At 37.4% G+C, this 72,089-nt stretch overlaps 1 protein-coding gene and 2 pseudogenes across 5 annotated transcripts; all 3 read left to right on the forward strand.

The window, feature by feature from the left end:
• The first annotated feature begins 5,984 nt into the window (after positions 1-5,984).
• On the forward strand, positions 5,985-6,336 carry LOC114214904 (mitochondrial import inner membrane translocase subunit TIM14 pseudogene; annotated as a pseudogene).
• Positions 6,337-17,946: 11,610 nt separating this feature from the next.
• LOC114214918 (microtubule-associated protein RP/EB family member 1 pseudogene) lies at positions 17,947-18,903 on the forward strand (annotated as a pseudogene).
• A 2,903-nt stretch (positions 18,904-21,806) lies between these two features.
• On the forward strand, positions 21,807-56,596 carry CPSF6 (cleavage and polyadenylation specific factor 6). 5 transcript variants are annotated; one of them, XM_028110778.1, is made up of 11 exons: positions 21,807-21,914; positions 29,439-29,648; positions 31,227-31,330; positions 35,098-35,243; positions 36,135-36,308; positions 36,439-36,549; positions 36,999-37,503; positions 40,045-40,160; positions 40,638-40,791; positions 44,825-45,020; positions 51,759-56,596. In XM_028110778.1, exons 1-10 carry the CDS (start codon positions 21,855-21,857, stop codon positions 45,012-45,014), a joined length of 1,770 nt encoding a protein of 589 aa, XP_027966579.1. In that variant the 5' UTR covers positions 21,807-21,854; the 3' UTR covers positions 45,015-45,020; positions 51,759-56,596. The 5 variants fall into 5 exon arrangements, with proteins under 5 accessions (XP_027966579.1, XP_027966580.1, XP_087881393.1 ...); XM_028110779.1 differs by having other exon boundaries at positions 44,828-45,020; XM_088025267.1 differs by lacking the exon at positions 51,759-56,596 and adding an exon at positions 45,101-45,345.
• The last annotated feature ends 15,493 nt before the right edge of the window (positions 56,597-72,089 follow it).

Consider the following 72,089-nt stretch of genomic DNA (forward strand, 5'->3'; position numbering starts at 1 on the left):
CCTCTCCATCTGCCTGCCACTCTGCCTACTTGTGCTCTCTCTCTTTCTGTCAAATAAATAAATAAAATCCTAAAAAAAAAAAATGAATACCCACCTTCAGGTTCCTGGCCAGGAACTTCAACGCACTACCATCTCAAAAACTCCTTCCGGTTTTGGAGAAATGGTTGGCCACATTTGCCCCTCAGACCCCGATCGCCACTTGTACACTAACCGATTCATTTCTCCCCTGTGACACCAACACTTGTAACTCCGGTTTGCGACTCGGCTGCTGGTTCCACTTCTTTAATCAGGTCATCTATCTTTGTTTGTACCAGTTGGGTAAACTTTTACACCCGTCTCTCAGGACACACCAAGGTCCTCCAGCTCCGCAAATTCTCGGTTTCTCCTGCCAAGGATGGCAATAAATCTGATCTGCCTTGTCAGCCTTAAACTTAACTTCACTTTTTGACCCCTCATTATTTCTGACAGCACTACCTGAACGCCTTCATTTTGGTCTCTGTCCTTTCTTGCCAGTAGGGGGCTCTGTACTCTTGTGTCCGGCAGTCTTCCTACCACTTGGGATATTTTGCGGTCATTTTCTAAGAGAGCTGCCCCTCCCTATCCCAACGTTGGCAAATGCGGCTGCTAATTCCATTACCCTAGAATCTAGATTCTAAAGAATATGCTTGATTTATAATGCAAATATTTATAAATATTTTATAATTAAATAATAAATCCCTTCTGCCTTCATGAAACTCCCAGTTCTGGGTGCTTTACAATGAAAATAGGCCTATTTTTCTACAGGCCCTTCTCTATGGAGTTTGAACAAACTGTAGTACTCTGAGCTAAATTTAAATAGGTTAAAAATTGCTTTTTTGAAATATTCATATGCTGTCTTCCATTTACCTAATAAGAGATATGTGACCCCAGCTAATTTCCCAGGCAAATTGTCAAAAAGTGTGTGTGGAGTGCCTGGGTGGTTCAGTCAGTTAAGTGTTTGCCTTCGGCTCAGGTCATGATCCGGGAGTCCTGGGATCAAGTCCTGCATTGGGCTCCCTGCTCAGTGGGGAGTCTGTTCCCCTTGCTTGTACTCTCTCTCTGTCAAATCAATCAATTAATTAATTAATTAAAAAGTGTGAGTGCTCTTCCTGGCAGAGTCTTCACGGCTGCCATTTTTTTCTCAGTGGAATGGAGGAAATCAGATTCCCCCTTCCACATATAAAAAAATCGTTTAGGGGTGACTTTAGTAATTGTCCACATCGTCGGTCACTGAGCACTCTTTGCTTAATGATTACTTGAAGAGTCAGCTGCAGAATGAAGCCATATTTAGGTGATGATAGCCCCATGACTTCAACACAAAACCTGAAGGTTGAAGTCATCCCTCATCAATATGGTACATTTCATCCTGCTCTAGGCCTCCATTAACACCATCTACCCTCCCTCCCTCTAAAATCTTGTCAAAGAAATATCTACCTGTAAGTCATTCACACCAGTTTGGCCACTGTTTTGAAGGATACGGTTTGAAAAGACATTATTTTACATCCTCCTGTCAATGTGGTTGTGTGTATTAAGTCTTAGAGTCAGACCTCCATGCTGTGCTTCTTCAGAGAATAACTAGGTCTATCTCAGAACCAGAGAGTTTTTTTATCCACAACTCATTGCATTTCTCTACCCAGAACACATTCCTTCACAGCAGCTGGTTCCACATTTGCTATTTACCCATTCCTTTAAGCACCACCATTACCACCACCCCACCTCAACAGCACCGCTTCCCCCACTGTCCCCCACCCTGTGGCCAGTACCTGTAGAAGCTGTAAGAGAAGCTTGCAGGAAATCTACCTATCTGCCAAAATCAACGCTTTACTGCTAGTGAATATATATTAAGGGGAAGGTATATATTAAGGGGAGAACAGCATCTAGCTACTTTTCTTACACAAGTATATCACCTGCTCAGCTAAAACTGAGATGACCAGTACTGGGGTTCCTCCAGGTCTTGAAAACCACTGACCACATGGCTTACTCTTATCAGTCAGAATGCTTTGTATTGCAAGTGATGGAAAGTGATTTAAATGATTTAAAATGATTTAAATAACAAAAGCAAATTAGCTCATAAGTCATGCAACTCAGAGGTCCAGAGTGAGGCTCGCTTGAAGAGGCTTGAAACTACAATGCAAACCATGTCACTAAGGACTGGGTTTCTCTCCATGTCTCCACTCAGTGTTCACTTCATTCTCTGTCTCTACATCAGGGCCCTAGGGTAGTTCTAGAATCCTCTTGTGATAGATAACGAAATGACTGCAGCAGTTCTAGCACATTCCATCACACTACACAGTCTGGGCAGATGCAAGTAGTTCCTAAAGAATTGAGAGGATTTCCTAGAAGTCCTAGCTGTGACTAAAATACGTGACCAACCATGAACAAATAACGTATTGAGAAAATGAGATTAGAGCTGAGGAAAGAAAATAAGACAAGTACTGGATTTCGGGGTAATGGAAACAATGTCCATAAAAGATTCCTACACATATGCATGTACCCTGTATTCCATAACTCCCCATACTACTTGACACCGGTGAGAGAAAACTTTGCTCATCTTAAACTGATGTAATTTTTCAGTTTTCAACTCAGGTAACCACTCTCCCTAGGTTATCTCATCTACTGCCAAGGCCTTAAATATCTTCCACTAAAGCAATACATTCAGGCCAGGAACTTTCTCCTGAATGTTAAAGAGATTATGTTCAACTCAACCAGATATCTACATTTGTTTTGCTCAAGAACATTTCAAACTCTCATTTTTTAAAAAACAATCCTTATCTCTTAGAGATACATACTGAAATAGTTACAGAAGAAATGATAGGATTTTGGGATTTGCTTCCAAGTCCTCCAGTGGAGACAGGAGGAAGCACAGGTTGAGCTGAAATAAAATGAAAATGGTAGTTGTTGAAGCCAAAGGTGAGTATGCATGAAATTTTTATACTATTCTTTCTGCTTTTGTGTATGTTTGACAGTTTTCATAAGAAACTTTCTAGAGGTACCTCAAACTCAACCTGTTTGTGAAAGTTAAGATATAGATTCAGCCACACAAATAGAGATTGAAAATAATACTGGCTCTACAGGAGAAAGGATATTTCTCTTTCATGTAAAAGTCTGGTATATCACTCCATAGTGTCTGGGGCCCAAGTTCCTTCCATCCTATTGCTCCACTATCTATCTGCATGGTGTTCTTTTGGTGTCCATGGTCCCAGGTGGCTCAATGTCATCACATTTTGAGCAGCAAAAAGGAAAAGAGGAAGAAAGTATAGCAATCCTTTAAGAGTGCAACCCAGATGGGGCACCTGGGTGGCTCAGTCAGTTAAGCCTCCGACTCTTGATTTTGGCTCAGATCATGATCTCAGGGTCATGAGATGGAGCCCCGCCTCAGGCCGTGTCAGTCTCCATGCTCAGCGGGGAGTCTACCGCTCTCCCTCTCCCTCTGCCCCTCCCCATGCTCTCTCTCTGTTTGCTCTCTCTCTCCCATAAATAACTAAATAAATCTTAAAAAAAAAAAGAGTGCAACCCAGAAGTCACAAACATTACTCCCACTCAGATCCCATTGCTCAGGACTTAATCATATGAATAATTGAGCTGCAAGCAAGGCTGGGAAATATATTGTCTTTCGGAGTAGCCATGTGCCAAGCTAAAGACTTCTTTTTTTTTTTTTAAGATTTATTTATTATTTATTTTGAGAGAGTGAGAATGAGAGAGAGAGAGAGTACATGAGAGGGGGGAGGGTCAGAGGGAGAAGCAGACTCCCTGCTGAGCAGGGAGCCCGATGCGGGACTCGATCCCAGGACTCCAGGATCATGACCTGAGCCAAAGGCAGTCGCTTAACCAACTGAGCCACCCAGGCACCCCAAGCTAAAGACTTCTAATACTAAGAAAGAAGAGAAAAGATATTGAGGGGCAACTAAGTCTCTGGCCCATTTTTCCCACTCAGTCATCCAAATATTCATGTGCACCCTTCTTCCCAAGCATTTATTTTCTGGGGAGAGAAACCACCGAAGTCCCATCCAGCTTCTGCATCCAGTTCAAAGTTCACAGTCTCTAGGTAATTCTCAGTCCTATTATAATGTCCATATATAAATCATCATGGTCTGGTAGCCTATAAACTAAAAGACAAGAGATCTGCCCTCCAACCTTCCTGTTATAAATTGTAGAGCAGGAATGGGGTAGCCAATATGCACATATAATTTAAATCTATTTGAAAAAAGGAAGAATGGGAAGAAAACAACAGCCTCTGGTTCATAGCAATCATCAAATCCCTCAGAGCAGTAATTAAAAGACTTCCTGTCCTGCTGGTGGAGTTAAGTTCCTAGGTTATCCCATCTGGCAGTTGGTATTCTTATTGCCTGGGGGAGTGGGGGGGGGCAGTGGAGACCTCTCTCCTGAATCCTTGTCCCTTCCTCTCCATGACCCCAGTTTTTGTCCTATGGGAGGTTCTTCTTGTCCATTTGTCTCCACGGCCACACCTGAAGTAGGCTTTGCAGAATGTGTCCTACTTAAGGCCGCTTAGTTTTCAAAAGGGACTTCTGTGTACAGGCGTGGGGGCCTTTGTGCAGTAATCAAAGAGCCCATGGTTTCCTCTAGACATTTGTTTAAGTCTGAAGACTGATTTTTTTATGGAAAAGGCATGGAAATAGACTCTTTCCTAAAGCCTCCAGAAAGGAACCTTGCCCTGCCAACACCCTGATTTTAGGCCAGGCAGACACATTTCAGACTTCTGAGTTCCAGAACTGTAAGATAATAAATCTGGGTTGTTTTAAGCCACTAGGTTTGTGGTCTTTTGTTACAGCAGCCATAGGAATAACACATGAACTTTCTACTTGTTAACACAGGGAAGCTAAAGAAGGATGTGAGCTAGAGGGGCAAGGAAGGGCATGTTGGTGACACCTCTGCTCCCGACTCTTTGAACACACCCTCGTGGGCCACATGGAGGTACGTGCCATAAAGCCAGCAGTAACAGCTTCCAAGCAGGTATATTAGACAAGCCCAGACTGCAGACTCTTCATCAGATCGGTCTTTTTTCTCCACTCTTCTGTCTCTGGCTTTTCAATTCCTGGCATAATTCTCTGATTTCTAATATCTGTCTCTGACCCTCACCCTCAGTCTGGAGATCCAGAATACTCTTCTGCAGCTCACTCAGCTCAGCAATCCATATGCCTCCGTGTTTGGCATGCTCCCTTGATTCCTGTGACATTCACAATTTCAGGCAATAGACCTCCCCCACCACCAGCCTGGCTGGTCCTTATGACTTAGGCAAGCAGGGATTCAGGGAAGAACAATGTTGTGACTGGGGTATTATGTTATGAAAGACTTTGCATCAAATAAATCACAAATTTGACCCATTAAATATAAAAATATATATATAAACAACTAGAAAAGCCTGTAACACCTAGGAATTGTAATAAGCTGCTCAAGTCTTATAAAAGAGAAATGAATGTCCTATCTGCATAGATTTCCTAAGAAGACCAACTACACTATGAAGAATATAATCAGCATATTAAATTCAACATTATTAAATCGTGCATTTCACTTACCCCGGGGCAAATATGTTAATTACATACATATTAATAACTAATTAGACATTCAATTAATGCCTTGCTGATGCCTTCCTTGTATATTATAATAACTTTGACGGAAAAATCTTTTTTTTTTAAAGATTTTACTTATTTATTTGACAGAGAGAGTGAGAGAGCACAAGCAGGGGGAACAGTAGAGGGAGAGGGAGAAGCAGGCTCCCCGCCAAGCAGGGAGCCCGACGCGGGGCTCGATCCCAGGACCCTGAGATCATGACCCGAGCCGAAGGCAGACGCCCAACCATCTGAGCCACCCAGGTGCCCCTGACGGAAAAATCTAAGGGATCCCAGTGCCATTAAAAATGATTCTGGAGAGGCATGGAATTGGCGGCTGTGGGCTGGGATGAACGGTGCCCTCAGTGGAGACTGGGGAGCCGAGCCGGACCCGTGACCAGTACAATGGGAGCAGTTGGACTGGCCATTGCTGCTGCAGGATTTGCAGGCCCTTATATTTTGCAAGCCGTGAAACACATGGAGCCTCAAGTAAAACAAGTTTTCCAAGTCTACCAAAATCTGTCTTCAGCGGTGGCTATTAGAAAGGTGGGTTTGAACCCAAAATGATGAAACAGAAGCAGCGTTAATAGTAGGCATAAACCATAAACCTTATTGCCAATGAAGAGGAAATAAGAGATGCTCACCAACTAATTATGCTTTTAAATCCAACCCAGACAGGGTTGGATCTCCTTATTGAGCAGCCAAAATCAATGAAGCTAAAGATTTACTAGACGGTCAAGCTAAAAAATGAAGTAATTGTGTGGTGAATTTTAAGTTCTGGTTTGTTTCTGTATATAAGTGTCAGCTTTTATAATAAAATTGCCTCAAAGCTACATGCTTTAAAAAAAATATTCTGGGGTGCCTGGGTGGCTCAGTTGGTTGGGCGACTGCCTTCGGCTCAGGTCATGATCCTGGAATCCCTGGATCTAGTCCCGCATCGGGGTCCCTTGCTCGGCAGGGAGTCTGCTTCTCCCTCTGACCCTAACCCCTCTCATGTGCTCTTTCTCTCATTCTCTCTCTCAAATAAATAAATAAAATCTTTAAAAAAATATTCTGAAATATGATTACTGTCACAGCATCTCTAAGCGAGACAACTTAATATCACAAACAACTTAAATATTCAACAAGAGAACAATAGCTAAGTTAGTTATGCACAGCCATAAAATATCATTTGATCATTCAAATTTATCTTTAGAAAAAAATCTTAGTAATATGAGAAATTGCTTATTTTATAGTAAATGAATAACGAAAGATGGGGAATGATACACGGTATCATTTCAACTTTGTAAAAATAGGCAGTGAGAAATAGGGTAAAGTCACGCAAAGATAATATATACCCATTAAAGTGATACAAAGGATATTTATTGATATAAAAAGACATTTACATTATATCCTTGGGTGAAAAGGAGGCACACATCATGACACCATTTTTTAAAACAAATGTATATTTCTTCATCACGATAGAGGAAAGATATACATGAAATGGTAATAGGATTATCTCTAGTTATAATGCTAATTTTTACTTTCCCCTTTTTACTTTTCAGCGTTGTCTACATTTTTCTATAATTATCATATATCAGTTTCCTATGGCATATAAAAAAAATACGCAGTTACTTCCAGTCAGGGAAAGAAGCAAAGGAAAATACTCAAATACTCAAAAAATACTCAAAGAAAATACCCAATATGTTAGTAGTAATTGCCTCTACACAGTGATTTTCCTTTTACCTTTTTCTTTTTTATGCATTCCAACATTACCTGAAAGAAGATACATCACTAGGTACAAATTTCCAGTTATAAGATAAGTAAGGACTGAAGATGTAATGTACACAATGACTGTGGTTAACACTGCTGCATGGTATATTTGAAGGTTGTTACGAGAGTAGATCCTAAGAGTTTTTAATCACAAGAAACGAATACTGCTTTTCTTTTTTAGTATCTATATGAGATGGTGGATGTTAACTAAATTTATTGTGGTTATTATTTCACAATATATATAAATCAAAGTATGATGCTGTATACCTTAAACTTATACACTGTCATATGTCAATTATATCTTAATAAGACTGGGAAAATAAAAAAGAAGATACATTGCTGTCTTTATTTTTATTAATGGTTAAATTCTCTTAAATTTTCTTATCTGATATTAACATCACTATACCAGCTTTTTTTCAGCTACATTTGCTTGACACATCATTTTGTATCTGTTTATTTTTATTTTTTATTTTTTTTAAAGATTTTTATTTATTTATTGAGAGAGAGAGAGAATGGTAGAGAGAGAGCATGAGAAGGAGGAAGGTCAGAGGGAGAAGCAGACTCCCTGCTGAGCAGGGAGCCTGATGCGGGACTCGATCCCAGGACTCCAGGATCATGACCTGAGCCGAAGGCAGTCGCTTAACCAACTGAACCACCCAGGCACCCATGTATCCGTTTATTTTTAAACTGTCTGTGCATCTTTGTTTAGGTGCATCTCCTATGTGATGTCAAGATCATTTTGACTCTGATAATCTAGGTCTTTTAATTGATGAGTTTTTTTGATGTACATTGTTTGTGTCCTGTTTTATTTGGACACAAACTACTATCTTATTTTGTTTTTTCTATTTATACTTCTGTTTTTCTTTCTTTTCTCCTTCCCTGGCTCCTGTTCGATGAGCAAAAAATTTCCATCTCCCCACTACCTTTTTGCTCCCTGATGTGAAGGCTATATATTATGTTTCTCTGATTTGGGAGGCCACCTTTAATTTTTTTAATAACATTTAACATACATAACAATTCAATATATATTTTTTCTCACAATGTCAGAAGTTATTCAATAGTTCTTTTTTTAAATTTAAAAAAAAATTTTACTTATTTATTTGTCAGAGAGAGAGAGCACAAGCAGGGGGAGTGGCAGACAGAGGGAGAAGCAGACCCCTGCTGAGCAAGAAGCCCACTGGGGGACTCGATCCCGGGACATCGGGACCACGACCTGACGTGAAGGCAGGTGATTAACCGACTGAAGCCGCCTAGGCACCCCAATAGTTCTTTTTTTTTTAATTTAAAGATTTTATTTATTTATTTGAGAGAGAGAGAGAGCACGTGGGAGAGAACATGAGCAGGGTGAGGGGCAAAGGGAGAAGCAGACTCCTTGCTGAGCAGGGCTCGATCCTGGGACTCCAGGATCATGACCTGAGCCAAAGGCAGATGCTTAACCAACTGAGCCACCCAGGTGCCCCTTCAATAGTTCTATCATACTCCAGAACAGAATCTTAGCACAGGCTATTTCCAGCTTTCTATCTTTACCATTCTGGCTTTTGCCCTCATTTATTGTCTCATGGTTGCAATACAATTGCCCTAACTCCATTAGGTACCAAGTTTACATTCAAAACAGAAAAAAGACGGGAAGAAAGGTTGTATCTATCCTATTTATTAAGAAAGCAAAACTTTTCCCATATTCTACTGTGGAAATTTCAACTAAGTTGTCTTGGCCAGAACCAAGTCACGATGCTATCCTAGCTGCAAAGAAGTTAGAAAAACTAAGGCAACAAAGTGTTTGCTAATAGATCAGGATTCTAGTCTCACTTTACGCAAAACTTGAATATGGCTCTTAAAGAGGGAAGAAAATGCATCCCTTCTACCATGTTCTGGAACAAATCACTTTCATCCGTTGTAAAATTAGCACATTGGATTAGATTATGTATATTGAATATTTGTAGTGATTAAAGTCTGCATCAGGATAATAATAGCAGAGGGACACCTGGGTGGCTCAGATGGTTAAGCGTCTGCCTTCAGCTCAGGTCATGATCCCAGGGTCCTGAGATTGAGTCCCCCATGGAGCTCCTTGCTCAGCAGGGAGCCTGCTTCTCCCTCTTCCTGAACTGCTTGCTGCCCCCGCTGCTTGTGCTCTCTCTCTCTGACAAATAAATAAAGAAAATAAAAAAAAGGATAATAGCAAAATAGAAGGTATTTGAGAAATATTGAAAGGAAGCAGAGCCTGGGTGACTCAGTCAGTTGGGCGTCTGGCTCTTGATTTAGGCTCAGGTGATCTCAGGGTTATGAAATCAAGTCCCCTGTCAGCTCGTGCTCAGCTCGGAGTCTGCTTGTTTCTCTCTCTCCTTCTCCCTCTGCCGGCGCTTCTCAATAAATAAATAAATAAATAAATAAATAAATAAATAAATAAATAAAATCCTTTTTTAAAAAAGAAATATTTAAAGGAAAATTCAACAAGTCTGAGATTTAATGAACCTAGGCTTTTCAACAATTTGCATTTTTTCCCTTTTGCTTTTTTTCACCACCACCTAGTAATGCTTATATCTCAGTTCCAATTTCTTTCACTTGTTTACTCAAAGATTTGTGTGGTGGGACCAGCACTGTTTTACCACCAACCTGTTTAGGATTAGGTTTCCTCTTCTGCGAAAAAGAAAGAAAGAAAGAAAAAAAAGCGTGGCGGGGGGGACTTGGATTCATAGGTCCTTCTCAGTTCTGAAATTTGTTGACTCTTTTTAACAATTCAATTCAGCCAACATCCATTAAATACCTTATTCAACTAAGGCATCCTTCCAGATGCTATGGGAATATAAAGATAAGAAAAATGTGTTCCTTGACCTCAAGGAATTCAGAGTATAAGAGGTGTGATATAAGGGTTTATCATCATTATTATCACTACTACCATCATCAGCACCTTATGTTCATTTTATTCAAGCCTGCTTTTTCCAAGGCCAATCTTAACATTGTTGGAGCCTAATGTAGAGACAGTTTGTAACTTCACCCCAGGTATTTCTCTTCCTGGATCCATGTAATTGGGGTTGTTTCTTGATGAAGGGAGACAGCATACAGAAAAAGGAGTAGCAGAATTAGCTTCATTTTAGGGGGGTCTATGAAGATGAAATGGAGCTGGGGATACAATAGCTTGCTAGTCAGAACCGAAGCTCCATAATAGCTTACCTAGCTCGTGAGATGAAACATTTCTTCTTGACTCTGAGTGAGGAGGAGACATTTTTTAAAAACTAGTTATGCTCACTATTGAACAATTTAATCACTGAATTGGCCATGTGGAAAGCTTAACCAGAGTTGACGAATACATTTTAAATCTCATCACTTTTGAGCTTCGAATTTAGAACAAAACTGGTTCTGAAGTAAGCCTGGCCTAGAAAGATGCCTTCTCTGAAGTCGCTGCTCTCCACAAAGATGGATGACAGCTTTTTGATCCCACAGGTGAACATACATGGGAGGCAACATTCGCTCATTTCTATACTTTCTGTGCTAGATATTTTCTTTGCTTCTCCAGACCTACTTCCCACCCTTTCCATCCTGCTCTCTGCTCCAGTGGGTGACCTTTATTGGCCATACCAATGGTACCTCCTCCCCTCTGACTTCCAATTGGGTTCAATCAGTGGGAGGCCCTACCAGGAGATCTAAGGTCAAGGAACACGTAATACCAGGATTAATTTTCCAGGATCTCTCCACTGTATGCCTGAAGGCTACAGCTGATTCAGGCAGCCTTCTCCAACAACTACAGATCTCTCTCTCTCTCTCTGAGTTTTAGTAATTGATTGCTCCCTTTATCCCTTCAGGCTTGCCCTGCAGTGCTTTGTCATCCTCTATTAGTTTCTCTTAACCCTGTCTGAACCCCCATAAATGGTTACTCCATTACATTCTTCTCCATTTCCCCATTGAGTGTACCAACTCTCTCCTGCCAGGTTCTGACTGACACATATTCCCAGAGATTCCAATGTAATATCTGTACCTCTAAGGATTACGAGTTCCCCCATCTCTCACACTTTATATATACTTTCTAATTTGAGTTGATGCTTATAAAGCATGTATCTCAGGGGCTGGTGCATAATACTATGTGCTCAATAATTGTTGGTTTCTTTCTATTCCTCTATTTGAGGTAGATATTATGATCTTTATTTTTTTCAACAGGTCCCATTGAAGTTCAGTAACTCTTGCCCAAAGCACAGTTGAGTCTCAAATGACAGAGTTGGGTCTCAAACCAAGATCTGTTACATTACACGTTACCATGCCGCTTCTCACTACAGGATAATGAAATCTTACCTTTGTATTATTCATTCCTACCTACTACAGTGGCCCCCATGCAGTAGTTGCATTAAAAACATTTGTTGGATAGTAGAATGAATAAATTCTGTCATCATTTATACATTTATTTAGTTGCTGTATAAGTTGTATGAAAAAAAAGGTAAGATTACTAGTTTTGAGTCCCATTAGCTCCATAAAAAGCAATTTTTGAGGTGCCCATTGGCTAAGAATCTGACTCTTGATCTCAGCTCAGGTCTTGATCTCAGGGTCCTGAGTTCCAGCCCGAGGTGGGGCTTCACACTGGGCATGAGCCTACTTAAAAAAAAAAAAAGCAGTTTTTGATAGAAAAATATTTTCACTCATACTAATGTTATTGTATTTTGCTGAAGTCCACCTCTTCACATGGATTTTATCTTCATCTTCAGTAATTTCCAGAAATAAATCATTCAAAACACAAAGATGAATGCATTTTACATAGCACAAAAAAAGACCACTTGTATCAAACAATACATTTTAAAACCATGGTGAGAAATGTCTTTTTTATTTTTTTATTTTATTTTTTTAAAGATTTTATTTATTTATTTGAGAGAGAGAGAATGAGAGATAGAGAGCACGAGAGGGAAGAGGGTCAGAGGGAGAAGCAGACTCCCTGATGAGCAGGGAGCCCGATGTGGGACTCGATCCCGGGACTCCAAGATCATGACCTGAGCCGAAGGCAGTCGCTTAACCAACTGAGCCACCCAGGCGCCCGAGAAATGTCTGTTTTTTAAACACAATTCACACAAGTGCTGAAAAATAGTTTATGGCAAAGCTACAGTGTAGCCTTCATATGCTTTTATTTTTCAATCAGGTATGTGACTCATTATTATTACAGGTTTCTAAATGTCACGCTCCATCCTGAGTCCAAGATAATGGCTATACTGCATTAAAAAATCTTAAATTTATGCTTTCTATTTTTTAAACATTTTACTTTTAATTTTTATTATTTTATTTTATTTTTTTTAGTGGGCTCCATGGGGCCTGAACTCACGACCTGAGATCAAGACCTGAGCGGAGATCAAGAGTTGGCCACTCAGCCAACTGAGCCACCCAAATGCCCCTATTTTTTTTTTAAAGTAAGCTTTATGCCCAATGTGGGACTTGAACTCACAACCCTCAGATCAAGAGTTGCACGCTCTACTGCCTGAGCCAGCCAGGTGCCTCTATGCTTTTCTATTTTTAAAAATAAGGTTGAAATTGTGTCTTGATTATAAAGTTAATAAATACACACTGTAGCAATATTAAAAACACAGAAATGTATAAATAAGAAACTAAAAATACTCATAATCCCACTGTTCGAAAATGATACTAACATTTGAACATGTTTCTATGCAGTATTTTGTCTGTATGTAATTGAGATGAACTTTTTTTTGGCCAGTAGCTGATCACCCTGGCAGTGTGTGCATGACTTTGTGCTATAAGTTTTTTTTTTAAGATTTTATTTATTCATTTGACAGAGAGACATAGTGAGAGAGGGAACACAAGCAGAGGGAATGGGAGAGGGAGAAGAAGGCTTCCCACTGAGCAGGGAGCCCAATGCAGGACCTGATCCCAGGACGCTGGGATCATGACCTGAGCCCAAGGCAGATGCTTAACGACTGAGCCACCAAAGCGCCCCGAGTTTTGGGTTTTTTTACTTGCAGCCAAATGCATTCCAATGATATATCTGGGTGAATACCACATATACAATGCCAACGATATGGCAATGTTAGACCATTTATGACCTATAAAACCTGCACTTTTATATGGTACAGTCTAACAGAATTTGGTAACAGGAAGTGCTGTGTTGAAATGTGGAACCAGGGGCACCTGGCTGGCTCAGTAACAGAACATGTGACTCTTGATCTTGGGGTCATGAGTTCAAGCCCCATGTTGGGCATGGAGCTTACTTAACAAACAAAGAAAAAAATGTGGAACTGACTGATTCAAGGAGGGGCAGTGAAGGATGTTATGCCCCACTTCTCTGGTGTTGCAATAAGTCTTTCTTATTTAGCCATAGCAATTGGTTTAACTGATTATTTCTGGAGAATGCACATATATTCATTGGGATGTGGAAAGATAATAGAGCATATATTTTTATTTTTTTATTTAAAAAACTGAAAAGTTAAGATTAACTAACATTTAATATAGGAATAGTGTCCTTGCTCAGTTCATATGTCAAATGGTTTCATGTTACTAAGGTATGTGGCAGGGATAAATCTAGGTTTCCTGGGGGTTGATATATTCATATTTTGGGAGCTTTCTTAAAGAAAAATAACAAAAAATTTTGAACATAAAATAAGGTACGAAAGCAAATTGTTATTTAGAAGAAGAAAAGAAACACAGGAATTTCAATTTCATGTGATTTTTCTCATTAAAAGAATATATAGCAAGTTGAGGGGCACCTGGGTGGCTCAGTCAGGTTATGATCCCGGGGTCTGGGATTGAGCCCCAGATCAGGCTCCCTGCTCAGCGGGGAGTCTGCTTCTCCTTCTGCCCCTTCCCCTACTCATGCTCTTTCTCTCTTGAATAAATAAATAAAATCTTAAAAATATATACATATAGCGAGTTGATAATTTTATATGCCTCATTATGTAGTGTTTATGTAGCATTAATGAGAACCAAATCTTTCACTTGTAAGCTTGCGTGTCTCTTTAGACTAATTTTCTAAAGAATAGTATCTGATTCCATACATCTCAAACTTTGTTTCTCCTCCAGTACCCACATATTTCTATTGCCTAGCATGGTTGGACAGACTCAGATCACCATATGACCTCTGGCTTTGCATTTTCATATCACACAATCTCTTGGCACAGTGGCAGTAAAAATATTTCTGGAAAGCGTTCCTATGTCAGGATGGTTAACAATAATTTATACATAAATATTTGCCATGAAATCCAAACTAAATGTAACCCTTTATTCCATTTCCACTTAGATGCAGAAATATGGCTACTGCCTCACCAACCCCTATCCAACACAAAGGAGAGTATGTATGACAGAGAGGAAAGTGGAGTGGAAAGAAATAGTGGTTTTAGATAAATTATGGAAGGGTCCCATGGAAGTGAGGGATTTTGAATCATTAACTTTTTTCACTTCCCACATTATTGTTCCTGTTGGGGATAATCCTGAGGAAAGAGGTGGACTTCGCCCCAACACAGAGGATTCTAAAGTGATTCCTTCACATAGGCACTTAATATACTTTACTTGCTGTGTATTATGATACATGTCAGTTTATGAGAGCCCAGTTACATAGACTTACATAGAGATTTTATTTTCTCACTTTAACTAAGTTAACCATCACAAAGTGCCCAAGTGTTTTAAAAAAATCCTAAGAAACCATGGTTCATTGCTAATACTAATAATGAAAGTACAAGTGAAAGACAAGAAAGTGTCAGAGCCAACACCTACTTCTAGTATGAATTCTTGTCAGTCCCATCATGAGATGAAAACAAAGATGATGTAATCAGATTTGACAAGAGCAGGACCAAAAATTTCAAGACTATTTGAAATATGAGTTTATATCCACTAATGATAATATAAGGCCCTTATAATAGTCATGCATTTAAAAAATCTTATTTATTGGAGTGCCTGGGTGGCTCAGTCAGTTAAGCAACTGACTCTTGATTTCTGCTCAGGTCATGACTTCAGGGTTGTGAGATCGAGCTTCACATCAGGCTCCATGCTCAACACGGAGTCTGCTTGAGATTCTCTCTCCTTTTCCCTCTGCCCCTCCCCTGTTTATGCTATCTCTCTGTAAAATAAATAAATAAAATCTTTTTAAAAACATTGTTTATTTTTTTAAAGATTTTATTTATTTAGTTTGAGAGTGAGAAAGAGAGAGAGAGAGCATGGGGGGGGAGGGTCAGAGGGAGAAGCAGACTCCCCGCTGAGCAGGGAGCCTGATGTGGGACTCGATCCCAGGACTCCAGAATCATGACCTGAGCTGAAGGTAGTCACTTAACCAACTGAGCCACCCAGGTGCCCAAACCTTGTTTATTTCATCCTTCAAAATTATATATTTGCTCCAAGAAATAAGAAAAAAAAAGAAATAAAGCAAAATTATATATTTGTATGGGTGTTTGTGATATAAAAATGTTAATATAAAATGCCTTATAAAATAACACTTACATTTATATATATTATGGCTGCATGTTTAAAATGTTAGGGGTATTTTTTAAAGTTTGGGGAGCAGGGGCACCTGTGTGGTGCAGTTGGTTGGGTGTCCAACTCTTGGTTTCAGCTCAGGTGGTAATCTCAGGGTCATGGGATCAAGCCCCACATCAGGCTCTGTGCTCAGCTCAGAGTCTGCTTGAGATTCTCTCTCCTTCTCCCTCTGCCTCTCCCACTTGTGCTCTCTCAAATAAATAAATCTTTTAAAAAATTTTTAAAAATAAAACTTTGGGGAGCATAGACCTAAACTATAACCTACAGTATGTTAGAACCAAAATCAAATTCCTACGGAGATTACGGCATGGACTGACTTGAAGTAAGTCAGAATGATAATAGGTGTTAAATATTTATGGATTTGGATTTGCCTTCTCCAACCATCAGGGCTTTGTCTATGTGTTGTCCTCTAAGAAGGGGGTTATGTTAGAGAAGCTTTGGGGTGTCTGCTTGGCTCAGAGCAACTGTCTTCCACTGACAATTTTCTACCCTTTCCTAACTCACAGGGTAGATTTTGTAAGCTGTGTTTTTACTCTGTGACTCCTTCTCCTTAAACTTGATTGGACTAAAAGTAGGCTCCTGTAAAAATTGAGCTATCAGTTGCTTTCTCTTTAGATTTTGTAACTGAAACTAAGACAAGATCGCCATTTTCCTGAATGGCGCTTGTTTGAACGCAGGAGCTGAGGTTGCTATTGTTGCATAGACATGTGCATGGAAAAGGAGAGAAAGTTCTATACAGAGAAGAAGGACATGTACAGAGACCCTTAGAACATTATTTACCTCTTTCTAACCTCTTTGTTACTCTTCTTGAATATTTTGATTTTATATTGTTTATATTGTTGGAATGATGTGATTGTGAGAAGGAGGGGGTCGCAGACAAGGAATGTGGGCAGCCTTTAGGAGACGGAAAAGGCAAACAAATGTATTCACCTCTAGAGCTTCCAGAAGGAACGCCACCACCTTGATTTTGGCCCAGTGAGATCCATTCTGGACTTCTGATCTCTGGAACTATAAGATAATGAATTGGTGTTGTTTCAAGCCACCACATTTCTGGTAATACCATTGTCAAATTGCTCTCAAGGCTCTCTGGACTTTGAATTCTGTGTAGATTTGAATAACAGGATTTCAAAACTGAGAGGCACCTTCATGGAGGACTTGAGGTAAAGGACTCATCTAAGGTTACCTAGCTGGTCAGTTGTCAAGTCAGGATAAAAATCCGAATCTCCAATCTTTCATCTATGTACATTCATAACCGTAAGATGTCTAGCAAAGACGGTGGTATATAGAAGTACTGAATAAGTATAGAGTTTTCGCTTGTTGTTTTTATTATTATGCATTTTCTTTTGTAATCTACAATATTTCATTTCTTGAACACTGCCAAGTAAGCAGATAGCCTGTAACAACATTTTATTTTTTATTATTATTTTTTTTAGAGGGGGAGGGGGAAAGAGGGAGAGAGGGAGAGAACCAGCACAGGGGTGAGAGGGGCAGAGGGTGAGAAAGAACCTTAAGCAGGCTCCCCGCGCAGCCCAACACAGGGCTCAATCTCATGACTCTGAGATCAAGACCTGAGCTGAAATCAAGAGTCAGATGCTTAACCAACTGGGCCACCGAGGCGCCGCTGTAACATGTTAAAATCCTCAAAAAGCCAGCCAGGGAGTGAGGAATTACCTGGCCAAGATGTAGAAAGTCTAGGCCTATACATTCAGAGTGCTTTTGCATTTCAGATTCAAAAGAGTTGGCTGAGAGGTCACCTGGATGAGGGTGATCCTGTTTATTAGTGTCCGGAGATGCCCTGCAGAAAATAATGAAAATCCTCCTATGGAAAAAAAAATTATCCTAGGACTCACATTATTTCTTCAAGTATTTCTTTTTTTTTAAGATTTTATTTATTTATTTGAGAGAGAGAGAATGAGAGAGAGCACAAGAGGGAAGAGCGTCAGAGGGAGAAGCCAACTCTCTGCTGAGCAGGGAGCCCAATGCGGGACTCAATCCCAGGACTCCAGGATCATGACCTGAGCTGAAGGCAGTCACTTAACCAACTGAGCCACCCAGGTGCCCTATTTCTTCAAGTATTTCAATTATGATGTCCAGCACCCAAAGATAGGTAATAAGACAACATGAGTGAGGGGGCAGTTTGAACGAGACGAAGACGGAACCGAAGCTGGGCACAGGCCGTGGACGCGGTCCCGCTGAGAGCCGAAGATGGCAGTGAACGTATATTCAACATCAGTCACCAGTGATTACCTAAGTCGACATGACATGCTGGCCTGGATCAATGAGTCTCTTTGCAGCTGAATCTGATGAAGATCAAACAGTTGTGCTCAGGGACTGCCTACTGTCAGTTTATGGACATGTTGTTCCCTGGCTCCATTGCCTTGAAGAAAGTGAAATTCCAGGCTAAGCTAGAACATGAGTACATCCAGAACTTCAAAATACTACAAGCAGGTTTTAAGAGAATGGGTGTTGACAAAATAATTCCTGTGGACAAATTAGTAAAAGGAAAGATTCAGGACAATTTTGAATTTGTTCAGTGGTTCAAGAAGTTTTTTGATGCAAACTATGATGGAAAAGACTATGACCCCATAGCTGCCAGACAAGGTCAAGAAACTGCAGTGGTTCCCTCCCTTGTTGCTCCAGCTCTGAACAAACCCAAGAAACCTCTCAGCTCTAGCAGTGCAGCTCCACAGAGGCCCATTGCAACACGCAGAACTACTGCAACCCCTAAGGCTGGCCCAGGTGTGGTGCGAAAGAATCCTGGTGTGGGCAACGGGGATGACGAAGCAGCTGAATTGATGCAGTAGGTCAACGCGTTGAAACTTACCGTCGAAGACTTGGAGAAAGAAAGAGATTTCTACTTTGGGAAGCTAAAGAACATTGAATTGATTTGCCAGGAGAATGAGGGGGAAAACAACCCGGTATTGCAGAGGATCGTGGACATTCTGTACGCCACAGATGAAGGCTTTGTGATACCTGATAGAAGGGGGCCCACAGGAGGAACAAGAAGAGTATTAACGGCCTGGACCAGCAGAGCAACATCCGAATTCTTCACTCCAAATCATGTGCTTAACTGTAAAATACCCCCTTTTATTATTCTTAGAGGACTCACTGGTTTCTTTTCATGAGCAAACAATACCTCTTCTTAAAGTGCACTTTGCAGACATTTCACCCCTTTTCCAAAGAGTTTGAGTTAGGAGCTTTTACCCTGTAGCAGAGCAGTATTAACATCTAGTTCGGTCACCTAGGGAACAAAGAGGCTGACCATGGGGCTCACCGTGTGGATGCTGGTAACACTGATTGCTGGAGAAGGTGTTTTTATGTGATACACTGAGGTGCAAACCTCAGTAGAGAAATGTAAAGACTGATTTGAATTTTAAGCTAATGTGAAATCTTGGCAGAGAATGTTTTAATAAATAAATGCCTTAAGAGTAAAAAAAAAAAAAGACAACATGAGTGAGAAACAGCATAAGGAACACAGCGAATAGGCGTGCCTCCGTGGCTCAGTCGGTTAATCGTCCAACTGTTGATTTCAGCTCAGGGCCTGATCTCTGGGTTGTGAGATAGAGCCGTGTTGGGCTGGGCGTAGAGTCTGCTTAAGATTCTCTCTCCCTCCCCTCTGCCCACCCCTGCCTCTCTCTTTAAAAAAAAAAAAAAACCCACAACAAATAACTAAAACAAAGAACCAACAATACACTCAATGGGACTCCAGATATTGGAGTTAGCAGAGACCCAGATTGTATACCAATGATGACTACTACACTCAAAGAGATGAAAGCCAAGACTCACTGTTTGGGCAAAGAATAGAATGCTATAAAAATGAACATAACAGATTTTAAAAAGAATGAAATAGAAATTTTAAGACTTAGAATTACCAAAAACAAACCACCCCAAAACCAAAATTAATAGCTAAATAGATAAGTTTGACATCATGAGAGAATTAGTAATCTATTTTTTTGTTTCTATTTTTTTTTTAACATAAGCTCTATACCCCATGTGGGGCTTAAACTCCTGACCCCAAGATCAAGAGTTGCATACTCTATCAACTGAGCCAGCCAGGCACCCCCATTATTTTTTATTTATTTTTATTTCTATTTGAGAATTAGTCATTTAGAAAATATATCAGAAAAAAAGCTACTCAAAATGAAGCTGGTAGAGATAAAAAAAAAAGAGAAGGTAAGAGAAATGTGGATAATAAAGATTTAACATACATTTATTGGAGTTATAGAGGGAAAGAAGAAAGAGTGGGGCAGAAGCAATATTTGAAGAGGTAAAGGTTGAGAATTTTCCAGAACTCATGAAAGGCATCAATGTATTCAAGAAGCTCAGTGAATCCCAAGCATCATAAATAAAAAGAAATACACTTCCCCCCAAACATACATGGTAAAAGAGCAGAAAACCAAAAAATCTTAAAAGCGGCCGGAGGGGGGAACCCCAATGACCTTCAAAGAAACACACTGACGGCTGATTTTTCGTAGGTAATGGTAGAAGTCAGAGCCCTGGAATGATTTTTAAGTGTACTGGAAGAACACACACTGCTCCTATCATCAAATCTCCCTTCTCCTGCCTCCTCTTTCACTTATAAGGACACTTGTGATTACTTTGGACTTACCAAGAAATCAAGGATAAGTCAAGCTCCTTTTCCAAGGTTAATAAAGTCACAGGTTCCGGGGATTGGGATATGGACATCTATGATGGGCCTATGGTGCCTACCCAAATCTAAAAAAAGGTCTCTCCCCTTATCATGAATGGCTCTTGTCTTCTATAAAGCCCCATGGAAAAAAGAAAATCAGTATTTCCAAGAAGTAGTAGAGGATAGGGCATTTTGCATATTACCTCATTTAAACTACCATCAACCTTCAGTCTTGGTGAGGTAAATATTATTACCTCAAGTCTGAAGATTCTGAAATTGAACATGAGAGAGAGCTTAGGTAACTCACTGAGGTCATCTTGCTGGTAAACTGACTAGTAATTGTTATCCACATCACCACATTGGTCTCTAAGACTCCAACTAAGCTTCTTCCAACATACCAAGTACAGGTGGATATTCTTTGGCTCATCATTGTGCAAAAGATTTCTGTATCTTAGCAAACACACTCTAATTTGGTGGGTTTTTAAATGGGTGAAAAAGAAATAAAGAATGGAGTAAGGTTTCTAACTGGAGAGACATCTTTGAATAAAATCCTGGTGGCAAAAACGGTCTGTATTGATCACGTGATCCCGGTTAAATCACTTACTTCTATTTGGCCTCAGTTCCCTCATTTGAAAAATCGATGTTTGGACCTAATGACACCTTTTCCAGTTCCCTTCTCGCTCAGACATTCTATGGTTCTGAGAAGCCCTTTGCCCCAAGATGCCTCTACCTTGTTGGGTGGGCTCTAGGATGACTGCTTTCAAGTTAGAGGCGTTTGAACTATTCAGAGAAAAACCAACTGCGATCCAAGGGGGGAAAAAACGAAGAGCAACGAACGGGAAAAGAGCTGAAAGGAGACGGTGACAGGGGATAGCGATGCAAACATAAATAGCATGCAAATAACCTAAGTCGCTTGCAAATTACTCAAGATAACAATCCACGGGAATCCAGCGTTTACTAGGCAAATGAAACTGCGGGTCTCTGAGGATGCAGGGATAAGAACGTTGTTTTCGCTCTCAAGGCGCTCACAGAATGCTGGGTTACACTTCGTATTTAATCATGGATATAAAACTTCCACCTCTCTAGAAGCCTTGGCTTTGAGAATTGTAAGCAAAACTGAGAATGAAAATATTACAAAACGTTTGAGTGTGCCAGAGGCAACGTGAAAACGCAGTCTCTGGAAACTGCTGGGACGTCCCCCCAAGCCCCAGGCCTAACCTAGACACACAAAAGAAAACGCCTCTGCCAGCAGAGACGCAAGCTTTTTCTCCTCGCCCGCCGAGCTGCCGGGCTGCAGACTCGACCGCCGCCCCCGGCCGCCCCCGCCTCGTCCCTCGGGCCTCGGAAGTGACGCAGCGCGCCCCGCCCCCGCCGCTAGATCCGCTGCTGCTGCCGCGGCGGGCAGACCTGCAGGAGGCGGCGGCGGCCTCGGCCGAGAGAAGATGGCGGACGGTGTGGACCACATAGACATTTACGCGGATGTGGGCGAAGAGTTCAACCAGGTACGTGAGGGCCCGGGCCCACGCCGCCGAAACGGGCGGCGCTGCGGTCCGGACGCTGACCCAGGGCCCGCCGCGGGCTGCGAGCCGGCGCGGCTGCAGACCGTGCGCCCTTGCCGCCTGTGGGCCGCGCCGTCCGAGCCCGGCGCGGCGCCCCCCTCGCCCCTCGTTCTACCGCGTCGTTTCGCGGACCGCGGATGCTGCTGCCCGCCGCAGGGTCCGGAGCGCGGACGCGGGCCGCCGTGCAGACGCCGCCGGCCCCTCCCTCGCAGCCGCCACCTCCCCATTGTTGGCGGCGGCCGGCGGGCGCTTCCCGCCGCGCTAGGCCCGGGCGGTGGGGCCGCGTGTGCGCGGCGGGGAGAACGGGCCGCCGCCGCGCCCCCTCCCCCGCCGCCGGGTCGAGGAGGAAGCCTGGCGGGACGCGCGCGGGGCGCCGCCTCTTCCCCGACCCTGCAGCTCGGGCTCCGATTCCTCTCGTCGCTCCATTTTGTCTCCCCGGCCGCGCACGGTCGCCTCATGGAAGGCCGCATTCATGGCCCTTTGTATCCCGCGCGCCCAGTTTCCTGGGCTCCTGCTCGCGTTTGCGACAGGTTTCGGCGTGGCGCCTTCTTCCTCCTTTCCTCACACTTTGTGAAGGCGGCTTCGGTGTGAGCACGTTTGCAACAAGTCCTTGGACTTTTGCACCATCGATCGTGTTTCAGAGTCGGTGCGCGGGGCCGTGCCTCGGTGGTCGAGGTCTTGCAGTGCTTTTGAGGCCCAGTTGTTGTTGGCTTTTGTGAGGAAAATACCTGTGAAGATAGATGGCCTGAGCTAAAAGGAAGACTTGGAAGCGTGTTGGTTGGATGGGGGGAGGGGGGAGATGGTAGCTCACCGAGAGATAAGAGGAGTGATTAAAATAAAGAACGTTCACCCGAAATTCTTTTAGTATAGTTTAAAAGGTTGTAAATAAGACCCGATTTTCAGAAGCAAATGTAAAATGCCCTCCGAGGGATCTGTTAATTTACGTTTTGAAAGGTTGGAGAAAGTGAGAATGGAAGGTTTTTCCGGTATCTCTCAAGCCACAGTTGCCTGGAAGAACTAGCCGCGGAGCTGTGATGTCTGATGTTGGGCATCCTTGCAAAAGATCTCGTTTGTTACTAGAGTAGTGACGTGTAAGCTCTAAGCCTGCTGTTCACATCTTTACTGCCTTTATGTAGTAACACATTTTAAAAAATTAAATTGTGCCTAACTGTAGTGCACCTAAAAGCTTGATTTTTTTATATTCCAGGTCTGTAAGAGAAGCTTGATAGAATTTTAGTGGTTTATGTTTTTTCTTTTTATTTTTTTTCCCCCACTACATTAGGACTTTATTTCTGACTAGGGGTTCAAGATTTTTTTTAAATGAGGGAAAGCTAGAAATCCTTAACTGTTGTTGTTTTCAGGAATGACTTTGTGTCTCTGGTTTAAGTATTAGAAAAGAAAAATATTTTTCAATTAGCTTTAAATGGTTGCTACTCCGTTAAGGACTGGATGTTGTAATCAAACGTTAAGTTTTAAAATCTTAATTCTTTTTATTGTGTTTATATTTTAGAACTGTGATGACTGAGTTGTGTCAGTGGCAAATTAGAATATTATCTCGGGCACTACAATCAGATGTTAATGCTTTTAAGATCAGTAGACAAAGACCTCTAGGGAATTTCTATTTATCAAATGGATATAACATTCCATCCAAAAGAGGGCCATACCTGAAAGTAAAGGAGCAATTAAATATTCAAGACTGTCTTCATTAGCTTTTCTTACAATACAGTTGCTTTGCCTTTTCCCCTATGATGAAAGAAGAATTTGGGTACAGTTTTAGAATTTGAGCTTTCTTGAGGACCTCTTCATGAAAGATTTTTTTTAGGCTTTCCCATACATAATTTGGGATGGCCATTTCTCTAATACATATAGCTGGAAGGAGTGATACTTGCTTATCCTTGTGCAGTAACTAGTGCTGACTGAGCAGGAGGTGGGAAGAGATTAAAATTTTGTGGCCCTGATGAGGAACTGTTTTACAGGGTTCTCTTAAAAATGTAGCTTTTTGTTGACTTGAACTTACAACATTTTATCTCTCACATAGTTGTATTTTTTACCAGTAAAATCTTTATACTTTTGAAAAGATTAATGGGATTAAACAGAGGCTTTGTTTTTGTTAATATTTTGCATATTGTTGGCCTTTGTAATCTGCTTGCTGTGGTAATTCCTTTGCAAAATATGGCCACACAAGGATAGTTGGTTGTTTTCAAGGTCCATCCTCTTTTTTATAAAAATGTTACTGTAATTGAAATATTTTCCTGAAAATTCATCAGAATTAGAAGCAACTACAGAATTATAACTGATGTAATTTTCTCTTTATTGTGAGCTGGTGACCTTATTTCTACTGGTTGCTATAGTAAACTATGACTCTTAACTGTAGTTGAGTAAAGTGTTTTACTAAGTATAACCAGTCGACTTATTTTGGCTTCTAAACTGCTGTAAACCTTCAAAAAAAAAAAGTCCTTGTTCTTTACTGTGAGCTGCAGATTTAATTGCATTTGTGTACTTTGAAATTCTCTGTAGTCTGTATGTTCCATTTTCTTCTATTTTAAATGGTACTTTATGAAGCTTTTTTTTTTTCAGGTGTGTATTTTGGTTAAGCACAGTATAAACCTATTTCAAAAAGTATGAGACAGTCAGCTGTCTTAGAAGAAACTTTAATTTGGGGATGGGGTGAGAATAAGTTTAGTGAAACTATAGAGTTCCTTTCATCACCAGATGAATTTAAGAATGGAGAATAAAGTTGGAGAAAGAGAGAAGGCACAGGGGACTTGGCTATTCCTCATGGGTGCTCTTTAGTTCTTAAATTAAAGGTCTTTGGATGTAACCAAATTGAGAACAGTTAGTTGCTCCAGTGGAAGGAGAATTTGAACTACTTCCAACCTCTACCTTACTTGAATTTGGAGTTGAGAAGAAAACGGTTCTGTTTCAGCCTCTATAGTATGTGTCAGTCCAGTTTGAACTGGGATTTGTACTTTAATGTGGTAGTTAATAACCTAATATTTAATAATTATAGACTTTTTAATTTTGACCAAGACTAAATATAAAAAACTTTCAAACTCAGTTGTTCAAAATACATTTCTTGAATATCTGTTATATGCCAACAAGGAGGGATACAAAATTCAGATAGTCCCTACTCTTACAATGCACTGTAGTGGGGGCGAGAGACATCTACATAATTATAACACTCTTGACAGGTCATGTGTTATAAAACTCCTTTATGTGTATCTTTATCTGTAGAATTTTTATTGATGGGGAAAGTCAAAAATTCTAGGAACCTCAGGAAAGTTTATACTGTATACATTGAAGTGTGTATTTTGCTTGTTTGGAAATCAAAAGCTCTTAATACCAGATTTAGTTATTGATCTGTCTAGTGGTAGGTCACTGGTAACAGTGATGATTTAGTAATTTGGCCACTGAGTTTTAAAATGAAAATATATATAGGTTATGGCTGGGGAAAAAGTTTGTTTAGAAATCTAAGGACCTAGACATCCTCATAAGTCAACTTGCCTTTATTTCATGAGTCATTATACTTTGTATCTACTCTAGCCAGTTGTCTAGCCAATTTTGGAAAGTGAGTTTCCTGGGCAAATGTCAGTGAAACCTTATTTCTGATAAATTTATGTTTAATAGAAAATCCTCTGAGATAAAGCTGTAAGGTTGAGAATGAGGTAGGTAGAGATTGATTCAGAAACTTTGGCAGAAATATTTAGGGGAACTAGAACTCTTCCCACTCAGTTTTATAATTTATGAGTGTAGTTTATTCAGCTGCCTGTGAATTGTCCACCATTTGTGGTTTATGTGGCAAAAAGAAGTTGGCTTCTTTACCATTAGTTGATCTTTTTACAGGGATTATAAAACTAATTTTCAAATGTATTAGAACATAAGTAGATAAAAATCAGAAATATTTTCTATAAAGATAAATATGAATTCGATTATTTTCTGGATTTTCCATGCTAGTATTTTTCTTCCTTGGTAAAGAATACATTTTGTAAATGCAAAATGTAAACCTCCCCCCTTTATATTTCTCCAAATGGACATGGATTTTAAGTTCCTTTCTCTTTTTTTTCTTTTTCTTTCTTCTCCTCCTTTTTTAAATAGAGGGGCTTTGAAACAGGTGGCCTTTGCTGTACCATTACTGGTACTCTCGTATAATGGAGGGATGCTATTACAATTTAGGATCACCAAAAGCCATGTTGGGCTTGTCAGGGAGAATGAAGAATGTAGTACAGTTATTCCGTGGTGAGCCCAGTGATGGTATACAGAATTTATATACAGGACATCTGTTACGCTAAAATTTTGGGAGGTCATTAAGGAAAATATGTCTAAAAATAAATCCTTGGAGGGAAGAAGAAACATTGCCTTTAAAAGGGAGCTAATAGGATTTTGGTTATTTTACTATCCGTGTTAATTTTAAACTGTTTTCTCTAATGTGGCAACAGCTACTTGTACATCACGTAGAACGTAATATCGAAGTGTAAAATCTTAAAAGGATGCCTTGCCGTTAGAATGATTAGTGATTTAGAATGTAGGGAATGAAAAATATTACTGGATTTTTTTTTAACAAATCCTGAGTACTGTTACTTTATTGGAAGTTAATGTAATGTGCAGCTCTATCAGTAGATTAGTTACTATGAAAAGTAGATAGACTGGGCAGCATTTGACATCTAAAATACTTAAGAGGGGCATTGTTGATTTTTGTTTGTTTTTGAATGCCATTAAAATTTCCTAAAGATATAATTGAAAAGATTCTTTCCAGAGTAGAACTTGACACTGTTGACCATTTCTCTTTGACAAAGTAGAAGTTATTTTTTTGTTCAGTAGATGTTCAGAGCTCACCTTCTTTGTATATGACCTATGATACACATTTTGCATAATTTCAGAATGTGTTTCCCTCCTTTTTAAAATGGGAACAGAAAATAGATGTGTTCTATATCTTTTTTTTAATGTGGAGGATAGATGTGATATGCTGAAGCTGAAAAGGAAGAGTACTGATACTTCAAGATATGTGCTTTGAGTTTCATTTTTAGTAATGGCAGCAGTTGTATTCAGATTCATTAATATTTTTTCACCACGTCCAAATGCATACCGTTGGGGCTAGAAGTACAGGCTGTGGCCTTGGAACAGAGTGAAGCTAACTAGTCCACATGGAAATCAAACCCCAGGACCCTGGTCTCAATTAGCATCATACTTCAACCAATTGGAAGCAGTCCAACTACCAGACAAAATGGCTGATCCTAAATATTGGTAGAATCATATCAATGTGGAAAATTGGTTGGTGTCAACATAGGAATTCGTGGACGGACAAAAATAGTAAGTGATTGTGATTCACCAGGTTAGTGTAGCTGCGATTATGCTTGTAAATTATTGTCTACTTAAGTAAACATTTTCCTAGATTTACAACTAATGAAAAATCAATGTGTTAACCTGTTTCATGAAAGTGTAAAATTTAAATAATCCTTGCATTCTTTTTTACTCTCCCTCAGACCATATATTGTGATTATAATCTCTGCTGAGGAGGATGGAAACACAACTCCCTTTGAATAATAATAATAATTCCACTTGATGTGCAGAACTGGATTGCAAGAGTTTAAAATGCCCACTACTGCTTGTGGGAATCTTTTTAGTATCTTAAGTGTATGGAACCACTGCTTCAGCCACGCTACCTGAAGCTTCAGCTACACTGAAACTTCATAACAAAACTCATCCTCCTTTTTTCTAATTTTTACTGTCACTGCAATTTGAGCATGTTACTTTGTTTAACAAAAACTTAGTTCTAAAAGATTATTTTGATATTGCTGTACAAACAAAATAAAATCAAGACATAATGTAGTGACTTGTGGTCTAGTTTCCTCCCATTGCTAACGATGGCTTTGTTTTGTGACTTAACCTAGAGATCTTGGATTCCTTATAGATAAGTCGTACAGACATTCTACCTCATAGCAAAATGTTATGTAAAGATACTGTTATATAATTAGTAAATTGGTTGACTCAGTTATGCAGAAGATTACCTGAAGATGACTTTGTAAATTTCATATTCCTTTGGCTATTTGTATAATTAGTATTTCCTCTTTTAGGTTTTTTTCTTTTTTAAAAAAATCTTAACTCTGCCGCTCTGCTGGATAACAAAGCAATAGCTATGTTCTCTTGGGGCCTATAATAACAAAATTCTGTTGATCTGTTTATAGTCCTATTACAAATGCTTTCTCTGGGTCATTTCTCTGTCCTCGTAATAGTCCTTAAAACTATTAGAACCTTTAGCTCCTCCTTATGTGCCATTTATGTAACACCTCATCCTTAACAAATTATGAGAGGATATAACCCATTTCTGAGCTCTCAAGTTTGTTGTTTTATAATTGTAATTCTCTTCTTTTATTATCTCAAATATTCTACCTTGTAAGAAAAATAAAGTAGTTCACATTGATTTAGATACTTAGTGATGGAAATGAAGGAAGATAAAAGTAGTTTTTCTTCTGATTCTGGCTAGTCAAGCCTGTGGAAGGGCAATTTAAATGGTTTTGAGTGTTCTGCCAACATCTGCATTTCATTTTTCTTGTAATTATTTATGCTAGAACCCTCCTTTTTCATTTTTCTCCTGTGTACATTTGTTTCTTTCATTTTCCTTTTTCCCTTTCTTACCATTTAGGCACGTAAGTGGCATCCACTAGCATTGTTTTAACTCTGCTGGTGACAGTGGCAGAGCTTTTCTAGATCCTTGTTCGTATCACTTTTCTTTTGCTAATTGACTAGTTACCTCTTGCTAAATTGACTAGAGATCTAAGAAGTCAGGTAAGCATTAACTCTTTGTTGACTGAGAATAATGAAACTGTTGCTGAGTACTAATTTGGATAGTTTTACAGAGTATTTTATTTATTGTTTCTCTTTTCCTTGTTCATTTGTTATGACATTTGGAATAATTTATGTGCCCACATTTCTTCATCCCTTCCCTTTGGCTTAGCTCACTGTGCTTTTTTTAAAAAACTAACACCTTTCACAGAGTTGGGAAACAAGATCCTGAATACCATAGAAAATAATAGTCGTATTTTTCTGCAGTTAAATATTAAAGATTTATAATGGCTCTGAGTTTTGTTTGTGATATTTTTTTGTCATTTTTTTTAAAGTCCACCTATTTGCATTCATGTATTGTTACTTTTACTCTTAAGAGTATTGTACTTCCAAGGAAAGTTTTATATTATTACTTTATTTTGTTTCCATATCATTCTTTTCCCCAAGGAACATTATTTCCTATATTATATATAAGTGGAAAAATAGGATTTATTGTATAGAAATTTACTTTATAGTTACCATTCAAGAATACATCTATGGTGTGAAGTAAGAGATTTTTACTGAGATCTTTGGGGCTTTATCTTCTACCAGATTTTTAAAACAAAATAGTTTAATGAATTTGTATTCAAATCTATTTAGTGGTGGTCTGACTGTTTTATAATTTAGAGCATTATTTCTGTATCTCAGGAAGCTGAATATGGTGGGCATGATCAGATAGATTTGTATGATGATGTCATCTCTCCATCTGCAAATAATGGAGATGCCCCAGAAGACCGTGATTACATGGATACTCTCCCACCAACTGTTGGTGATGATGTGGGTAAAGGAGCAGCACCAAATGTTGTCTATACGTATACTGGAAAGAGAATTGCATTGTATATTGGAAATCTAACATGGGTAAGTAAATTTAACATAATGAATTAAATTATTGGTAGTTGGTTTTGAACTATTCAAGTAGTTAATTTCTTCCAGTTTTATAAAATAAAAATTTGAAGATTTGTTCTGTATGCTTGTTTATGCAATGAGGAGAGAAATTCAAGTACGTTTAAACATTATAAATTCCAAGTCTAGTTTTGGTGAATTTTGTGGTCATTCAGCTTGTTTTGGTAGAGATGCCGGTTAAATATAATTCAGTTATTTTAAGCTTAAATCAGGTATTCTTTTTACTTTACTACTTCTGCTATCCTAGTTTTACAAAGAAAAATACTCACATAAGGTCTGAAACCAGGATTCAGAACTGTAGGAACAAACAGTTTGACCTGGGGTTTTAAAAAGTTTTCATTATTAGGGCTCACTCCTGGCTTGCTCAGTCGGAAGAGTGTGCGACTCTTGATCTTGGGGTTGTGAGTTGGGAGCCCCATGTTAGGTGTGGAGATTACTTAAAAAAAGTAAAATATTTTTTTAAAAAAGTTTTCATTATCTAATTTATATTACAAACTTGTTGAATTTCATTTCTGCTTTTAAATTTGGGAAATCTCATTTATGGAAACACTGCTATATGCACTGTTTTTGAATTTGGGTTTTTAATGAGACTGAGATTATTAATTGGGAGTTTCATTAACTGTGTGTTCAGTGTATATTTATTATATATACATGAGTATATATAATATGTATATTATAACATGAGTAAAACATTTATGATTTTTAGCATTGAATCTTAAATATTCATCGAAATAGTCCTATAGAATCTTTACATCTCTACCTAGAAGCATTTAGAACATACATTTGAAAGTTTAAAAATTGTCTAGAAATCAAAATTTTTCATCCTTCTTTCCTTGGTAGCACTTTAAAATGTTCACATTTTTAAAAAATTAACCTATCTCCAACCACTCAGTCTGAGCAGTTTTATAATATTGGAGACATTATCAGTGTAGTTGTGAGGAGTGTGATTGCTAAAGAAGACTTTGAATCGTAGCTTGTCCATCTATTACTTTTGTGATCTTGGACAAGCTTTTTAATTTCTCCATAGCACCATGTGAGAAATGGGAATAATAATAGGACTTAACAGGATCATTTTAAGAGTTAAATATTTGATATAAAGTACATGATAGGTACTCAGTACATGTTAGTGCCTTTTTTTTTAATCTTATGCTCAAACATAAGGTGGAATTTATTTCCCGATATAATTTCCTTTAAGGAGAAAAGTGATAAGTGAGATTGGTTTTATTAAAAATTTAACATCATAGCAGTTTAAAATTGGGAGAGACCAGAAACTCTTTAAGAGTAAAAAAAAATGAATCTTATCTCCAAGGATAATATACCTTCTAATTTCTGAAACTCTTATCAAGGGATGAATTTATGTCCTCAGGTGCTTTTATACCATTTAAAAATTAAAGACTAACTGGCAGTAACTCTGCTTAGATTTCCACTGAGCATTAACTGTGTCTTGTTTGTTCTGAGTTTACTCTTAACAAGTTGAAACAATTAAAATCTTGGATATGTTTTGATGGTTAATGAGGGGGAAATGTCTTGCAGTGGACAACAGATGAAGACTTAACTGAAGCAGTTCATTCTTTGGGAGTAAATGATATTTTGGAGATAAAATTTTTTGAAAATCGGGCAAATGGCCAGTCAAAGGGGTAAGAATTTTAATTTTGTTTTTCCCCTAATATGTTAGTAGCTAGTGATTGTAATTTTGGGAGTAACTATTCTTAATGCTAACTATATGCAGGCTTTATTATTCACATTGGCAGAAAGTTCTTGGGCAGAGATTCCCTTCATTTCACTTACTTCATCTACCCTGTGATCTTACTTACTTAAACTAGTGAAGCTGGAAGTGTGGGCAGATTAGGTCTATTTAATTTTCCTGAGTTTCCTCCGTTTGTGGTTGAAATGATTATTGAAGACAGTTTGAAGAAGCATTATTATCCTGTGATTAAGGGATGGGGAAAGATGGGCAACTGGAGAATAATGTAACATGAATGTTTTGTGTAACTATTAAATTATGTACATGAGATAGGGTTATTAGAGCAACATTATAAAATACAGGTACCCAGAAATAGGAAAATAAAAAGCCACAAGCTCGCCATCCATACATGATCACTCTTAAGATTTTAGTGAATATACTTGCAGGTTTTTCCCTAGTGCTCATATAATATATTTAGTGCAAAAAAATTAAAAGAACAGGATTATAATTCACATGTTTCATAACATGAGTAAAACATATTTATCCATAAATTCCCATTTTCTGTAATGTCTTCTTTCCATCATACCTTATGTGCTACAGTAATTTATTTTACTTTTTTTTTTTTAAGATTTTATTTATTTATTTGACAGAGACACAGCGAGAGAGGGAACACAAGCAGGGGGAGTGGGAGAGGGGGAAGCAGGCTTCCCGCTGAGCAGGGAGCCTGATGCGGGGCTCGATCCCAGGACCCTGGGATCATGACCTGAACTGAAGGCAGACGCTTAACGACTGAACCACCCAGGTGCCCCAGTAATTTATTTTACTATTCTTATTTTTGGTTATTTGAGTTTCAGTCCCTATTATAAATAATGTTACAGCAGGCTTCATTTTATATAAACTTTTGGCTGCAGATTTTGGATTTTTTTAAGATAAATTACTAGATGTCGAATGATAAGGAATATGCCTCAGTATGCTTGTTTCATGTTCAGTGTATTAGTTTACATGAAGAATATTTTCTAAATATATGTGGAATCCGACCACTTCTTATGAACTTCACTTCTGTTACCTGGTCCCGAGCTACTATTATTTCTTACTTGAACTTTTGTAATAGCCTCCTACCTGGTGTTCTTGCTTTCACCCTAAATCCCCTACAGCTTATGTTACTGCACAGTGTAAACGTTGGAAAAAAGTGACATCAGTATTTGTCTGCCCAGATCTTCTTCTAATGGTCCCCTATCACTTAAGAGTAAAAGCCAGAATCTTACTGTGGCCTAGAAGGCACTATGTGATCTATTCCCCACCACCTGTCTGACCTTAAATCGTACTATTCTTTGCCTTCCTTATGCTGTTTCAGCCACATTATCTCTTCTGTTCTTCAAACACATTCCTACGTAGGACTTTTACACTAGTAGTTTCTTATTCTTGGTTTTTTCCCCCAAATATCCACATGGATCTCTCTTTCACTTCATTCAGGACTCTGTTGAAAGAGTTCTCTTTCCTCATCATCCTATGCAAAATATTACCTTCTGCTCCTTTCACTGTTTCTTTATTTTTTCTTTATTATAGTACATTTTACTTACTGGTCTTGTCTCCATTAGATTGTAAGCTCCACGAGAGGAACGATTTTGTTTTGTTCACTCCTGTGTCCCTAGCCCTGGATTGTGTCTGGCATGTAGGTGATAGTGTTCAATACATACTTGTTAAATTAATGAATTCATTAAATTGTTTCTAAGTGTTGTGACCCAAGATAATCTTGAGTCACACAGCAGAATTGTTTGTTGACTAGAATAAGGGATCTAGTTAAAGAGCCATTTTGAACATTAGGAAGAAAAGGGTTCTAAGCTCCTAAGAGCCCTTCTGAGAATAATCTAGAATATCCTATAACTATATGAAGTTGGAGCCATTCTTTTTTTCTCTCATTTTTTTCTTCTTTCTTTCTCTTTCTCTTTTTTCTCTATTTCAAATTTATTTTTCTTAATTGAGATATAATTCTCATCCATAAAATTTACCTTTTAAAAATGTTCAGTCTGGGGGCGCCTGGGTGGTTCAGTTGGTTAAGCGACTGCCTTCGGCTCAGGTCATGATCCTGGAGTCCCGGAATCGAGTCCCGCATCGGGCTCCCTGCTCAGCAGGGAGTCTGCTTCTCCCTCTGACCCTCTTCCCTCTCATGCTCTCTATCTCTCATTATCTCTCTCTCTCAAATAAATAAATAAAATCTTAAAAAAAAAATGTTCAGTCTGGGACACCTGGGTGGCTCAGTTGGTTAAGTGTCTGCCTTCGGCTTAGGTCATGATCCCAGGGTCCTAGGATCCAGTCCTGCATTGGGCTCCTTGCTCAGTGGAGAGCCTGCTTCTCCCTCTGCCTGCTCTCCCCCTGCTTGTGCGCACGCATGCTCTCCCTCCCCACAAATAAATAAATAAAAATAATTTTAAAGAAAAATAAATAAAAAATAAAAATGTTCAGTCTGTTGGTTATTAGTATATTTGTTATCACTTTTTAATTCCAGAACATTTCATCACCCCCAGAAGAAATCCCATACCCTTTAACAGTTTATTTTTATGGATTTGCTTATTCTGAACATTTCATGTAAGTAGAATCATACAGTATGTGGTCCTTTGTGATTGACTTCTTTCACTTAGCATAATGTTTCCAGATTCAGCCATGTTGTAGCATGTATCAGCATTTAATTCTTTTTATGGCTGAATACCATATGGATATACTACATCTTTATTCCATCCATCATTTGATGGACATTAGGGTTGTTTCCACTTTTGCTATTGTGAATAATGCCCCTGTGAATATTCTTGTACCAGTTTTGTATGAGCACATACTCAGTATTGTTAGGTGTGTGTGTGTGTGTGTGTGTGTGTGTGTGTATACACACATACATACACTCAATATTGGAATTACTGGATTATTATGTTAACTCTGTATTTAACTTTTGAAGGAATTGCCAGATGTTTTGTCAAAGTAACCACAGCATTTTACATTCCTGTCAGCAGTGTATGAAATTTTTAATTTCTCCACATCCTCATCAACACTTTTTATCTTTTTGATTATAGCCATCCTAGTGGATATGAAACGGCATCTCATTGTGGTTTTGATTTACATTGCCCTGATAGTGACATTGGGCATCTTTTCACAGGGCATTATTCATAATAACCAAGAAATGGAAACAACCCAAATGCCCACCAACTGATGGATACTTTTTTAAATGTGCTATATCCATATGAAATACTATTCAGCCATAAGAAGACATTAAGTAATGATACATGCTACAGCATGCATAAACCCTGAAAACATGCTAAGTGAAAGAAGCTAATCACAAAGGATCACATGTCATATAATTTCATATATATAAAATGTCCAGAATAGGCAAATTCATAGAGACAGAAAGTGAATTAGTGGTTTCCTACGGTTGGGGGATGGGAGGAAATGGAGTGACAGCTAACGAGTATGGAGTTTCATTTTGAGATGATGAAAATGCTCTAAAATTGTGGTGACGGTTGTAAAACACTGGATTGTACACCTTAAATGAGCAAAGTGTATGCTGTGTTATTTTGAAAAAGTTAAAGATGAAAGTATGAACTTGTATTGTTTTAATTTAAGAAATATTTTTATTTTTCTTAGATAAAAGTAAATTCACACCATTTCCTTTTTAATAACAGTAGCTTTGTTAATCTCTCCTCACCTACCCTCACTCCTTTAAACATCTTTTAGGTTTGCCCTTGTTGGTGTTGGATCTGAAGCATCCTCAAAAAAGTTAATGGATCTGTTGCCTAAAAGAGAACTTCATGGTCAGAATCCTGTTGTAACTCCATGCAATAAACAGTTCCTGAGTCAATTTGAAATGCAGTCCAGGAAAAGTAAGCAATCCCTCAGAGGCCTTTATTAAAAGATGTGCATTTTAACCAGTGTTGCTAGTGTTTGTTAGATATTACACTAGAGAAGTCATCTTAATATTTAGTTCATTGGAGAATCCATTTTGGAAAGTCCATCCTTTGAATTAAATCTGGTTTGTGACTATGGTCCAGTGTACTGAAAACCCATTTCCATTTTTCTCCACATGTCTCAGACCCAGGATTATATAACTGTGCACGTTCTGTAGCCCTGCCATTCTTGTCCTGTCATTCCCATCCTAGAGAAAGGAAGAAACTACATTCTAGTCCTTAGATTGAAGGAAGGTTATGTGGATGTGTGTTGTGGTAGGGGAGAAACAACTGGTAACAGAAAATACTCGTTGATTTTCTGCTTGTCACCAAGACCTTCCACCATTTGGTAAAGTGAATACAGAAAAGATTTGCCATTACACGCTTAATGAATGCTATCACTTAAAGAGATAAGGTGGATGATCATGCAATTAACAAATTCAAGTGGTTGTTTTTCATTTAATGTTTTAGCACTTAAGACTTAAGAATATGATACAAAATTTAAGTAGTCTGTGCTCATTGAAATTCAGATTTCTGTTGGGAGAATTTTAGTTTTGGTTGCTGTAGAGTACTGGTGTTTTGAAAGTAACTCATTTACCCGCTGGAAATATAATTTAAGTCTGGATATTTTGAGACTTCAAAAGAACTTAACTAGATGTGAAAGTTTTCTAACCAGTACTTCCTCGTGTAGTGTGGATAGGCCCAAGGCATCTGCACGTTAGCCTGTAGCATACAGAACTTTGAAATAGAGTTGTTTCTAATAGCAGTGGTTACATTTCAGAGGACTATTTTAATAAATGCTATTTATGAGTATTTGGATATTTGCAGCTACACAATCAGGACAAATGTCTGGGGAAGGTAAAGCTGGTCCTCCAGGAGGCAGTTCACGTGCAGCATTTCCACAAGGTGGTAGAGGACGGGGCCGTTTTCCAGGGGCTGTTCCCGGTGGGGACAGATTTCCTGGACCAGCAGGACCAGGAGGGCCACCCCCACCTTTTCCAGGTAAAATTTTTCTTAAATTACCATGGATAAAATGTGTCTACCTTAATACCTCTTTTCCTTTTCTCTCTTTTTCAAGTAATGCATTATTAATGTGACTTACTCTCCTTGTTATGCTATTTTTGGAATCCAGGAAATTTGATCAAGCATCTTGTTAAAGGAACTCGGCCTTTGTTCCTGGAAACTAGGATTCCATGGCATATGGGGCACAGCATAGAGGAAATACCCATTTTTGGCCTAAAAGGTCTTTATTTTTCTCCAAACTTGCTTGACTTATATATAGAATATTTACATCCGTCTTATTTTCTTACCTCTTAAAAAATCCTTTCAAGACCATTTTTCCTTGTTTCACTTTCTAGCTTGGCATCAGAGTAGAATATAAGGTGGGTGATTTCACTGTAAGAAATGTGTGTACGCTGAAAGGTGGAAACTATCTCTAAGCATTAATCTTCTTTATTAATGTTTTTTGTTTCAATAATTTTTCTTAAGCATAAATTGAACTAGTTAAATTTGTAAAGATATACTTCACTTTTGTAGTTGTTAGTGTAGCATTTACCATATGGGTTTCATTTAAAGAGAATCTTGGTCTATGAGTTGTGCTTTAAAAGTATAATCTTGGCATAAAGGTTACAGTACCTTATTGAAGTGTTTTTTTTCTCTCTCTCTCTCTCTCCTCTCTCCTTTATTCTATAGCTGGACAGACTCCACCACGTCCACCCTTAGGTCCTCCAGGCCCACCTGGTCCACCGGGTCCTCCACCTCCTGGTCAGGTTCTGCCTCCTCCTTTAGCTGGGCCTCCTAATCGAGGAGATCGCCCTCCACCACCAGTTCTTTTTCCTGGACAACCTTTTGGGCAGCCTCCATTGGGTCCACTTCCTCCTGGCCCTCCACCTCCAGTTCCAGGCTACGGCCCCCCTCCTGGTCCGCCACCTCCACAACAGGGACCACCTCCACCTCCAGGCCCCTTTCCACCTCGCCCACCTGGCCCTCTTGGGCCACCCCTTACACTTGCTCCTCCTCCGCATCTTCCTGGACCACCTCCAGGTGCCCCACCACCAGCTCCACATGTGAACCCGGCTTTCTTTCCTCCACCGACTAACAGCGGCATGCCTACTTCAGATAGCCGGGGTCCACCACCAACAGATCCATATGGCCGACCCCCACCGTATGATAGGGGTGACTATGGGCCTCCTGGAAGGTAAGTTAGTATGTATCTATGACGGTAGACTTGGTGTATTTGATTGGTAAAAGGTACTCCACACTGTCATCACTAAGGTTTTTGTTTTTTTAAATTATGACCTTTCCCCCAGATATTTAATTTTCTATATTGTTTTCTCGTTAGAAGAGGCAGTATCATATGGTGAAAGACATACAGAACTGTTGGGAATAATCCACCTCTGCCACTTAATTAGGCTACATGATTTAGAGCAAATCACTAAATTCTGGGGATTCATTTTCATTATTTTTTAAGTTAAAAGAGGTTAATAAAGATAATTTAAGTGAGCAAATGGGATCCTTAAGCTACTTTTAAGATTTTAAAAATGAATCTCCTTTACCATCGGTGATAATACACAGAGCATTAAAGTTTCTTCATTTTAGGAATTAGATTAGTTTGTTATATAGGTACTGTTGATTATCTCATGCTGATCAGGAGTCCTGAGTAGCAAATTACCAACTTTTAATTAAAACAGGAGCATTCAATAATTTACAAATACATTTGGGTAGGCGAAGGCTTGTAAAACACAGTTGTTGTGGAAATTAAAATAATTAATGGTGATCCTTGGAGAAGAGCTGGGTGGAAATCACTACTGAAGTAAGTGATCTCTTAGCCCCTTTCAAAAGTCCTTTAAAAACTATCCGTACTCAAAACATAATTTAGAGAGCTAGGTTTATAATCTTTTGCCCGCTTTAATTTCTTCTGAGTTTATATTTTTAAACTATCACTGTTGAATTACTTTGTATTTCATTTTGTCTGATAATGTCATAAAGGAATGGATTTGAGAATTTGCCTAATTCCATGCAATTGCACAGGCTCATGGCAATAAATTTGATGTTGTAAGCAAAGCCCATTGACCATTATCCATTTGTAGAGGTTGCATCTATATGACTGTCAAAAATGCTGTTTGGAGCACCTGGGTGGCTCAGTTGGTTGAGTGTCTGCCTTGGGCAAAGGTCATGATCTCAGGATTCTGGGTTCAAGCCCGAGGTTGAGCTCCCTGGTCAGCGGGGAGTCTGCTTCTCCCTCTCCATCTGCCCCACCCCCTACCCCACTCATGGTCTCTCTCTCAAATAAATAAGTAAAATCTTTTTTTTTTTTAAATGCTGTTTTCTTTAGAAAACTGTTAGAACTGCTAAACTAGTATAACTTCTGTTCACTTTAATTCCAGTGAGTGACTTCATATTAAGTGTTCACCTTTAGTATATAAGAGTGGATTACATGACTTGGTTTGACTATTTAAAATTTTGAGTTTCCTATCCTTTTCCTTACATAATAGAATTTCTGCAGTATTAGGTTTTCATGATGGGGGGATGGTTATTAATGACTAATTTTTTATTGAAAATTAGAGAAAACTATCTTAGGTGGGATTTTTTTTTTAAGAGGGATACGATGGGCACAAGTCATAGCATTTAGTTGAAATTATACCTGTATTTTGAACAACTTGTAATTTGCTCAGGATGTTTATAAAGTTCGGGGAATAACAGTAATACCTTAAAAGCATGCAAAAGAGGGTGCCTGGGTGGCTCAGTCGGTTAAGCGTCTGCCTTCGGCTCAGGTCATGATTCCAGGGTCCTGGGATCGAGTCCCGCATCGGGCTCTCTGCTCCGCGGGAAGCCTGCTTCTCCCTCTCCCACTCCCCCTGCTTGTGTTCCCTCTCTCGTTGTGTCTCTCTCTTTCAGATTAAAAAAAAAAAAAAACATGCAAAAGGTTAGATTATCTTTTTTTCTCATTTCATTGGAATGAGCTGCTACTGTGTCCCTCAACTCAATGTCTTAATCTAGTAACTAGTAACTCAGATGGCAAAAAACTTTACTTTTTCTATACTGTACATGTACAGTTTTTTCTTCTTTTATTGAAGTATAGTTGACACAGTGTACATGTACAATTTTTAAAGTTGTCAATCAGCTTTAGAAAATTTTGGCACTTAAATTCATTTTTTTCAACAGTTGTTTACATTTACTATATTTGCCAGATACTCTTCTGGGGATTCAGTGGCAAACAAGATGGTCTAAGATCTTGTCCCTGCCTGAAGTTATATTAATTAATCAGACATTTGTTATCCTTCTGTTGTGAGTTGGGTCCTGTGCCTAGAGGATCCAGACATAAATGTAACCAGATTCCTTAATTGTGTAGGGCTGTACTTTTTGTTCCCAACATTTAAAAATATATATAAATAAAAGATACAAATATTATTTTATGTTATATAATATATATTCATCAGAACAATTTATTATATCTGTTTTTGTATGACTCTGAAAAATATTATATTGTAGATGTCTAAATACATTATTTCTGGCCTCCAGAAAGGCAAGGTTTCTAAGTTGCTACTTTATTTCAGCTGAAAGATAGTGGTGTAAGAATTTTGCTTAGACTTGTTCTCTTTGTAGGATAAACAGTATGCTTCACTCTGGAAGAATAACTACTAGCTCTGAGGCACTTGTCAAAAGCAACTAATATGAATTGTTTTATACTATTACGACTAACTGTTGAGTACAATTAAGGTTTATTTTTATTTTACAGGGAAATGGATACTGCAAGAACGCCATTGAGTGAAGCTGAGTTTGAAGAAATCATGAATAGAAATAGGGCAATCTCAAGCAGTGCTATTTCAAGAGCTGTGTCTGATGCCAGTGCTGGTTTGTATATATATTTCTTCCTGTATTAATATTTCTTATTTATGTTATTAGGAATGACCTAAAACTATGTGCAATCTTGAAGATTGATCATTTGCATTTAGTACTTATATTCATATTCCCAAATTGTACCTTTGTTTATTTAAAAGACATTGAAGGAAGCTATGTGTCACAGTAATGAAAAGATCCATAATTTTAAATATTTAGGTGTAGATTTAAATTTTAGTCCTTCCATTTAATGACTTAAATTTGATTCATATTTACAAATTAATAACCTGATTTACACAGCTATAATAATAACAAATTGTGCTAATTTCATGCACATTTTTCCAAATGGCGAAACACTAAAAAAATTAAGAAAATCTTCTGTAGTTATTTTAGTTTTCTTTTATAAAATGCTTTATTACTCTTACCCCAAGCAGTTTGGTGGTATTTTGGAAACAATTTATTTGATTTCACTCCCTCTCCTTTCCCTCATAGGTGATTATGGGAGTGCTATTGAGACATTGGTAACTGCAATTTCTTTAATTAAACAATCCAAAGTATCTGCTGATGATCGTTGCAAAGTTCTTATTAGCTCTTTGCAAGATTGCCTTCATGGAATTGAATCCAAGTCTTATGGTTCTGGATCAAGGTAAAACTTTCCTGTCTCATGTCTATTTAAAACTCTTACTTTACAAATAGAAAAAATACTGTGTTGGGGACTTTAAAATAGGACTTTGATTTTACTTATTACTGTTTATGCAACATCTAGAGTGATTTTTTTTTTTTTTCTTCTTTTTTTACATTGAATCAAATGTCAGGTGTTTGCTTGCTTTTAAAACCCTTCGAAGGTTTCCGGTTACTTTTAGAATAAGACCGTAAACATTGAGGCACTGTGTGATACCTGCCTGTCTTTTCAGCCTCATTGTGTACCTCACCCCTTGCCCAGTATTCTCTAGTCACGGTGGTCTCTCTTTTCTTCCTCTTGATACATCAATACTTAATCATCTCGTTTTTATACTTGATATTCCTTCTGCTTGGAGCCCTTTTCCCTGGCTCTTCACATAGCTGGCTTCTTACTCTTCATGCTCAACTCAATCTAACTTTTAGGAGAGGTCTTCTCCCAGGTTATTCTGTCATGTTGTTCTTTTTATTTCTTTCATAGTACTTACCATATTCATAGTACTTACCATAATCTATTTTTTTAAATTTTATTTATTTGAGGGGGAGGGAGAGGAAGAGGGAAAGAATCCCAGCCAGACTCTATGCTGAGCTCAGAGCCTGACATGGGGCTCGTTCTCATAACCCTGAGATCATCACCTGAGCTGAAACCAAAAGTTGGACCCTTAACCAGCTGAGCCACCCAGGCGCTCCTATTCCTTATTATTATTGCACATTTCTTTTCACTAGAACACATGTTGGAAGATGGAAGGGGCCTTACCTGTCCTGTTCACTGCAGTATTTCTAATGACTAAACAGTGTTTGGTACAGAATAGGTGCTAAATAAATATTGAATAAGGGAGTTATTGAATGGTCTATTCTTAAGTTTTCTTACTAGGTAATTCCTTTTTTTAGCATTGCAGCTAACCTTGAAGTTTTCCATATTTTTGAAAGGTAGATCTTTAATCTGTACATGATATTCATAGATCGGTCTTCAGTGTACTTTATCTGGTGTTAAAGTCTTAAGACTTTGGTCTTGGTCATGGTCCCCAACTTCCTAATTAGTACCTTTCTGACCCAGTGTAAGTAAGGATCTTTGTATCCAAACAAATTTATCATAGCTGAAGACCATACCTTACATAGTCTTTGTAATTTTTTAAGCCCTACTAATAAGAACTTCTACCTTGATCAAAGAGCTTAGCATCTAATAATGTTTGCTAAGTCTAGCTGTCTGGTGCAAAAATACAAAATAGATATTTCAGCTTACAGACAGTTGTTATTTCCCTATTGTGAATTTGAGAATTTAGTAGAATTTCTTTCTTTTTTTAACATTTTTCAATTTAAATTCAATTAATTAACATATAATGTATTATTGGTTTCAGAGGTACAGGCCTGTGATTCATCAGTCTTATGTAATATTCAGTGCTCATTACATCACATGCCCTTCTTAATGTCCATCACCCAGTTACCCTATTCCTACACCTCCCTCCCCTCCAGCAACCCTCAGTTTGTTTCCTATGATTAAAAGTCTCTTATGGTTTGTCTCCCTCTCTGGTTTCATCTTGTTTCATTTTTTCCTCTCTTCCCCTATGATCCTCTGCCTTGTTTCACTTTTTTTTTTTTCAAAGATTTTATTTATTTATTCATGAGAGACAGAGAGAGAGAGAGAAGCAGAGGGAGAAGCAGGCTCCCCACTGAGCAAGGAGCCCGATGCGGGACTCGATCCCAGGACCCCGGGATCATGACCTGAGCCGAAGGCAGACGCTTAACCATCTGAGCCACCCAGGCGCCCCTTGTTTCACTTTTTGAGGAACCTCCATACTGTGTTCCAGAGTGGCTGCACCAGCTCGCATTCCCACCAATAGTGTAGGAGGGTTCCCCTTTCTCTACATCCTTGCCAACATCTGTCGTTTCCTGATTTGTTAATTTTAGCCATTCTGACTGGTGTGAGGTGGTATCTCATTGTGGTTTTGGTTTGTATTTCCCTGATGCTGAGTGATGTTGAGCACTTTTTCATGTGTCTGTTGGCCATTTGGACGTCTTCTTTGGAGAAATGTCTGTTCATGTCTTCTGCCCATTTCTTGATTGGATTATTTGTTCTTTGGGTGTTGAGTTTGGTAAGTTCTTTATAGATTTTGTATACTAGCCCTTTATCTGATAAGACATTTGCAAATGTCTTTTCCCATTCTGTCGGTTGTCTTTTGTTTTTTGTTTTTTTTTTTTAAGATTTTTATTTATTTATCAGAGAGAGAGAGAGAGAGACAGAGGCAGGCAGAGGGAGAAGCAGGCTCCCTGCTCAGCAAGGAGCCCGATTTGGGACTTGATTCCAAGACCCTGGGATCATGACCTGAGCTGAAGGCAGACGCTTAACCGACTGAGCCACCCAGGCGTCCCTGTCTTTTGGTTTTGTAGACTGTTTCCTTTGCTGTGCAAAAGCTTTTTATTTTGCAGTCCCGATAGTTCATTTTTCGCCCTTGCTTCCCTTGACTTTGGAGACATGTCTAGCAAGAAGTTGCTGCAGCTGGGGTCAAATAGGTTGCTGCCTGTGTCCTAGGATTTTGATGGATTCCTGTCTTACATTTAGGTCTTTCATCCATTTTGAGTCTATTTTTGTGTATGGTGTAAGGAAATGGTCCAGTTTCTCAGGGGCGCCTGGGTGGCTTGTCGGTTAAGCAGCTGCCCTTTGGCCCACGTCATGATTTCAGGGTCCTGGGACCAAGTGCCGAATTGGGCTCCCTGCTCAGCAGGGTATCTGCTTCTCCCTCTGTCTCTGCCTGTCTCTCATGCTTGCACATGTATCACTGTCTCTCTCAAATAAATAAAATCTTAAAAAAAAAAAAAGAAATAGTCCAGTTTCATTCTTCAGCATGTGGCTGTCCAGTTTTTCCAACACCATTTGTTGAAGAGACTGTCGTTTTTTCCATTGGATATTCTTTCCTGTTTTGTTGACGATTAGTTGATCATAGAGTTGAGGGTCCATTTCTTGGTTCTCTATTCCATTCCATTGATCTGTGTGTCTGTGTTTGTGCCAGTACCATATATCTTGGTGATTCAGCTTTGTAATAGAGCTTGAAGTCCAGAATTGTGAAGAATTTAGCAAAATTTCTAAAAGTATTTTAAGCAGTATACTTTGGTTAAATTACCTGTTTTTTTTGTTTGGTTTTGTTTTTAAAGATTTGTTTATTTGATAGAGAAAGAGAGCGTGCACACAAGCAGGGGGAGAGGCAGGCAGAGGGAAAGGGAGAAGCAGGCTCCCCACTGAGCAGGGAGCCCGATGCGGCACTTGATCCCAGGACCCTGGGATCATGACCTGAGCCAAAGGCAGACGCTTAACCGACTGAGCCACCCAGGCACCCTTGTTTTGTTTTTGAAGGCAGCTCATGAAACATTTCTTTTTATTGAATAACAATGTGAGTTGTATCCCAATATTTTCAGTGGTCATAAGTACTAAATTTTGAACTCTGCTTCCCACCATGCCTCCCAGCTCCCCACCACACACCCCTGCAGCAAACATATATAAGAAAGTTTCTCAGTGGAGGACTCATGATGAATCATATTTGGGATAGTTACCATATTTGGGATAATTATAAATGCAAAATTGATACTTACATATAGGTTTAGATCACTTGTTAATGGGTGGTAATTTTTATGTATTTAAGTCTCATGAATTTTATGTCTAAAATAACTACCTTCTGTACATTCTTTAGTTTGAAACAACATGTCCTTTGAAATTTTTTCTCCTTTACCTCTCTGTTGATCTTTCAGTTACTACATGTCTGTTTTAGGCTATTAGATGTTATAGATGATAAGATGTATTGCCCCTGGTGTGTCTGGTTCCTAGTTTGGGGGTGAGTATTTTTTAAAATGGAATTTCTAGTTCATGCTTGTTGTTGAGTTGGTAAATCATTATTGGAAGTTCAGGACATCCTAAGTCTAAACTAGATTTGTAAAGAATTTTTTGCCTTGGGTACTTTTAAACACTGCTATCCACTTATGGAGAGCATTAATCCAGTAATTTCTTTTAGAAGACGTGAACGATCAAGAGAGAGGGACCATAGTAGATCACGAGAAAAGAGTCGGCGTCATAAATCCCGTAGTAGAGATCGTCATGATGATTATTATAGAGAGAGAAGCAGAGAACGAGAGAGACACCGGGACCGGGACCGAGATCGGGACCGAGAACGGGACCGAGAGCGCGAGTATCGTCATCGTTAGAAGAAGGTGGGTATTCCTTGTTCCTGTTATATTTAGCATATGTGTTATTAACAGTAATTATAACTCCAAGGCTATTGTTTATACAGTATATACCTACATTTTAAATGGTCCAACTACTTGTTCTGAATTTAATCTTCTGGAAACATCTGAGACAAATGACAGGTGAGTAATGACAGGTAAAAAAAAAAATTTAACCTTTTATCCTTGAATATTGTATTGCTGAGTTAAAACTTTGAGATTGTTAATGGTCTTAAAACAATCAAGAGGACTCATGTCTACTTCTAAAATCTAAAAATTGGAATTGTCTTAATTGCGTAGTTTGCATGTAATTGGAAACATAAAATAGAAGTTAATCCATACATATATATAATATATGTGCATATATATATATATATATATATATAGTGCTTGGACTTTTAAAAGTAAATCGAAAGTTTCCCTTCTTGAACTAACTCCCTAAAACTTTTAAAGAAAATCTAACATATAATAGCTTATAATACAGGAGGATGGTTTCTCAGCGTTGAAAGACCTTTTGTACTTAAAAAAATATTCTTTAGAAGAGACACTTTTCCTGGCATCTGGTTTTTGTTTTAAAATAAAAGAAACCATATCCTTTAATTTTCAAAGAAGATACGAAACTTAATTAAAATGGATTCAGGGTACTCCATATCTAAGAATTTTAAATTGTATCAAATCATGCATCCTAGGTAGAATAACCTTGAAATAATTTTATTTGATGTTTCATTCATAAACCATAATCATTGTGTCTTTTTTTCTGTATTTTAAAACTATTTCTTGTGTACATTTTTCATAAAGCGGGAAGTTGTCTGTTTATACTTCATTTTCACGTGTAATTTTATTTTTATATTTGTGAACAGCATTTATTCATGTGAAAAGTAGGGGGAGGGCACTGTGAGGCTTGTGCATGTGACACAAAGGTTATTCTGTGAACAAATAATTTTTCTTTATATGTTGGTGGCATATCCAGATTAAATTAGGCTAAAACAAACCCTTTGTCAGTAACTACTCTTTACACAATTATTTTCCATAATCATGGGAAACACTGAAAACTTAGTCATGGTAATTGTTAGTATTTAAATTGTTATGGGCAAAAATCAAAGACTATCAAGTGTTTGTAATTCTGTGACAGAATAGCAGTTTCTTTAACTATAATAGATAATATTTTAGCAAATGAGATCCTTTTTGAATAATACTATTTATAAAATAAGCATGTAAATCTTATTTTTATGGTACATTAGCTGTTACATTATTTACAGTTTTATGGGCTATTTTAAGTGAAAGGCCAGTTTTAATACTTTCCTAGCATTTTGAACATGCATCTTAAATATTTATCAAAATTTTAATTTTAAAATAGTTTTCCATGTATTGTATTATAGAACTTAATATAAGTCTCAAAACATTTAGTATTAAGCAGAACATCTCTCACTCTAAAACTGAGCTTATTGAAATTAATACTGCTTTTGGATATAAGGATTAAATGTTGTGTCATGTAAATCTAGACACTAAATTTTAAAGATGTAGTTTTTCCCCCTTGGGTTGAATAGATCTTAATCCCATCTTAAGAAAAAAATTTTCAGTGTCCATCAGTTGCTTAAGGTGAATTGTGGCCAACTTATTACTTGAAATGCATAACTATATTAGCCATTTCATTTATAGTAAGGTACGGGTTCTACAAGTTATGTTTTTATTTAGACTGCCATTTATCAACAAGCTTCTGATTACTGAAGGCATGATAACAAAACTTCCGTACATTTTTAATCATCTCCAAGATTGGATATGCCCATCAAGGGCTTTCTGAACCAGATTATACCCAAAGTTAATTAATGAGTTTTCTTCCTGGTTTTAGTTAAAGTAGCATAGTCAGCCAAGTAAACTCCTTGAAAAGTCCATTGTTAATTTTAAATACTTTGAATTAACTAACATTACATTCCAGTAATGGGTACACCTAACTGTATCATGGCTTGGGTTTCATTACATTCAGACATTAACTATAAATTCCTAACTTGCAAACTATTGTTGACATTTTTTCTTAATCACTGATGTGTACCATATCAAAATTCCCATGTTTTGTTTGTACATTAATCAGAATTGAGTTGTAATATTGTTACGGGCCTTCATCCAAGCATAATTTTACATAAGCATTTCTAGGGCAAAAAATTCTGTTATCCTGGAATATTGTACCTTTGCTACTATACTAAACAGTATTTATTGCGGACGTAGATGTGAATTTACAGGGTTGGGGGCTAAGATTAAATATATTCAAGTGAAAAACTTTTAAACAAAATAACTGCACATTTAATTATTATCATAATAGGGTCTGTTGACCTTTATAGAAGTTTTTAAATGAGTCCTTTTGAGCTTTCATGTAAATCTTAAATGGACTAAATGGAATACAAGTAACTTGGAAGCTAACATGAATGTCAGTAAGCGTGTATATAAATAAAACAATAATGTAACTTATTATTAAAGTGAATGGCTAAAAGGGCAAGTTCTTAATTTAACTGGAAACTTAATGATGTTGGCAAGCTGTTAATGTCTGTCCCATCTTAATTTTTTTTGTGTTTGAGCTGTTGGTAATGTTAATTGCATTCTCTCATTTAAAATATGTATTAATTTTTCTAAAAGCATTCAGTATCTAAGTTCAAGTAGGTAATATTTTAATGGGAATATCAGTATTGTAAATTTTCAGTATGTAAATACATTGTATTTCATATTCTGTAATTTCTGCCTCCATTCTCAGACCACTCTGAGCAAAACAAAAGTAGTTCAGTGTTTTAAGATTGTACACTTCTTACAGAAATAATTTTACTTTCACAGTTATTTTCTTTTAGATTGCATTCCTCTTATTACTTGTTTGGAACAATGCCACACAGCAAATTTCTGTTAATGATTCAGTTTTTCTTTCTGTACAAAGAGTAATGAATCCATATTATTTTTTAATATACTCTTTATTCATGCTTTTTCTCTCCCTGAAATACGAGATTTTACGTATTTTCAAGTCACTGTCCATTTCTTTGATAAAAATTTTAAGCATCTTGTATTGAATATGGATTAAATAACTACATTTTGTTGTAAGACTTACCATAGGTATCATAATCTTAGATTGTGTTGTTATTGCACAAGATTTAGGGGTGGTTTGCATTCTTTATTTAGTTTATAGTTTTTCATTAATTTGGGAAAAACAAAAAAAGGCAAAAGAATAAAAAGTTCTTTTTTTATATGCTAAGATGTTTCATCTCCTTAAGATTTAGTGTTACTTTGAGGCCAATGTGAAAATTAAGTTCTCTTAATTTCCAATGAATGATACTGGTGGTAATGATATTTAAAAATTATTTCTGCAACTCTTAGGTCATCTGAGATCTGCCTAATATTATCCAGCCTTGTGTTTGTGTTTTCCCATATATCCTAACTGCTATGCTTCATCTGGATATTCTAGTTCTCACTTCTTTTGCTCCAGGTTTCCTTGCTTTTAATATTTGTAAAACCTGACTACACAGCTATCATAATTGAAGTGAGAGGAGGGTAGGAAGTAATCCCTTGAATGGATGTATAGCGTGTTTTTTGCTCACTGTGGTTTAAGAATGGGTTTTGTTTACAAATGATTAATGTTCCCTGTTAAAAGAAAATTCAGTGCTAATGTGAGTCACCTTGCTCTCACCTTCATCTCAGTGTGAAATTTACTACCGTTGTTTTAGTTTGTAAATTAGATCACTTTGAATAAGTAATGTTTTGGATGAATATTTAGTTAGCATTGTTTTAAAGAAAACCTAATAACCAAAAAGGGGTAAGTGTGCCATATATGCTATCCAAATTTACTAATTTGTCTTCTGTGGTAGGGTGTTTTAATCCTCACAGGAAGTTCTAAAGCACATAAACAGCTTATTTTGAAATGTCCATTTTGTGAAATTTGGGGTACAAAGATGAGTTTTCCTTGACTGTGGTGAAGTTTTATTTCTATAGTGAACTTCCTATCTTGTATATGTTTTATAGTGTAATGAAAGACTAGTTAAAATGAGGTAAGTACTGTGTCCACAGGTAGAAAGAAGGAAATAACCAAATGTAGTAAGGGAATTTTTGCAAATATCTATAATAAACAGTGTTTTAATGTACTGTGTTTTAGTCAACACAAGAAGGAAATTTGATTTACAAGAGTTGACTTATATTCAGAATCTTCTATTTCTTTTGCCCACTCCATCCCTGTTTGTCTCATTAAGGAGAAATTTTCAGAAAAGAGAAAAGTGAATTTTATTTCACTGAGTTAATAGAAGCACATCTCTAAAAATGCATTAGAATTCTTTCAATTCAATATTCACTTAATTCTTCTGATTCAGGATTAATGTGAAAACCTGTGAAAGAGCCATATCAAATATATATTTGAATCTTATTAGAAAGGTGAATTGGCCATGAGCTTAGAAATAGATGCTAACAAATTTACTTAGATAACTTTCTAATAGAAATGCTCATAATTTGAGTTGTTAGTATTGGCTTGATCTTACATTATCTCAAAATACAGTGCTTCTCTGTATTGAAATTTTACTTAGTGCTTCATTAAAGAGCTGTAGATTCCGTTTGTCTTAGTTTTTAAACAAGTGTTTGCATAGATCTTTTATAACTGATAGCTAAAAAAAAGTAATTGTGTGACTTTGATATTAACATATTTGACTTAAATGGTATTCTGAAAACATGAGCATTGAATGTATTTGTCACTTTTAAGCTTTTTTGATATCTTTGTTTATGTAGATGTCTACCTAGAAATTTGAGAGTATAATATGGGATTGGGTTATTGGAAATGGGTTGTATTGCCTTCAAATTTGCTTCCGTTTGAGATTGTAAAATTTGTATTTCCAAATGGATAAATGTAAAGTGTTTAGAAAGAGAAATAAAAACTGTTAGACTACCCCCCAGATTTTATGTCTGTATGGTGAAAATGAGAGACTTCTTAATAGTAAAGATCTATTAAGTATAATCAAGCAAAAGATAAGTGCATTTGTCCTGCAAAAAGATGTGTGTTACAATTTCACAAACAGGATTCTCTATAGAAAAAGTAGTAAAATTCTCCTTTGGAGTTATGAATAAGTTGCAGTGTATGCCATATGTTTTTTTGGGAAGGATTGGGTATTTTTTGTTCACTGTGACTTGAAATAATTTTTCCCTCTTTAATGACCAGATCTCTCGCATCACAACAAAAAGGTTAGGGAGATAACATACTTTTGCAGTAAGATTTATGAATTTCCCAGTAGTGCATCTTTTCTGGTTAGAACACATTCCTTATCTTTCTTTAATACTTTAGTACCAGTTTTTAAAAATACATTGCAAGGAATAAAAATAAAACCCGTGAAAGCTGCCTTTCTAGATCTTTTTCCATGAAATAATTCCACCTAAAGCTTCAGCAACATAAGATAAAGGTACAATAAAAGGTAACATTAGAAATGGCTTAAGTATCTCATTGAAAAATATGGGCAAATAGAAACGATTTAAAAGAGAAGGTCCAGGGTTAAAACATCTGGGGTTTTTTTTTTGTTTGTTTGTTTGGTTTTTTGGTTTTTTTGTTGTTGTTGGGTTTTGTTTTTTTTGTTTTTGTTTTTGTTTTTTGAGTTGTAAAATTCAGGTTTTTACTGCTAGGCGTTGTGAATGCATATGTGTATTGATGCTCTTAAGATGCTTACAGCCTAGGGAGGAAAGGACATAAAAAATAACATTTATAGTTGTGACAGAATATTAATTACTCTTAATTATAAAGCAGAGAGTGTTTTCCAATTACTTTATGGCAAGAATATCACTAAATATTGTGCCCTTTTCCTCTTACTACATCATCTTATTAAAATGCTCTCTTGGAATTTATATTTTAAATACCTGGTGTTTCAGTGATCACTTAAATGCAAGTTAATTGAATGTTTCTTTTGTGAACCTCTACCTGAAGTTTGCATATTTTTGTATTTTTGAAATTTTAGTTTATCAAATTTACTGTTTTTTTTTTCTTTGTGTGAGTTTTCAATGAAATTTATCATTGTAGATTCTTACTTAGCTTGTTTTTGGTTAGCTTATATACTACATTAGTTATTTCAATATAGGTGGAATAGAGTGAAAGTAAAGTAAATGTTTTAAATTTGTATTATGTCTAAAGATTTGTATGTGGATGTCATATTTATTTAAATGTGCATACTGAGCTATATATAAATTTTATTTATAAATTTTGTAACATGAAAGTTTGATTTATAACATTTGCAGAAGTTCCTGTATGCTGTCAAATAAATACAACTAATTTGTAAAATAATTTATTGCATTTTATATTCAGTTCACATTTAATTGTTAATGAGTTCTTTAGAATTGATATGTGGGTGAATGAAAAATACTTACATTAAAATCATTCAAGCATTTTTCCATTTATTTTTGTAGTTTGCATACTTTAGAAAATGACTTATAAATGTTTCCATCATCACAGAAACAGCAGCTGCTATATTTTCATTTCTGTTCCAGTCATTAAATTAATAAGGCAGTAATAACTAAGAAGAATAAAATCAGAATGTTTCAGTTTTAATCATCACATAAATTGGGAACATTTTTCCACCATAAGGGCAGCTACTGTTTCAGTTAATGCTTATTGTGTTAGAATACGTAACAGTGAAGTAGATGCACGACTTGTGTATGTATAGTTAAGCCAGCGTTTTTCTGTGTATTGTGGGGAATAGCAAAATCTACATCACAAATTTTGACACATTACAGCTGAAGGAAGAGGAACACCTTCCAAGACAAAACAGTCTTCATGGGGGAAAAATGACGCTTGTCCAGCAGTTTGCTTCTTGTGATTGAACTGAACCTGTAAGGATTCATGGATAAAATGAACAGGAATAGATCTGAATAAAGCAAATCTGCATAAATGGTAACCAGTAGCTCTACTTTTATTTTTTATGTTGCTTAACTGTTTTATTTGAAGGAAACCTGTGTGATTTAAAAAGTTATAGCTTTTGCAACTTTATTACTGGTTATATACATTTGGCCATTATAATGTGCAAGCAATTGGAAAAAAACGTCAAGTAAATGCTTGTTTTTATAGTAGTTTGTTCTTGTTAAAAATGTTCATATGATAATGTCTGTAAACAGCACCACTTTGATTACAATAGATGTAGTGTTGTAATAAACTGTTTAATGGGGCTGATGTGTAAAGCTGTTCAAGTTATTTGATGTTTACACCTCAGGGAAAGTCTTGTGTTCAGCAATATCTAAAGATAATGTTACTATGACATTTATACTGTCCTTTAAAAAAGCATTGCAATAGCGTTTTTGGATATGCACCAATCTAATCTTGCGTTCAGTGAATTAAACATACTAATTAAGTGTCTCTTGCCCTTGATTTTGATATTAGAATAGGTGATTACATGGATATTTAATATTTCTATATTCTGCTTTTCTAGCTGTTTTTACCTAGTTAGCTTGTGATTTTGCTGAATGGTATGTAAACTTGTAAAATTTCACAGACATAGCAATCCAGTCAATGTGTTAGGGGTCAAAAAAAATTTTGTGGTTTTAACATTTTAGTAAAAACCCAGACGTTATTTGCTACAGTAATGCAGCTTAATTACAACACAGATGTACTGAAACGCTTAATTGTAAACTGCTAGCATTGAAGAAATATTTTGACAATTCTGATTTGATGCGGCAGTTATTTGCTGTTTTATATTAATAGTGCTTATGGTTTATTTTTGAAGCCATAGGCAGTGTAAATACAGCCGTGCAGCAGACAAATGTGAGTAAGGAGAGCATTAGTTTTTATTTTCTGGTTACTGTAGATTTTGGAAGGGCGTGATGCTTACTAATACTGAGTTGTATTCTCCTGTATGTGTAATGGGTGATTGTAGGTGTACCCTGTCACCACAGTTTAAGGAATCTTGTGTGTATTCATGCAATCTTTTAATTCATGCTAGAGTTACTTAATCAAAGATTTTTTCAAGTCTGCCTTGCATATAGGCCCACATTAAAAGCACTTGGCTAGCATGTGTTCTTAATTTCAAAATTAGCATAGGCAGAGTGTCAACTTGATTAGATACTTTTATAGGAAGATCATTCGGAATCACTATTTCAGAAATATGAGTTGAATTCCTAAACAAATTAATTTGTTTTTAAGATCTGATTGTTTTTGAGCAATCTGGTAATACACATTGGTTTTTTAAAAATATACCCAAATTTTAGGGCAATGCTTAAAAGTATTTAAGTACCCTGGATATTATGTCATGTGCAACTTGTAGAAGCCCTCCAGAGATTTGCACTGCAGTTCTTTCATTTTGTCCGCTATCACACTAGTTCTTACAAAATTAGCTGTTTCAAGTTATTCATGTTATTGCTAGTTTTATTTTAAAACATTTTGTGATTTAGAGTATTTGTGCATGGGATCATTGGTGTTTTTAAGAACTGTTTGCTCTCAGAAATTTTTCAAGTGTTCTCTTGTTGAAAATGCAGTTGCCTTTTTAACATTCTTTGAGAGTTGTATCAAAATCAGTTTTCTTGTTTTGTGTATAGGTGTTTTGTCATTCCTTAGCTTTTTTATATTTTAATTACAATGCCCTAATGTGAAGAAGTATGGACATAAATATATTTCAAGGGAAATTAGTTAATAGTAAGCTTAAAAGGTAAGTAAATGTCCATGAGAATAAGATACTCTCTGACCGTTTTAAAATGGAATTCTAAAAATCTAACCACTTGAACTTGAGATGAAACTGGAAATTTTGTACTAATTAAATCATTTATCTTTTCCTTTTTTATCAGTGGAACCCTTTAATTGCTCATTCTATATCACTCTTCTCCCTACATGGCTGATTTCATTACGTAACTTTTGTTGCAGACAATGTGAGTGTACTAGAATTGTTTGCTGCTAGTCCGTTATTTTTAAGTGTTGTCAGAAGGAAATAACTTTTTGGTTTGACATTAATTCTTATAGTCTTCTACCTGATAACACACGAATGTATAGCAGTAAAGGTGAAAATTGCAAGCCTTGTTTTATTCTTCATATCCCTCTGTTGTTTATGAGCTAATGTTATTTGAAAAACTTTTTTTAACATGTAAAAACAATCCAAAGAGATAAATCATTACATAGACACCAAAAAAAAAAAAAAAAAAACCCACAGAGAAAGAGAGTTTCAGAGACCTTTTCATTTCTTTTTACTAATAATTGTAGTGGACATGAAAACAAATTTGAGTTTGACTTGAAACCATAGTCATTTATTAGTGCTATGCGGTCACATTCCTTTCAGCCAGTAGTTATGAATGAGTGATGCAGCACCTCAGTGGTAATGCTTCTGAAGCAACACTTTGAATCAATTGTGCTGCTTTTAGTTAAAGGACATAACGTTTTGGAAAGGATATTCCAATGTAAATTTGGAAGTGTTTATTTTGTCAGTTTTCATAAGCAAGATTTGGAGTAAGTTGCAGTGGCTGTTGATCATAGTTTATAGCCCATTTAATGGCCCCTTTACCTAGAATATTCTTAAGCAGTTAACTACAATTTGGAGTTCACAGATAACTTATGGATTGTAGCTTAAGGTATTATTTTTCATTTAATTCTCCTGTGGAGAATATTGCTTTGTTTTTTACTAGTTTAAGGTCAGTTCTTAAAATAAACATGGGATTTTAATGAATGTTGTATAACATTTTATAGTGAAAGGGGAAAATTGTTGGAAGGGTAAAGACTTTCTCTTTCCCTTATGTATTTAAATGTGCCAATAACCTAAATACATACTGTTTTATACAATGAAATGCTACTATGAGACTTTCTGTTGGAGTGCTCTCAACATTTTGGTTCATACCTGAATGATCATTGCATTTTCTGTATTTTATAAGATGGCTCCAATTTTGTGTTTTAAGCTTCAGCCTGTTATTTTAAGAGGAAGTTTATGTTCTGATTCTTTACTGAGAATACAGTATTGAGTCTTATTGTTTTACAGATAACTGCCTTTTAAATTTTATTCATTAAGTTCATTTGCATCCCATAGCCGTCTGTAAATGTTTCCTGCAGTTGTATGTACTTGAATGCACGCTTATCCATTGTACATATTAGACATTTTTGTGCTAAAATATATTAAGTGGGATTTTTGTAGCAAAGCATTCTATTTTTCTGTTCTTACTCTGTGTGTGTGTTATTTTTTTACATTAACCTTCAGTTTAAACACTGGAGTATTTATTTCATTTTTTTAGCAACTTGACTCTTAGAAGCCTTAGACTAATTTTTTAATATTCAACCAAAAATTATAAATTTCTTAAGATGTGGCCTTACATATAGCATTCCTTGTGTTTGTAATGTGAGATTTTCGATCAGAGAAATCAAAAGATTCTGGATTAAAGTTTCATTGTAAGTTGAAAAAGAAAATGTGTTAAAATGTCTAGGCTTCTGGGAGGAAGTTCTTATACTCTTCTTTCTTGGCATTAGAAAGAAGCAATACAAATTTTTCAAATATTCAGGCAATTGTGTCCAGTTTAGATTGATTTAGGTTTGTTTTAACCAATGTTTCTTTAAAATTTCAGGTTGTTGGCATTCATTCTGAGTATGCAGCTACTGTGGTTTTTGTATGGGACATACAAACACTTGGTTAGGTATAGACAGATTTTAATGTTTTAAAGACTTCCTGATATATTAACATATTGTAGTAGGAGTCTTAAAATGTTAGGTAGAATTTAATTGAAGTCACACAAATCCTAAAATGGTATCAGCGGATAGTAAATACTACAGAAAGTTTTTCATCTGCGAGCATCCTAAACTTCTGCCATGGGTGTAAATGTTTTGCATTAATTTCATAATTGGACAGACCCTGCATTTAGTAAAAACATTTCTTTTTGAAGATGTGTTCTTTTTGTCACACTGTTACTGCATAACACTTATCAGCATTCTGTAAGTTAAATTATTTTAAAATACAATGGTGAATTCATGTTTATTTTTTTACTTTGAAAATTGTAGTACTCAGGTGGTATTTAATGGGAAAGGATCCTTGGGGTAAATCATAATGTATTCTAAGGAATGCATCTATAACATTGATGACTTTAGCCTTAAAAAAAGGTCTATTCTTACTCTTCCTCTTCATCCCATGGTATATTAGCAAAGTAGTTTACAGCCTTGTACAGCCTTACAAAGTTGTTTTACAATTTTTAATGGAAAGCCCTTAACAAAAAAATTGTATCATATTACCAGTATCCATGAATTAACTAAATCACGGTTTGTAAATAATTTGTCTAATACCAGAAGGCCAAAGAAAGTCTTAAAATTTTAGCTATTGACTCTGGTGACTTCACAGTAAGATTTCTGTGCAGAAGGTAAGGTGATATTTGATCAAAAAGACATCTTTTTGGTGTCCATGAGAACTAGACTTCCATATTAGCTTCTATTAAAAAGCTCATTCCATTTTATTAAAATGTTTGTAATTGCAATTTTGTGTTTAATGTTTACTTTGTCTTTTCTTTCTTTAGCATTTAGGTGACTGTTCAGCAGTTTGCTATATGGCCATTGTTGGCCCTAAACTGCACTAGTAACAAGCATGGTATTTATCTTGTATTGAAAATAAAACACAGTTTTGATAATACTTTACAGTTTGTCTTTTTATTTGGTTCATAATTTAACCATTGTGTATGGTATGAATAAATCATATCTATTGGCAATATACAGTATAACAAATTGGACTGTTGTCTGTATCTGCCTTTAAGCCAGCCTCCTAGCCAGAGGCTATTTGTTCTTTTTCCTTTTTTTTTAAGATTTTTATTTATTTATTTGACAGAGACAGTGAGAGAGGGAACACAAGCAGGGGGAGTGGCAGAGGGAGAAGCAGGCTTCCCGCGGAGCAGGGAGCCCGATGCAGGGCTCAATCCCAGGACCCTGGGATCATGGCCTGAGCCGAAGGCAGACGCTTAACGGCTGAGCCACCCAGGCGCCCCGCCAGTGGTTATTTTTTCTGCATTGAATGTTGATGGTCTTTAAAGCAGATGATACCGAGCTTAAAATTAGGCTTTAGAAACCTAAAACAGTTCTAGGCTGTTTTATTCTCAAACCTAAGGTTCAGAAAACATTTGTTTAGTTTTAGGGGATTATTAACCTTAGTAGACTTGAATCAAGTAAAAATATTTCTAGATCACAGCAAAAATATTTCACCTGCTAGCTTAGAAACAACAGAGTACTTTTAAAATGGTAACAAATTGTGATTTCAGTAAGGATTTGTATGCCAGCTATTATAATCAGGCCCAAGATTTCTCACCTGTAGGCTTCAAAGTATGGTGAAGGTAACAAGTCTATAAACAGTAATAACCATATGAGATAAGTTATTCCTAGGATCCCTTTCCATGACCCATTAAAATTGTGGTTCAGGTTTTGTTAGTTTCCCTGTTACTCTGTTACATGTTTACATTTTGAAGAAGATTGCATTCATTGATCCACCTTTCATTGAGTTAAATTGAGACTTTTGCAGAGAGTATTTGAAAGAAAGAAAATCTTTTAAGAAAGATTAAACTTTTTTTTAACCAGATGCCACACACGACTCCATAGCATTCAGTCAAGGCGTGATTTAGTGAAAGATGGACCTTTTTTAATAAAGGACTGGTAGACAGAATCTACCCAGTAACCATTACCATGAAACAGGAAATATTACTGGAAATGGTTTCCAGTGCTTCTTGTTTCCATCTTGTCTCCTATTTATATTTCACTAACAACTGTTGGATTTTTATGTTAAATCAGTTCCTGTCAGCTGCTGTTGTCCGTGCCCAATAAAGGATAAATATACATGATCTTAACTTTAAAAATCTGTATTCAGCTTTATAGGAAAACTTTAGGAAATAGAGTTTACTTCCTTAATGATAACACTGAGACCTGAAGAACAAATAGACTTGGTGAAGAGGGAAAGGAGGTACCTGCTAGTGAGAGACCTTTGCATAAAAGGGCTTTTGTGTCAGGAGGGAGTGTACTGATAGGAATTGAGAGAATGCCAGTTCGGCTGAAGTGGGAAGTGAGAAATATTGGCCTGTATGGGTTTCAAGAAAAAGGCAAAAGCCAAGACTACAGGGCTTGTAAATCACTTTAAAGATTGCCCCAAGAATGATGTGGAATCATCGAAGTGTGTAAAGTGTCGATTGCTAGCATTTCAAGAATCTTTTTGGCTGTAAGTTTAAGTCAGGAAAAGAATAGAGTAAACCAGTGAAACTTAAAGGAATCTTTGACTATAGGGAGATAGGATAATAGACGTGGAGAAAAGTTCGTTTAGTGAAAGACTTGGGAAGCTAAATTGGAAATACTGGATGTTTGGATATGAGGTGAGAAAGGCTGGCTTTTAGAGCTTATGTAATGATGTATCATTGCCCGAGTCAGGAAATTTTAGGAAAAAAAACATGGAGATAGTATGAATTTTGTGCCTTTGAGATCCAAGAAATAGCAAGTAGTAATTAGTTAAATGGTCTTAGAGTTTTGAAGATGTGGGTTAAAGTCATAACTTTGTAGTAACAGTTAAAATAGAGAAGAAACCATCAAAACATGGGGAGGTGGGGGAGGTGAGGAGTCTGGTGCAACTTCCAGGTTTTTTGTTTGGGAAACAATGCTCATATATCAGTAGTATGAGAAGAAAGAGCTTTGGAGACTTGGTTTTTTGTTTTGTTTTAAAGTCCGCTCTGTGCCCAACATGGGGCTTGCACTCATGACCTGGTCATCAGGAGTTGCATGCTCTATTGAATGAGCCAGCCAGGTGCCCAGAGAGGAAGTAGCTTTGGATTAGAAGAGAAACACTCCTTCCTCAGAAGGGAAAATGTAGATAGACAAAAATACATGGAGGTTTGTGGGCTGAAGGTAGGTGGTAGTTTTAAGTTTTAAGTCATATCTAGTGACTTTGAAACAGTTGAGGGCATTGTGGTTTAAGTTTGGGAGAATGAACTGATGTTGATAGGTTTGTTGGGACTTGGTTAGTCTAGCTGAGAGTAGGGTCCATTTTTGTGATGGCAGTCCACTTTAATAAGTGGTGACACATTCAGTCACCCAGAAGGTAGGTAGGTAGACCAAGCTCCCGGATGGGGAAGGCATTAATAATTGTTAACATTTTTCTGTTTAAAACCCACCTACAGAATATAGTCACCCATGCCCTCTAGATGGCTGGTGGTTTTGATGGTGTGGGAGGGGTGCCATCAGCATTTTTTTAAATTGTTGTACCTATTTTCTCTGTTTCTTAAATCACCCAAAAGAAAGTATTCCCCTTTATCAAGTGAGCCAACAGGCTCTGAAGAGTTAGAGGACTACTAGCAGAATGGTGAGTCCAAGTTAGAATGTGTTTAAGATTCCAGATCTGCTTTTTTCAGTTACTTGCTGAATGTCATCAAATTAAGACCCTCCCACCCCACCCCACACCTGTTGTAAGTGCTAACTACGCTCTATTGATACCTGGACTGTAAGCATTTAGGAATATATTACTCTAAAGTGTTACACTTCCACAAACACTGAGCATGCCTACTCTGTGCAAGATACTGTGCTGGATACTTCTGTTAGCCCTTAGCAACTTAGTGGTATTCTTTTTTTTAATATGTGAATATCTGGGGATGCCTGGGTGGCTTAGTCGTTGAGCATCTACCTTCGGCTCAGGTCATGATCCCAGGGTCCTGGGATCGAGCCCCGCATCGGGCTCCCTGCTCCCACTCCCCCTGCTTGTGTTCCCTCTCTCGCTGTGTCTCTATCAAATAAATAAAATCTTTTTTAAAAATGTGAATACTTGCATGGGTTCTACCTCCATAATTATTATAGCTATCCTATTAGATATGAGAGATGAGTATAACATTTATGGAAATGTTAACATTGTGGGAAATTTGGACATTGACTAAGAAGTTGGGCTTTACCCCAGTACAGTATAGAAACTAGGATACATATCACTGTGTATCACTTTAGTTTTTTTAATCCCCCAAAGTGCCTAAATCATTTTACATTATTGCCTCTAGATTTCCCCGGGTAGGGGGTGGGTTGGATGGGGAATCACCTTAAATGAAAATACAAGCAAAAATTTTTCCTAAGCATCTAACCTATCCCAAGAACATGCTCAATATATTAGAAAATGATTTGCAGAAATGTTAAGCCTAGAGCTAATTGTTACTGAATTTAGTGATGGCTGGATTTTCAGTTAATAGTATATCCATTGTAAACACTTGCCTGTTCAAGTTATTTTTATACAACTCGGAAGTTACTCCAGGATTGCTGGCAGCCATTTCACCCCAAATATGTAAATTTATGGGGCTCCTGGGTAACTCGGTCGGTTAAGCACCTGACCTCTCAGGTCATGGTCTCAGGGTCTTGAGTCTGCTTCTCCCTCTCCCTCTGCTCCTCCCCCCACTTGTGCATGTGTGCGTGCACTTTCGCTTTCAAATAAAATCTTAAAAAAGATAAAAACAGGTAAATATAGCCGTAATAAAATTTAAAAAGTGTAAACTTAAGCTTTCATATTCCACATTACTTGTGAACATGCTGTGTGTATCTGTGCACACTGGGAGACTGCCTATCTAAAGCTTATAGCAATCTGTTTTATGTTGTCTCTGACTTTCTGAATGATCTGAATATATGAATGGACATAAACAGAGGATGGAGACAAATGGCACAACTTCTCTCATCTCAAGGATACCCGGGCAGTAATCTACCTAAAGTTACCTTCTACCAGTTGTTATCCTGTTTACTGAGAATGGAACATGCCCTCTTACCAGCTAATGTAAGTAGGCAGATAAAGTATGGAGTTATAAATGAAGATTTTTATTTACATTTTATTATTCCTTACATCCTTCTTAGTCTCCTTTGCTCTTTTTCTTCCCTAGATTTTTAATTTTGGGGTATTACGAGGAGCCTTAGCCTCCCTGAATGAATGCCTTGGTGCTCTTCCTGTCTCTTGGCTTTAGGCATTAATATGCTGTCAGTTTCTAAGTTTATATTTCCAATTCAGACCTTTTCCCCAAACTAATTATTAGACACCTTAAATATCTAATAGGCACATCAAACAACATGCTGAACTCTTTTCATCCTCACACACTTCCCCACTGCTAAGCCCACAGTCTTTCTCAATAGCTAACACCCAATACCATCATTTCAATTGCTTGGATCCAAACTTTGAAATCACCCTTGACCGTTCAGTACCTCACATCCAATACATCAGAATATCTTTTTTTTTTTTTTTTTTTGGTCTATCATCAGAAAATACCTAGAATCTGACCACTTAACTACTTCCACAGCTTTCATCATTTGCCTGTTAAATTACTGCAACAGGGGAGCCTGGGTGGCACAGTTTGTTGAGCATCTGCCTTTGGCTCAGGTCATGGTCCTGGGATTGAGCCCCGTTTGGGCTCCTTGATCAGCAGGGAGCCTGCTTCTCCCACTCCCTCTGCCCCTCCTCCCTGCTCTCAAAAAATTTTTTTAAAAAAATAAATTACTGCAATAATTTCTATAGGTCTCCCTATTTTCTGCTCTTGCCTCCCTACAATCTTCCCAGCACAACTGTCAGTTTTTTATTTTATCTCGTCAAAATCCTGCAGTGGCTCCCCATTTCTATCAGGAAAGCTCAAGTCTTTAAAAGGTTTCTCCATGATCTGGCCTCTAAATGTTACCTCTCTCACCACATCTGCCAATACCACTTTGCCCTCCCCGCTGATTACATTCCAGCCACCCTGGCCTTGTTTTTTTCGAACAGGCCAGGCATACTTACGCCTCTCAGGCTTGCAGGGGCCATTTCCCCTGCCTGGAATGCTTTGGATATCTGCATGACCGTGTCATCTTAATAAGGTTTATTTTCACTTTTCTATTGAAGAATGGAACCTGCTAAATCCCTTACTCTGCTTTATTTTCCCAAGTGCTTATTAACACAATATATGTTACCTAACACAATGTATGGTATGTTTGTTGTCTACTAGAATATACAGGCCCATTAAAAGCAAGGATCCTGTTTATTTTCTAAGTCATAAGTTCCTACATCAGTGTATGCTACATAGATGTTCAATAAATGAATGATGTCTTTTAAATTAGTAGCTCTACCACATCTTGATAGCTTAAGCTTACACAGGTATCCCATAGTTTTCAAAAGTTTGCATTTATGCCACTTTTACGAAAGACATTAGTGCCTTGTTTTTGCTAACCAAAGGAAATCTGAAGAGGGTTTTTGCTTTTATGGAAAAAGGCAAAAAGTAAAAATAGTGTTAAGCCATTTTTTTACAGCCAGCTGTTACAGAGGCTGTGTACCCTGAGCAGTTGAGTGGCACCACCAAGCTCTTTCCCTGGAAACCACTCAGCATCAAACCACCATGGCTTTGAACTGTGAGCATCTGTGCTTTGTCTTGATTTCTTTTGTATATCCCTTAGCAAAATGTGTCCTAGCATATTAGAAAAGCCTGAGGTTATTGTTTGGGCCTGGGAGTGCTCAAAAAGTTTTCTATATTCCTTCACTTTATGCCATTTTAGCTCTACTTTTGGTTAGCAGGGAAACCTGTAATACTAGTTGTAAGAGCTAATTCAGCATCTTTTAGATGGTAAAACATTTAAAATGTCATTTTAACCATTTTTAAATGTATATTTCAGTGACAGTAAATACATTCGCAGTGTGCAGCCATCACCACTATCCTTTTCCAGAACTGTTGAATCATCCCAAGTGAACACTGTACCCATTAAACAATAACTCCCCATTCCTACTTCACCCCCAGTCCCTGACAACCTCTACTGTACTTTCTGTCTATGAATTTGCCTATTCTAGGTACCTCATATAAGTGGAGTCCTATACTATGTGGTCCTGTGTTACTGGTATATTTCACTTAGCATATTTTCAAGGTTCATCCATGGTGTAACATGTATCAGAATTTCCTTTTAATGGGTGACTCATCCATTGTATGTATATACCATCTTTCATCCATTCATCTGTTGATGGGCATTAGGGTTTTTCCACCTTTTGGCTATGGTCAATAATGCTGCTGTGAACATTGGTGTACAAGTATGTGTCCCTGCTTGCAATTCTTTTGGGTATATACATAGCAGTGGAATTGCTGGATCTTATGTGGTGATTCTGTTTAAGTTTTTGAGGAACCCCAAAACTTTTCCACAGCAGGTGCCTCATTTTATATGCCCACTAGCAGTGCATAAGAATTTCAGTTTCTCAACATCCTGACCAACACTTATTCTTCATTTTTCTGATGGTAGCCATCTTAATGGGTATGAAGTGGTGTGTCATTGTCAACTGATTTTTAAAGTGACTCTTTATTGAGTCTCCAAAATATTAAGCTTGGTTTTCATTGAGCCAATTCTATTTACACTCATTTCATTGGTTTATATAATTAGTCATGGGGGCGCCTGGGTGGTTCAGTTGTTAAGCATCTGCCTTTGGCTCACATCATGGTCCCAGGATCCGGGGATCGAGCCCCATATCGGGCTCCCTGCGCTTCTCTCTCTCCCACTCCCCCTGCTTGTGCTCTCTCTTGCTGTGTCTCTCTGTCAAATAAATAAAATCTTTATATAATACTCATGAAATCACAGGAAAAAAGCACTATTGACATTGTTTAAGAGCAAACACAACTGAATAGTAAACATAATTAGTAAGAGCAGAAGTTCTTGGGTGCCTGACTGGCTTGCTCAGAAGAACATGTGACTCTTAATCTTGGGGTCACAAGTTCGAGCACTATGTTGGGTGTAGAGATTATTTAAAAAAATAAAGTTGATTTTGGACGTGTGTTATATGAATAAGTTATAGAGAAAATGTATAGGTAGGTTATATGGGGGCCATTTGAGTGCTAACAAAGTATCAACATTTTCTAATTAAATGGTCTAAAAGCTTACTACTAAAAACATGGTCTATAGCCTACCAATGTGAGCATGATGTGAGTGGGGAACTTGTTAACAAATGCTGAATCAGGGGCTCCATCCCAGACTTAGGGAATCAGAATTTGCTTTTGGACAAGATGCCCAAGTGACTTATGTACAGTAATTATCAACATATTGGGGTTTTAAACTTTTAATGGCTAACTGGTATTTCAACTTACAGTTTTAATCAGTTCTTGTCATTGGGTATTCAGGTTATTTTACTCGATTTTTTACTAGTATGAAGGATACAGCAGTGAATATCCTTGTAAATAAATGTAAATATATGTCTTTTCCAAAAAGTAGTTTCTTAGAGTGTTTGATTCAATGAATATGAACCTTTGAGGTTTTTTGACACATGATGTTGCCCTCTGCTTTACCTTCTCCCCAGCTGTATGTGAAAAATAACATTTCTCCACAAACTTTTCAATAATGGTTGCTTTTAAAATACATATATCCATTTTGGAGGTAAAAACTGGCATCTTATTTTTAAATATCTTGTGATTTTTACAGTGACTTAAATAGTTTAAATATTTTAAGTGTTTAAAATATTTTAAACACTTAAAAAAATTTAAGCTAGTATGCTGCCATCTAGTGATGGCTTTATGTAAGAAAAGGGTAAGTCATGATTTAGTAATTCCATTTTATAATTGAGTTCAGTGTATGCATTCAGGCCCAAACTAATACAACCAATAAAAGGCAGACACAAGAACTGAAAGATATCGAAGCCAAGTTCCAATATCCAAGAAAGATCTGAAAGAGTCTTTTATAATCCAATATCTCTGGTAAGTCAGCGCAGTATAGTCAAACCAGAATAAGGTAATAAGAATAATACAGATTTTTCTGATGGAACCAGTTAATAAAACCAGTTATTCAGTTAAAATCTTTTTTATTTCCATGCTTATACTGAAAATATTTCTGAATTTGCTCAATGCACACAGTCATTGGAAGGGATTTTTTTACCTGCAAATTTTGTACTTCTACAGAGACTGTTACTTTAATTAGAGAATATAGTTAACGTTTCTTTGAAGAGGTGTATATAGTATCCTAATGTTCTGAACAGAATTCTCATTGTAGGTGTAGCAGTGGGCTTAACTTTATTTAGTTATATAGTACTGTTTTTGTTTTTAACCCTAGGTGAAAGCCTATCTTTTTTAGCATTTGAGTGCCTACTCTCTGCTAAGTATGGGATTCAGGAATGAGCTATAAGCCAAGGAATATTCTTTCTGTTTTTGGGAGCCAGGAAATAGAATAATTTCTATTCAGTGCATACTCAAAACTATTGCAATGTGCAAAATACCTTGAGTATAAAAAAAAAAAAGCCATGTGCTGTCTGGAAGAAAAGAGTTGATGAGACTAATATATGCTGGCCACTTCCCATGTGTTATTTCAAGTAAGTGTCAAAACAGTATTATTGGAGTACCTCATTTTACAGATGAGGAAACAAATTTAGAAAGATTCAGTAGCAAAGCAGTAATTACTCAGGAGTCAGAGGAGCCACCCTAGAGAATGTAATCGTGGGTCTTGGTGGTCGTTATTTACAGGTGATAGGAGATGATGTGAAAGACTGAAGTTAAATTACTAGAATTAATAGGTTAACAAGCTCTGTGAACACAAAATACAGAAATCAGATATAAAGTACCTAGTATTAAATTTAATAAAAGATGTGGAAACCCTCTTTGGAGAGTTTTAAACCTTTATTGGAAGACATTAATGTAGATCCAAATTAATGGACATACCATGTTCATGAATAAAAAGTATAAATATGACAGTTCCCCCAAACTGATCTAGCATTAGTACAAATTCAATTAAAATTCCAAGAGGTTTCTTTTTGTTATTGAGCTTGATAATCTTTTTCTCAACTTTGTGTGGAAGTTAAAGGCAAATGATAAATAAGAACAAGATGGGGGAAGACGCCCGTCAGTCAAAACTTGCAATAAGATAGTGCAGTGTAATAAGTCTTAGTGCAAGAATAGATAAACAGACTATGTAACAATATAGAGAGACCAAAACCACATATATGAAAGCTAGAGTTATGCTAGAATGGAAATTACTGTGGACTATACTGAGAAAAACTAGGATTTTTACCTAATGCTATACATAACCACCAGTTCTAGGTGGATTAAATGTGGACTGAATGTGAGAGGCAAAGTTAGAAAATACAGGAAAACATAAAATCTAGAAAATAATTTTATGACTGGATTAGAATTTCTTAAGGCAAAGTACAAATCAAAGGGAAAGATTGATAAGTGTGAATACATTAAGAACTTACGCTCATTAGAAGATACCACAAAGACTGCAAAGAGAAGCTGCAATCTGGAAGGACTAGGATCAAGAATATAAAACACCAGATCTATGAGAATGACAAAAACCCAACAGAAAAATGGGCAACAGACATGAACTGACATTTCACAGAATATTCCATAAGTATACGAAATGATTTCTCATTTCATTAGTAATCTAAGAAATGCATATTAAAATCACAGGTGCCATTTCATATCTACAAGATAGGCAAAAAATGTTTAATTGGTTCTAAGTATTGGCTAGGATGTGATGCAATGAAAAATACTGCTGGAAGGAGTGTAAATTGGTACAACCACTTTGGAAACCAGTTTAGTCTTACTTTGTAAATGTCCATATATACACTAGGAAAACTTGTATCTCTGCACTAGGAGGCATTTACAAGAACATTTATAGCAACATTTTTAATAGCAAAAAACTGGGAACAGCTCAGATGTCCACTGACAGTAGATAAATAGGACATTTGTACAATGAAGTACTAAAGCAGTGGGGCTGCAGCAATGTCCAAATTAGCCAAACTATGGAAAGAGCCCAGATGTCCATCGACAGATGAATGGATAAAGATGTGGTGTATATATACAATGGAATATTACACAGCCATCAGAAAATGAAATCTTGCCATCTGCAATGACATGGCTGGAACTAGAGGGTATTATGCTAAGCAAAATAAGTCAATCAGAGAAAGACAACTATCATATGATCTCACTGATATGTGGAATTTAAGAAACGAGGCAGAGGATCATAGGGGAAGGGAGGAAAAAATGAAACCAGAGAGGGAGACAAACCATAGGAGAGTCTTAATCTTAGGAAATAAACTGAAGGTTGCTGGAGGGGAGGGGGTGGGGGATGGGGTAACGAGGGCACATGATGTAATGAGCGCTGGATATTATATAGGACTGATGAATCATAAACCTGTACCCCTGAAACAAATAATACATTATATGTTAATTAATTGATTTTTTAAAAATGAAAAAAAGATAAAGCAGTGGGGCCAGGTGAGATCATCAAGAGGGTGATGATAGAAAAGGTCAGCAGACTGAACTCTGGGGTGCTTCTAGTCAGTGCTTCTATGACTAGAAATAGGGAAAATGGAACAAGGCAATGAATACTGAGAGGGGGCAGCCTGTGAGGTAAAAGAACCAAAAAGGGGAGAGAGAAGGGAGGAGCCAGAGGAAGGAAGGAACAAACAGGAGGGTGTCTCAAGCCAAGTTTCACAACAGAGGGTGTGGAGTGTGTTACATGCTACTGAGGGGTTCAATAAGATGAAGACTAAATCGACCATTTGATTTGACAATGCAGAATTCACTGGTGTCTTTGAATGGTATGCTTTAGTGGGGTGGTGAGCGTGAAAAGATGAATTCAGGAGTGGATTTGGAAGGGAATGAGAGGATAGAAAGGAGATAGTCTATTTTTTAATTTTTTGTTTTTTTAAGGAGATAGTCTTTAAAAGAATACTGTGAAGAGCAAATAAATGGGAAAGTAGTTGGGTAGGGATGTTATTAATCGATAGGTGTTTGGACTTTTGCACAGATCAAGTGTCATGATGATTTATTCAGAGTGGCCAAGCCCTCTGCACTTGATTGAAAAGCCCTCTTGCACTTGTTGCCTTATGTAAACTTGAAGCCCCCAAGAAGTACACAATTTTGCAAAATAGGTATTTTCCAATGAGCTACTACTGGTCAGGGAATAGCAGAAATATCTAAAGTTCTAGAGTTGTGACTTCATTGAGCCTTCCATAGTCCTAACAATGGAGCTTCCCATTTCTCTCACATAGTAAGCCTGTGTCTCATTTGGGACTTCGAGGGAGGGCATGATGGACTTTTACCAGAACTTATTGTGCAGCTACTAATAGCCTTTGTTCCCAATAATGCAAGCTCTTAGCAAGGACACAAGCTCACAGTAACTCAAAAGCCTTCCATATTGTAGTCACACTTACACTATGGAGAAGTTCATTTGCCTCCATGTATGAAAATACTGCTTGTATATATTTATTCAGGATCCTTTGTAGGTTAGTATACAGAACAGGAACCCATTCCTTTTGGGGTAATCATGTAGGAAATTCTAGTGACAGAGTTCTTTTGTAAATGTGGAGAATGGTGGGCAGTGAAATTTGTGACAGCTTAGATCCAAAGTTCCTTCCCCCTTCTAGACACCGACCAAGCAACAAGCAGGCAGTAGGACAGCCTGCGTATTATTTTCCTAGCACTGCCGTAAGAGCGTACAAGCACTACAACAAATTTATTGATTCACAGTTCTGGGGACTAGAAGTTCAGAATCAAGGTGTTAGTAAGGTCATGCTCCTTCTGAAAACTGTAGGGCAGTCCTTTTCCTAGTTTCTGGTCATTTGCTGGCAATCTTTGACGTTCCTTGGCTTACATTTGCATAACTCCAGTCTCTGCTTCGTTATGACATTCTTCCTGTGTGTCTCTGACTTTTCATGACTGTTTGTAAGGACACCAGTCATGTTGGATTAGGGGCCCACCCTACTCTAGTATAACTCAGTGTTAAGTAATTCCATCTGCACTGACCCTATTTCTAAGGTCACATTCTGAGCTACTTGGAGTTAGGATCTCAACATATCTTTTTGAGGGGGGTGTCGCAGAAGGGGACAGACACAGTTTGACCTGTAAAACTGGATTATAGATCAAAATCCACAAATGACAAAAGATGTAAGTGGTATTGAAAACCAGTGTGAATGGAGACTATTGGAGTAGTGGGGGGGAGGGATAGATAGCACCTTTTAGAAAGAGCCAGCAAGGGTATACGGTGTGAAGTATTTGGCATTGCACCGATACAAACATACTAAAGAAAAAAATGTGAGTAGAGCAATAAAACTTGGCATTAGACAAAAAAAAAAGTAACCAGAAAAAACTGTGTGCAGAAGATGAGAATTATAACCAAATTCCAGTACCACCCATAGATCTAGACAAAAGGAGTCCCTGTTCTGGGTCCCACACTTTAGAGGGACCCACATATCACAGGCACACAAATATATTAACACATAGGCAGCACTGTCACTTTGACTCCGATGCTCAGTGCCAGCACAGTGCAATTAGGAACTCAAAACTTCTGCTCTTGTGAATAACCGCATTCAGACCCTAGGGAAATGTTTCTCCATATCCTCTGCCTAGTGTCTTCAAAAGAAAACTGTGTCCAAATACCATGCAGGTTTGTGGGTTGTGCTGCTACTTACATTGCTTCATAGAGCAAGGAGGATTTGAGTGTCCCCTTTTCTGGGGACACAGAAAAGACTAATTGTCAAGTTCTTCCTTAGCACAAATGCAAAAGATTCCTGCATAACAAAGCATTTTCCCACTAAGTGCCAAGCATTGGATTTCTTCTCTTTATGTTCAAAGTGTACCGAAGTGTATACACCTCCGTACAAATTTGGTGTGCTTTGAATAAGATTATGTTTAAATTTGTAGTCTTGAAGATTGTTACTGTCAATGGAATGCAAATTATGTGAAAATAGGATAACATTATTAATGATTGTGCTGAAATAAGGGCAAAAAATAAAATTCATGGGATAAGTAATATAACTTATGAAATAATGTGCCTCTTTTATGCTGTATGCAAGCATTGCTGGTCCCTCAAGAGAATACCTAGACATGTACAGTAATAATTAAATTTAGTTGTCTGATATTTACTGAGTTTCAGTGATATAAAAACCATAGCTTTACACATCTTTCGTTGTTCTGAAGGTATATCTGTCGAGGTAGAAGGGCTGAATATATTTTATTTCATTGTTTTAAAGTTTAATAACTTTTGAATTTAGACATGGTTAGGGGCTCCCGTTTATATTCTTGCCCCAGATCCTGCAAATGAAAGGAGTCAACCAGTCAAACATTTGCCATGCATTAAAAGTTGCAGACAATGAAGCAATTACTGCTATGGTGGGAAAAAACAGTGTCAAATACAAAAATATAGATGGCCGGATAACAGAAGATGAAATATGAAATGACATATTGAGGAAAGGAAAAAAGAAAAACCATCATAGAAATGAAAATAAAATTGAAAAGGAGCACAGTAAGATAAGTGGTTTTTTAAAGGTTTAAAAATTATTGCTATTTTAAAATTATGGAAATAGGAAGGCAGGCAAAAAAAAAAAAGCCTAACATAATTGAAGTTCTAAATAGAAAATCAGAATAATTTTCTGAAGTGAAGACTCAAATCTCTACACTGAAAAGGCACACTGTATACTAGGTTAGTACAAAGAGAGTTCTGTTTCCATTGATGGCAGAATGAATGGCCTAGGCCTACTTTCTCACCTAAAATAACTGGGAAAGCTGGAGAAATTATGTATCTGTTTGAAAGCATCAAAAGCACGCATACATGAAGAATTGCAGGGTTGAAATCTAGGAAAAGGAGGTAAGAGGCATGTGAGATTCTGAAAAATATTCTAAAATTTCAATTCTGAAAGTAGAGGCCAAGAGGTCTAGAAGCTAAACACGATCTTTAACATGCATGGGGCTAAAGGGACACAAATTAGAGTTGAGGGCTGCAAGGAAAAAGTATACACATCAGGTTTTCATTTGGCACCCCAGAGAGCTCATACAGCTTCAAAATTCTCTTAATCCCTGTTTGGATTAAAGGTACCGTAAGTTGAGTCTACCTGCCTGGCACAAGCAGAAGTGAATTACCTGGAGGAAGATTAACATCATCCAGAGTTCCAAACTATCTACAGTCCTTCGAGTGCAGTTCTGTCACTCAATCAAAAATAACCTGATTTACCTACTAGAAGACAAGATATGGACAAAACTTAAGAGAAATGACCCGTATTGGAAACAGACCTATAAGAGATCGACTGATCTAAGCCAGGAGCCAGCAATATATGGCCCACTAGGTCAAATCCTGCCCCCTGCCTGTTTTTGTAGATAAAGGTTTATTGGAACAGACCTACACTCATTCATATATGTATGTTTCTGGCTGCTTTTGTACTCTTAACAGCATAGTGAGAGCCACTCTATGGCTCACAAAGCCTAAAGTATTTACCAAAAATATTTACAGAAGTTTGCTAGCCACCAATCTAAGCTACCTTGATAAGATACCAAAACCAACAGGAAATTTAAAAGAAATAAAAGGCAATTATAGAGATAAGGGGAGAACTTAGTAAATACTAAACAGAGAATCAACGTAGTCAACAATTGGTACTTTGAAAAGGTAATTAAAAAGCTAAGCCCCTAATGAGACTGATAGATTGAGAAAGAGAAGGTAAAACTAATCAGCATCAGGAATGAAAAGGGGAAAATTAGTCCAAGTTCCGCCAGGCAAAAACCAACTTACCAAAACTGAAATGAGAAAAGTGAGTAGTCCTTTGTCTGTTAAAGAATTTGAGGGGCACCTGTGTGGCTCAGTCGATTAAAGGTCTGACTTTGGATTTCAGCTCAGGTCATTATCATGGGGTTGTGAGATCGAGCCCCCCATTGGGCTCCAGGCTTAGTGCAGAGTCTGTTTGTCCCTCTCCCTCTGCTCCTCCTCGCCTTGCGCTGTCTCTCAAATAAATAAATAAAATCTTTTAAGAAAAAGAGAAACTGAATTTCGTAATTACCACAAAGAAACCACCAGATGAATTCTTTCAAACATTTAAGGACGAAATAACACCAAGTACATTAAACCGTCCAGAGAATAGAAAAGGGTGTCCTGGTCTCACCTGAGCTGGGTGAAGAGGGAGTCCATGGTAGCTGGCTAGTGTGTGGTGTAGAGCCACATGGGGGCAGCCTTACATAGACTGTTGGAGCCCAATGGCATTAGCAGGGTGTCTATATGGAAGGAGTAGCCTGGGTGGGGTGTGTGTGTGTGTGGTGCAGGGAGGTAGTCAGATGAGGTTAGAGTCCACAGTGCCCACATTGTGGAATGGCATTTTAGAGTATTACAGTCCAAGTAAATGAGGAAAAGTTTCATGATGGGCTGCACCTTGGCATGGAGAGTCAGATCCTGAGTAAGGT

This window comes from Eumetopias jubatus, unplaced genomic scaffold (genome assembly GCF_037043125.1).
Source record: "Eumetopias jubatus isolate StellerSeaLion01/CBP00866 unplaced genomic scaffold, mEumJub1_p1.0 scaffold_8, whole genome shotgun sequence".
Taxonomy (NCBI): Eukaryota; Metazoa; Chordata; class Mammalia; order Carnivora; family Otariidae; genus Eumetopias; species Eumetopias jubatus.

Coding starts and splice junctions, on each gene's coding strand:
- CPSF6 (XM_028110778.1), top strand. CDS start 21,855: ATGGCGGACGGTGTGGACCACATAGACATTTACGCGGATGTGGGCGAA. Junction 36,550..36,998: donor ACCCATTTTTGGCCTAAAAG/GTCTTTATTTTT, acceptor TTTATTCTATAG/CTGGACAGACTCCACCACGT. Junction 37,504..40,044: donor GACTATGGGCCTCCTGGAAG/GTAAGTTAGTAT, acceptor TTTATTTTACAG/GGAAATGGATACTGCAAGAA.